At 35.1% G+C, this 55246-nt stretch overlaps 1 protein-coding gene and 1 long non-coding RNA gene across 4 annotated transcripts; both read left to right on the plus strand.

The window, feature by feature from the left end:
* The first annotated feature begins 3900 nt into the window (after positions 1 to 3900).
* LOC113288118 lies at positions 3901 to 9004 on the plus strand. 3 transcript variants are annotated; one of them, XR_003330475.1, is made up of 7 exons: positions 3901 to 4133; positions 4258 to 4291; positions 7018 to 7278; positions 7384 to 7601; positions 7680 to 7787; positions 7866 to 8126; positions 8212 to 9004. XR_003330475.1 is itself a non-coding variant. In XM_026537073.1 (5 exons), the coding sequence occupies exons 3-5, from the start codon at positions 6005 to 6007 to the stop codon at positions 8611 to 8613; spliced, it is 732 nt and encodes a 243-aa protein (XP_026392858.1). In that variant the 5' UTR covers positions 3901 to 4133; positions 4258 to 4291; position 6004; the 3' UTR covers positions 8614 to 9004. The 3 variants fall into 3 exon arrangements, 1 of the variants encoding a protein (XP_026392858.1); XR_003330476.1 differs by having other exon boundaries at positions 7414 to 7601; XM_026537073.1 differs by lacking the exons at positions 7018 to 7278; positions 7384 to 7601; positions 7680 to 7787 and adding an exon at positions 6004 to 6073.
* A 450-nt stretch (positions 9005 to 9454) lies between these two features.
* Positions 9455 to 9838, plus strand: LOC113288130. Its single transcript, XR_003330479.1, has 3 exons — positions 9455 to 9516; positions 9595 to 9644; positions 9789 to 9838. It is a non-coding gene; the product is annotated as an uncharacterized LOC113288130 (long non-coding RNA).
* Positions 9839 to 55246: the final 45408 nt, after the last annotated feature.

The raw sequence follows: 55246 nt of genomic DNA on the forward strand, positions 1-55246 counted from the left end.
CCTAGCATTCTTGATGGAAGAGTTGAGAAATGCTTTGAGGCTAGGAACCTGCCAAGTTGCCGGGAACGTAGCTCTATTGCAGGTTTTTTCTTTAACTCTATAACTCACTCTATAGTTATTCGGTAGAAAATACATATGATGCATATTCATAACTCCAAACTATGCATATTCGGGAACATGTTACTTAGTTTTACTTCCGATTGTTTAGAATCGGAGTTTAGTCTTGGGGAGTTACTGCCGAATATATATGCAAAAGTATTATAGGTTACTGAACTCCAAATGACGCATATTCGGTAGGAAATGATCCATCTCTTTTTCCGAATGTTGGTTATTCGGTGGCTAGGTACTTATTTTGTTTTCCGATTATATATAATCGGAAATATTCTTTTGATATTAGAACCGAATATACAGGCCAGAAAAACTATAGGTTACTGAACTCCAAATGACGCATATTCGTTAGGAAATGATCCATATCTATTTCCGAATGTTGGTTATTCGGTGGATAGGTACTTAGTTTTATTTCCGATTATATATAATCGGAAATAATGTTTGGAAATTACTACCGAATATACACAATCTATTTACTAAAACTTGGTTTCTTATGTATATAGGCATGGATCTATGACCACTTCCATATCCTGAAGTTGTCCGGAGAGAACCCTGGGTGGTGCAAAGGTACTCCTAGAGGAACAAAGTATATATTTGAAGACAACCGTTCTAGGACAAAAGAGCAGCAGTTGATTCGCATGAGGGAGATTTTGGACCAATTGAAGGCCTCAGACGTATGCTTTGATCCACACAAGGAAGATCGAGCCAGTGGGAATATAAATGTTCGGTCGGACTTGTCCCTTTATTTTGGACCATTGTGGCACCCCACAGGATATGTGATGTATAACCCCTTTAGGGTGATGCGACAACACGGGTATATACAACATCAACTTGTGGAGGAAATGGGGGATTACTACAAATTGGAGTTGGAGTTGTGCTCTTCTAGTGGTGACAATCTCACAATTGTTCACACAGGCCCACCTACGGTACCGAATGTCCTATTCGGAGGAAATACGTGTATCGTTAGCAACCGATTGTAGTGCATCATTGATACGAAACCTCAACGACCATATTTTCAGAAACCTCAGCGGCCATATTTTCAAAAATTAGAGTCGTTGGAACTCTAATCTATATAAGGAGGGTAACCCCTCTCAGTTATTATTGAGTAAAAAATCAGAATGAAAAACCTTTTCAATGGCAAATCCATCATCAATCGACAACATACTTCGAAGATGCAAGCGAACAACTACATCAATTGCAGCAATGGAGGCGTGCCGTATTCATCCTCAAATTTCTTCAAGTTACATTCGTAAATTTCCTCGGTCATCGACCAAACGATTTTGTCCCATGCTTTCATGAACATTTTCCAAATAATTCCATCCTCCTTCCACTTTTCTTCAAATAACCTATCCTCTTCCTTACGTCCTTCCAAGGTTAATTTACTAATGCGCTCATCCTCTTCCTTTGACCTCTTGGTACCCTTCCTTGGTCTTTTAGCTTGGAAATGATGATGGCAATTGGTTTTAAGATTGCATTGAATGTGCCACGTACATTGCAAGTTTTGGGCTTCCGGAAACACTACCGCTATTGCATGCATTAAGGCTTGATCGTTATCCGTTACAATAACCCTTGGAAAATTATCACCATTATAAATGGACCTCAACGTCTCCAACATCCAAATGAAACTCACATTGTTATCATGATCCATTAAACCCCATGCAATCGTAAACGTGTTTTTGTCCGAAGTATGGCAAGCAATGTTCAACAACGGCATGTTATACTTGTTTGTCTTATATTGTAGCATCTATCAACAAAATTTGATGAAAGCATTGAGCCAATTGGATCATTTCGGGATGTGCCAAGAAAATACGAACCACTATACCATCCTTTTCTTCCCTTCTCAAGGTGTATCCATGTAACTCCGCTAACCACTCCGATTGTTGCATGACCGTTCTACCATCCCATTCAGTCCTTTTGATCGTAGCTAGGCCGACTTAATTGTAGACAAAGAAGACAAGTTGTCGGGGTCGTCCGCCTTTATTTTACTTAAGATCGCACTCGCTTTTTGGATCCGCATAGACCTCGCCGTCTGCATTTGATGTGGTTTTAACTTGGCAACCATTACATGTCCAATTAAATCCAACGGATCATCATGGTTGTGACAAACGTTATCAACTTTATACATTTTATACTCTTTACCTTTAATACCATCGGGCTTATAGAAGACAATCTTAAATGGGCATCCTATCTTCTTGGTATTGCTTCGGTATTTCCTATTCGTCTTCCGTACGTACTTACTATTCTTTCCCTCGTGACTCTTTCGCGTCCCACCTCGCTCACAAATCATTTCAAATCGAGTGTCACTAACATGATTATTTTGAACTACCACGCACATGTTATCTTTTGCCTTGTTCATAAGCCATTCCTTTGCCTCCTTCTTACTTCCAAATGTCTAAACGTGCATAAAACAAAAAAAATCTAATAAGCATAACCATTTAACATATAAATTTTGAAAAAAAAAAGGTAGTAATGAGTATACCAAATCGTTTGCATAGTATTGGGAAGTGTCGGGCCTCAAATAGAAATCATCAACAAACTCTTCAACGGCCTGCATATGAAAGCAACAAATTATTATACAATAATCAGAGGTTATTAAATAAGTCAAACTGCCGAATATACTATATTCGGAATCCTATCGGTTACCCAAAACACCCGATTTATGCAAATGAATGTACACAGTTTACTGAGTGCAAAAAATGATATAATCGGAAGCTAAAATATATAGTAAAACAGCCGAATATAAATAACCGGGAGATAACTTTAATCGATAAACATCCGATTTTCAAGTTTTCGGAAATTTTATTTTGAGGCCACTGTTATATTCGGCAGTCAAATAATGTTAAACTATTACCGATTGTAAAGGATAAGAATACTGAGTTTTGAAATTTTTTGAGGAATTCGTTTTGGGGCCATTCGGGGGTAAATAACTCTACATAACTAACGAATGTAGATTTTTTTGGAAAACCAGTTTGGGGTTTTTTCTCATATTCGACAGTAAACTACTATCTTGGAACTACCGAATATACATATTTGGTACTCAGTGTGTTATATTCGTAAGTTTATTCGAGAAATTATCTACCGAATCTGGGTAGTTCATGGCATTCAATGCATGCAATAATCGGTTTTTCTTGTTTACAAAAGCACACAAACGCATGCAAATCGAGTATTTGAGTTTCTTAACACAATACATGTGTTTTACATGCATCGTTAGCTTCAATATCAGGCGATTCTCCATTTTCTTCCATGAAAGGGTCGTCTAGGTTTTCCTCTCCACAAAAGTTTGGATCATTCAACATATACCCCAAACCATCTTCTCTAAACGGTCGTGAACCCTCAACATTTTGTTCTTCGCCATGATTCTCACCTTCTTCTTCATATCCATCCATTTTTGTAGTGATAAAATGTGTTTTCCCTTTTTTCCTTCACCTTCTTCTCTATAACTCTAACAACTCAAAAATGAAAAAGAAATGGAAAAAATGAAACAAAAAACATTCTAATACTGCAGCGACAACAATCGGAAGTTTGGGTAATATTTTGGATTCCGATTGCAATCGGAGGATAAAAATGTTATCATATCCTCCGAATATATAAGGATAATTTTGCCATTACGAATTACGCGAGATAAGGACCGGATACATTTTCCCTTTGGGTGACCTTTTTTGTTTTATTGTTGGCCCCCTAAATCCTTTTGAGTGGCCCCTAAAAACGGGAGGTTTTTTTCCTTATATCTTCTCTTCTCTTTTCTTCTTCTTCTTCTTTTATCTTCGGTTTCTTCTCTCTACACTTCTTTTCTTTTCCTCTCCTGCTACTAACCAAAAAAATCCAGAGAGGAACCAAAAATCAGAGAGAAATTGAGAGACATCCAAGATCAACTACTCTAGATTGATTGAAACTAGAAACTGATTTAGATTTTGTAAACCTAAAGTGATTAAAAACCCACTTTATAGAAGTACAGAAAAAAAAAAATTAACTCTTAGAAGAAGAAGATTGAATTCGTGGAATCAATTTCCTAGAAGTTCTATAAGGTATTAAAAACCCCTATTAGAGAAATCAAAATAACTTTGATTTGTTAACCCTATTTTTTTCCTTTTGAAATAAGTAAAACCCTAGAAATTTGATTTCTTTTTTATTTGTGTTTGACACTTTCAGAAGAAGATTGAAGTACAAATATTTGAAGATTCAGGTATAATTTCTAAATCTAGTACATTGTTTTTCTCTCTATATATTTTGGTTCATTGAAGTATGGGTCTGTCAATTTTGCTGGATTATGATTTTTTTCATGAAAGATTGTTGTCTCATGTTTTGCTGTATCATGTTAGAGGATTGTTATATCATGTTTTACTGGGTATTTGTTTTGATTTTCTTTTCATGAAGTGATTTCTATTTGATGTTTTCTTATTTGGTTTCTGACTGTGGAGTATATTTATAAGCAGATTTGATGCATAAGTTCATGTTAGCTTACTCATGCATGCATCTTAGAAATTTGTGTGTTTTTCGTAATCATAAGTTTGGTAGATGCTGCTTAGACATTTCCTGCCAATTACCCATACTTTCAGTAATTTTTGCACTACAATAATTTGGTTTGGAACCTTATACTTTCTTTTGGTTAATCCTTGCATATTGAAACGTCATGAATTGTCTACTTGAGATTTAAAGTGTTATGAAGCTGTTTAAGTTTCGCTCCATGCCTAATTCAAGTCTTGCACTGAATTTCGAATCTAGCCCATTACCCGTTTGTCAAAATGTTCCAATGAGCTGCTTTGTGAATTCAAATTCCACCCTTAGACAAAGACTTAAATTTTTCTTATGGACCTTGCACATCATTTTCTCCCACCATGGCTCAACAATCTCAGCTCCATGTTTTATTTTATGACTCTGGCTTAAGTTTCTTTCTTAAGAGCGTTGTTTGCATAACCCAACTTGGAAAATGATAACCTTTAGTTTGTGCCTGAACTTGAACTATTTTTCTGAAATTTTGAATTGTTAGTATAAAGTATAAACTTAAGCAAATGAAAGAAATAGGTACCCGTTCAGTCCCTTGTTCTATTTAATGTAGTGGACTTTCTGAAACTTGACATTGTGTTTGCATTTTTGTCTTACTATTAACCCCTCGTTAATTAGAACTAACTTAAATTGGTTTATTCTCAAACGTGTGAGCATGTGCTGCTTTATACATCAAGTTCACTGCATTAGCATTTTGGTTTTCCTAGTAATGCTCTTTAGTTTATTTAGCCTTAACTTTTGGTAGGGATCATTATTCATTTCTCTGTACAAGCATTTGTCTTCTTATGGATCATGTACTTGCTGCTAAGATAGTGTGTTCTTGTTAAGATTTTGTGAGGTGATCCATTGTCTACAGCCACTTGAATTATTGTATTTTATTGTGAAATGCACATTGGAGTTAAGCTATTCGTACTTTGTACGCAAATTGGGTAAACAGAATTTGTTATCTGAATGGGAAAGTGAGTTTAATTTAGTAATAATAAAAGTTTAATAGATGAAATGATGTCACCAAGCATTGAATTTGTGCAATGGGTACTGAAGAAAAAGTTGATGCAAGCATTGATGTATCGAGTCAGTTTTTTTGTTTTCGTGTTCTGTTATCATTTTGTTCATTTGAATGGCATCTGGATGAGCATGTGTTATTAGTGTACTTCGGCATTCATATTCTGATATGATTGTGTGGTCTGTATAGATACATCAGCAAGAAACATGAGTTATATGTGTTTGCTTGCCTTATATACTATCACTTATTTTGTCGCTCCACGTTGCATGTCATTTTACTTTTAAGTTGTACTCTATTGATCTGTTAGAATGACTTATATGTATGGATATTCGGTTATGTTTCTGGGAGAGGGGTCATTGATTGACATACTATGTTATGTGTTGTTGTAGAATGGTGCAAGTAGGTGTCAAAGGTTGGATGAATGAAGAAGATAGGTTTAGTGACGTCTATAAAAAAGGGGTGGCTGATTTTGTAGATTTTGCATATAGTAATAGGATAAAAAGTTCATCTTTATGTCCTTGTCCTTGTCGTATATGTCGAAACAAGAACTCACTGTCTTTTCCCTTAGTGAAGTATCACTTGGAAGTACACTCAATACACAAGTCATATGTAATCTGGTCTTTACATGGGGAGAAATCCACCACATTAACACCAGAAGTAGTGCAGGAACATGTAGAGGAAAATGTGGCGGAAAATGTAGATGTTGAAATATCAGTTGAGGAACATATAGAAGATAATATTACAGATGAACAATGTGGGTTAGGGGACTTTGTAGACAAGGCCTATGGAGTATTTGAAGGGTTAGACAAGGATGTAGATGAAACTGATTTGCCTGACTTAGGTAAGAAATACCACAAGTATAAGGAGTTAGCTAAGGAAAAGATTTATCCAGGTTATGAGGGTGATGAAACAATACTTAGTGTAATTGTAGAACTGCAGCATATTAAAAAGATGTTTGGTTGGTCAGGGAACAGTGTTACGTACCTCTTGGCACGACTGAAAAGATAGTTCCCAGAAGGCAACACTTTCCCTGAAAAATACCCAACAATGAAAGCGATGCTGATAGATCTAGGAATGAAGGCTGAGTCCATTAATTGCGGATGAGCCAACTTGGCTGTGTTGTTGGTTCAACGGGAGTAATTTGATTCTGATGGTGTCGTAGTTTAGGTTGTAGGGATGTTAAGTCTTTTATATTTAATTTTACAACAGACTGTTAACCAACTTAAGTGGTACCTTATGATCTAGTATGGTTGTTATTTTTTGTTTTCTGAATGTGGTTATGTTTTCATTTTATGAGTGTGGTTGTGTTGAATGTGAGCAGTTTAATGTTGATTAGTTCTTAACTTCTTATATTACTTGATTTGTTTAATCATTTGGCGAAGGTTTCACTTCTTCTTTTGCAGTAGAATGGAACCAAGTCGAAGCGGTTCTGATCCTTCTCGTTCAGCTACTACGTCATCCCAGAAAACCGTAGCCAGCAAAGGGAATAAGCCGAAGTACCTTATCACTGTCAATTTTGCTGGCAAGGTCATAGGAGATAAGATTGCTACTGGGAGATTTGCTACTAGGGTTGAGAGCTCATACGGAGTCGCGTTCCTATATCACACAAGGAGTGGAGGTGTGTGCCGGACAATTTTAAAGATGACGTGTGGACTGCTTTGAAGGTATAACACAAAATTATGTTACAGTATTGTATGAATATGCGCAAGATAGATTAGATCATATTGGTGACTATCTCTATTGATCTTAATGTGTACCCGGTGAGGTAGATGAATAACCACTTCCAGAACTCACTCCAGAAATCTGGGAAAGTGCAAGAGCAGATGTTCCACTTGGGATTGGCCCATATATCTGGGAGGAATTTGTAGATATGGAGAAGAATCCTGAAAAGATAGCAAAGAATAAGGTGAATGCAGAGAGCAAAGCAATGCAAACTGTCCACCATACACTTGGGAGATGCACATACCGTAACAAGAAGCATAAGTTAGTAAGTACTCATGTTCCTGATCTTTGCTGTTTATTTTCAATTACTAGTATTAGTAGATAACCACGTCTGTATTTGTAGGATGAACCTGCAGGCGAAGAAGTGGTACCACCTTCTACTACAGAGAAATGGTTATATGGACATGTAAGACGTGACGGGAGTGTCCATCCTAGTGCAGTTGAAAGCTAGGTGAGTTACTAACACCTACTATTTTGGGGCTTTTTGATCTTTATTCTAATATAATGTTGAGAGTATGTGAAAATGCAGAACAAAGTAAGTGAGGTTTATGAAAGGAACAAAGCAAAAGGAAAGCATCCCAGCACTAGTAATGTGATTTCAGATGAACTTGAGGAGATGTTTGGAAAAAAACAAAATGGTGGTATTCGTGGCTACTCATCTCATATGTCAAAGAAGCAAGTTGAAATGGCAGCAATTGGAGTTGCTGCCCTTCACCAAATAGATGACGAAAATGCACTTAAACTAAGCAAAATTGAAGCTGAATTGGGGTCCTTGGGCAGCGCAGTGAAGGTAAATTTTAACTTGTTGTTCGTGAAGTAGCGTATCCAACTTCAGCAGTTAATAATATAATCATTTTATCTATTCTTGTTATTAGGAGATTTTGAACTGCATGAAACGCAAGCAACCTACATCATCAGCTCGTGTAGGCACTCCCAGCCCAGAAAAAAGGTTCAATTCTCTTTTTGGTCACCCAAGTGATGATAGCCTGGATCATGCCGATAGTTTAAGTAATGAGACTCCTTCCTTGCAAGTTGAAATGCTAGATAATAGAGGAAAAGTTGTTGCATCAGAGTGTATCGCTGGCGGCGATATTTGTCATTCTAGAAAGGTGATGCCAACAGAGAAGAGGGTTCTTATCGAGCAAGTGCATGATCAGTCTGCGTTAGTATGGGATGCACCACAAGGAAATGGATGGGTGCATTTGAGGGACCTAGAAATGCCTGCTTGGGTGGTCTGGTCTGCAGATAGGTTGCAATCGGTGCCAATCAAGAAGTAATATATTCCTAGTTTGATTCTTTTTTGCGTTCTTTTGCTCAATAGTGACAGGTTCAACACAAGCATAGCAACCCAGTTGGCACTGAACAGTAGTATTTCCTTCTTTCTTTTTTTGTTCTTTTTTGTTATTTCGGCTATATTTTTTACTTTTGTGCAGCAAGGACAGGTTCGACACTAGCACATGGAAAATTCCACTTGTTGCATCTAAGAATTTTCTTGTTAGTGTCCTTTTTTGTTTGTTTCAGCCTTAGTTGTGTTGTCTAGCACAATGAGGATAGGTTTTTTTGGGGGTCTGTAACTGCCTATATTTACTCAATATAATATATCTTATTAATTTGGTGTTTGACCAAAACCTTTTTAACTCCGCCAATGCTTGCACTGCCGGTCCCAAGCCCGGATAAAGGAGGGAAAAGGATTTATTTTTACTCAGTATTAACTACTTTGCTTTGCATCTTTTTTTACTTAATTCAGCTGGTTGGTGGACATTAAGGAGAGCTGCTCACAAGTGGTATTTCCCAGGTCCAATTCTATCCTACACTTTTGTTCTTGCAGTCTGATTTCTCCAATTCTATCCTACACAATAGAAGCTATAGTCTTGAACTCTAATTTTCTATTATAATCAAAGTTGTTTTATGTTTATGGTAGGAACTATATTTGATACATGTAGACGGCGTTTGGTATTCACATGATATAGTGCACGAGTTGAAGTATATGTGTATTGCAGGATGGATGGCTCTGAATGAGATGGTCATGGTTAAGTTTTAATTAATATGTTGGGTGACTGCAGGAATGGATCATTTACTTAAGTTTTAATTAATATGTTGGGTGACTGCAGGAATGGATCATATACTGTAAGAAGCTTAAGTTCTTGGAATGACTCTTAGGATCCCATATGCTTGGACAGGTAGTCACTGTTAGAGCTGTTTTGAGTGTTATTACTTTCGTTTCTCATCTATTAATATAAATGATGTTTCTTTTTCAGTCTCGAGGAAGCAGAAGCTCAGTTTGCCTTTGTTGAACTCACAATCATGTGTGAGTTGAAATACTATAATGCTATTGATATGTTTTAGTTCATAGAGTTACCAAATTGGTAATGTTGCAATCATTGTTATTATATATTGTCATTGTTGTTGCCTTTGGTTTTGAACATTGTTCTGTGTTTGGTGTGTTACGCAGATGACCTGTGAATGAACTTGTTATTGGGTCTATCGGTAAATTCTTGGCACATGACAGTTACAAGTTACAGTTTTAAATAGAATTTGAGAGACATTATAGAAGGTGCCTCTACATTTGGTACTTGTCCCAGTCTGATCTTAAACTGATTGACTGAAGATATACATCAAGGTTGTCACTCATGTGTTTACATCTTTTCATTTGATTTTGTTTTCTTCAGGTTACAAGTAAAATGTAAAGGATAAAGGTGTTCTGTTCCCTAGAGCTGGGATTCAACAGGTTGTAGGTAATTCCTTTCTTAATTTCCTGTATAATGTAGATGAAGTCCCGTGATATTAGGTTCGACAAGTTTAGAAGAAATATGATGTTATTCAATACGTGTACCAAAATATGCTCAACTTTGATCCAACATTGTAGAGAGAAACTTGCAATTATAGAAGTAGATATTTTTTGTAGAATTTTGAGTATCTTACATATATGTAATTGATGTGAGATTGATCATGTATAAATTGTGCTCTCATATTTTGATGGAAAATGAAATGGCTGGATAGGTGCTTGTATCCAGGTGCAGAAAATGAAATGTGCAGGTGCAGGAATTTTAATTTTAGGATTTCCAAACTGAAAATTAGTATTTTTTTTAAAAGCTAATTTAATTTTGAGACGGATATAAATGTATGAAACAAAAATCGATGTGTGGCAAAATATTTTGAGACAGATACCTAGGTGTTGCCTTTGAAACTAAGACTACGCGAATAAACGTCTCTTAATTAATTTATCTGTCGCAATAAAAATGTATTGCTAACTAATTTAAGAGACGTTTAAACGATGTCGCTTTATTTAATTAAGAGACACTTATAAGTGTTTCTTTAGGTGTCTCAAAGCATTCCGGACGTACGATCTGAGACACTTATATGTGTCTTTTAAATTCATAACAACGGAAATAAATATATCAAAACAGTGCATATGGTGTGGTGCCCCCACAGAAAAGTCTATTCTGATAGATAAATCTGTGCCTCCCACAGAAATACCTGCAAAGTTTTGTTCCGTTTTTTGATAAATCAAGGTGCACATGAACCAATTGATAATCCGGTCTTATATTCCCGAAGAACAACCTAGAAATATCAATCACCTCACAATAACTTAACTATATGGTAGTAGAACAAGTTATTGTGGAATCACAAAGAATGAGACGAAGAGCTTTGTGATTACTTTTTATATCCTACCTATCGGAGATAAATCTCGAGCAAATATTAGAGACGATAGTACTCAATACGATAGAACAAATAAGATCAGAATACGCAACTACAGAGAAAATAGTTGGATCTGGCTTCAGAATCCTAATGAAGTTCTTAGGTCGTTAACCTATAATGGTTTTGGAAAAACCTAGGATAAGGAGAATCGACTCTAGTCTCAACTACTATCACACAGGAGGTGTGGGATAAGGTTTTCCAGTTGCTAGAATTCTCCCTTATATAGTCTTCAAATCAGGGTTTGATAGTTTTGTAACAAAGCAATCAATATTCACCGTTAGATGAAATCCTGATTTAAGATTCAAGCTAAGTTTGCTTAAAACCAAAGCAGTATCTCTCCATTGTTAGATGGTCTTAGCTTGTTACACACAAATGAAATATACCTTCATTTAGATATGGGTAACCGTACCTAAACGTGTATATTGAGTTGGTTCAATAATAATTAATCGAAGTTCGCCATATGAACACTTTTGTATTAACCACATTCATCAAACACTTATAGATCAAATATGATGATCAATCAAACATGAAAGATAATCAAATGAATCTAATTGTGTTACTCATAGAGTTGTTCAATTGTTTATATCTCATAGAAGTATATAAAAACACAATTGAAAGAAAAACGGATTTGATTCATGATTGTACAATTCAAGAATCAATTCATGAACGTTTAGCCACGGTTTGCAAAGATTGATTCCTTAATTTATAAATTTATTTGTTCATGATTATGAAATCATACTTAACCGATTTTAGAACTTTAACCAAAACAGTTTGCAAACGGGTACGCAAACTTAAGTTCCGGGATTTGATCTTGTCCAACAGTTCGCAAACCGGTATGCATACTGTCGTCCCGGACCTAACTCAGGTGAAATCGTACGCGTACTGGTATGCATAATTGGTTCCCGGACTTTAACAGTTAAAACCCTTCGCATACTGTTATGCAAACAAGGTTTCCGGTCCTGAATCATATCACAACAGTTTGCATACTGGTATCATACTGTAATGTATCCAGAAAAAGGTTAATTGTTCTAAACTGTCAATTCAATCATTGAAACATCCTTAGTAAACGACAATAGATGTCTCACACAAACTATTAGCTTATAAGTAATTTTCAAGTGATCGAATGATCAATACGAAACTATCAGAGTCGACATCAAATGATTATCTCACACAAATCATGTAAGATGTTTCAAGGAAATTTTCACATGATCATCTTTTGACTTATTATTTAGTTTCCAACAAATAAATTGTTTCCAACTAAACTCGTCAAAAATAATGATGAATGTAGCTAAAGCAAAAAGCTTTCAACTCGTATTTCGAGAAATAGATTAACGAGATAAACTCGGCTCGAAATATCACATGTGTATAATATTAAAGTCTATATAGATATACGACTTAGTCTCATTAGGAGATAGAATATAATAGACTTCTGAGTGATAGATAAGTTTTAGTCTCCACATACCTTTTGTTGATGAAGTTCCTCCAAGCTATCCTCAGTAGATCTTCGTCTTCAATCTATGAACGTCGTAAATTCTAAAGCTCAACTACACATTCTATCCTAATCCGATACATATTTATAAGTAGACTAGAAATCAAGACTTATAGTTTTGGTCACCTAAACTTGACAAACAAGCTTGATATAGCAACGTTTGCGAGTTCAACCGAGCACTGCTCTAACAATCTTCCCATTTGTCAATTTTAGTGACAAAACTATCAACACATATGGATTACAAAATAAATAAACTCTGTAGATTCTCATCCATCATGCTTAATTCCCTTGGTTCTTCAACATTCCTTGAATTCTTCGTCACTCCAAGTACTTCAGTGATTCTGAACGTGTTCAACTTAGCATCATTGCTGTTGAAGATCCGTAGCCATAACAATAAGAAAACAGTCGTTCTCAATTATTGTCATACAGTGTCATAATATTATTACACAACATCAAAGTTCAATTGTATCACAACTTTGACAATAATACTATTGTGATATGCATCACTCCCCCTTAGTCAATACTTCATCTCAAAATGAAAACCACTTCCCCTTACATAATGATCCGTAAACCATATGTATGTAGTGTGAACTACCAAATAATTCTCCCCCTTTTTGTCAATATAAATTGGCAAAGGTACGAAAACTAGCGGGATCGTAATGAAATTCTCAAAGAGATTATTCATGACTAAAATAGAACATATCAACTTTGTTTCGATGATTTCACATAGTCGAAACTTAGTGTATTCATCAAGGAGTTTATAAAGATACAAGATAACTCCTACAATATTCCACAGCCGCACTCCCCACAAAGATCTGGAAATTAAGCACAAGTTTAATTAAGAACTCTCCCCCATAATATGTCATTCCCGAAAGAACAACAAAAGTGACCTTACTTTTATGAGAAAATAAGGATTTCTTTGGACATTAACAAATTACATGAATTTGTATCCAGAAAACTCGAACAAATTAACCACAAGAAGACCTCAATGATTAATTTAATCGGAAATGCTCAACATAAGAAAACTTACGGAGCCATATAGTACTTTCACATAGAAGTGGATCAGGGAAAGATCAATACTGCGGAATATTCAAAAGTTCATTCTATCTTTTGTCAATATTTGCATAAAGATATAATAGGCTTAACTTTTGACATATATTAGATAACCATAGTTCATGGACGTAAACACACATATCCCATAAAAAAATTTGCAATATATAAAACCATAAAGATTAATACTGCAAAATCATCTTCCAAATAACTTAGAATTTAAATAAATAAATCTAAAAACGTTGCAAGATGAAAATCATTGGCAACAACTATGTGTAATCACAATATTTGCTATTCCAAACCCTAGTTATCCTTCATAAAAATACAAGAATAAATTCTCATAAGACGTTTCCTAGACAAAATAAAGTCAAGCTTCTTTTATAACATCATACCGTTCCATCACTCCATCGTAGAAGGTATCACTGATGTCCTTGATTCTCTTGACCGTTGAGATTCCATGTTCATAAGTTAGAACATTCACCTTTCGATCAACAATACGAGCAATTTTCCTGGCCTTGACGCAATCCGAGATGAGTTTCTTCTGGTTCCGTATCAAAACTTTTTGATTTTCAAGGATTTTGGTATGACCATCAATAAGATGATTTATTTGCAATTGGAGGTTTGCAAATTCAACCTTTGAATCCACTACACCATTTTAAGGATATAGCAACCCAGAGTAGCAACAAGACTAGTGTCGTTGCGAAATTTCTGTTGCTACTCTCCGTTGCTATATTTTCGCAACAACATATTTCTGTTTCGAATGTAGCAACAACCATACCTCGGTTGCGAATAGCAACGACAAGCTGTTCATGCATGCGAAGCACGCGTGTGGTCGGAAACACTTTGACATTTTTTTCCACCCAAAGTCAAAGTTTGGTCACTCTTCTTCTTTATGTTTCCACCCTTTCAGCCTTATCTACTACAATACTACTCCCTCTTCTTTATCCTTAGAATTTTTTTAGCATTTCATTACTCATCTGCTCGCTCTTTATTATTCTGCTCCAGAAGATATTTTCTTCCCTTGATATCAACTGAAGATTCAGTTCATGTCTCGATCTAAATCGGTCTAAAATCGATCTTCAGTTGCAGTCTTGTATTCGATCTGGTAAGTCACGATTTTGATTTCTGTTAATATATTCTATGGATTTTGTTTCAGTTTCAAGCAGCTTCAGCTAATAGATTCTAGGGTTTCACAATTTTGATTTCAGTCAATAAATTCCAGGGATTTTGATTTCAGTTTCAAGCAGCTTCAGTTAATAGATTCTATGGTTTCACGATTTTGATTTCAGTTAATAGATTCTAGGGATTTTGATTTCAGTTTCAAACAACTTCAGTTAATAGATTCTAGGGTTTCACGATTTTGATTTCAGTCAATAAATTCCAGGGATTTTGATTTTAGTTTCAAGCAGCTTCAGTTAATAGATTCTAGGGTTTCACGATTTTGATTTCAGTTAATAGATTCCAGGGATTTTGATTTCAGTTTCAAGCAGCTAATAGAGTAAATACAGGGACTTGGGATTCTGCTTTCAGTTTAAAGCAGTTACTTTAAGTGATGTATGATTTATTTTAGTTACTAAGGTGAAGTAATAGAGTTTGTTTTTGTAATGGCTTGATTAGAAACTTTGCTGGTTGGATCTTAAATGGTACTGTTGTTTTCCTTAGTTCTCTCATGGTGATAAATAAGGGGGGACTGGAAAAACTACATTTGCTCAACTCCTTTAAGTCTTTATAGGGATTACTTAAAGTAGTTCAGTATTTATTTGTTTGGTTCTTTTCTCAAAATTCTGCCAGGATGTTTCTCTTCTTCTGTAAGTGGTGGCCGTGAATAGGTTTTCAAATGATGCCTGGTACACTTAATGTTGTTGGTAGATGTATACACTTAACTCTTAGACTCTGGATGTATACTACTTATATAATTTTGTTAAAGTAGCCTTGGTATTGATAGTATAACTTAGTTGTTCAACAATTCTGTACAAATATGCATATTATCTTTGTACTGTGTCAGTTTCATTTGCATCTTAGCTGAATTGTATTGTGTAGCTTAGTTGTGCATTTGTCAGATTTCGTTGTAGTTTAAATCATATTACCAACTGTATATATCATCAGTAAGTTTGTCCGTATAAAATTGTGATGTTTAGCTCTTCCTTGTCTATCTGTTAATACTTGTTGTTTCCTGACACCTGCACTTAAACTTTGAAACTGCAAAGCCCGAGCTGTCGATATCTCAGCTGCATTGTGGTACCATTCTGAGATTGCTAAAACTCTCCATTGTGCTAGCTAATTCCTGAGTAGTGTAGGTGTGCGAAGCTGTTTAGACTGCTTAAGAAAAATCTGCATTCTGTGTTTGTAGTCTCAGCATCTGTGTCAGTAGCTTTGTTAGTGCCACTACCCTGTAAAGCATCTGTGTCAGTAGCATACATCTTTGACTACTTTTTACATGGATGAAATCCTTTTAATAGAATTGATCTTCTCTTCATTTGAATATGCTGTCTCCAGTTTCAGTTTTTCGATTTCTTCTTTCTCTTCATTTGAATATGCTGTCTCCAGTTTCATATGTCAATCTAACACGAATTTATTTTTTCCATTTTAGGGTTTGTCAAGGTTGAAGAGGTGAACTACTTTGAAGAAAGAACTCTGAAGAACTGAAAAACATATAAAGGTATAAGTTTAAATTATTGTAGTTTGTTTAAATTAGTTTGTTTAAATTATGAACTAGTTTGTTTAAATTATGAACTTAGGGACTTTTGTAAGTTTGTATGAACTGAACTTAGGAAGTTTTTTAAGTACTTTGTATGATCTTGTAAAGTACTGTGTTTGATCTTGTAAAGTTTATTTTGAAGAGTAATATATCAATGATGAGAACAAGAAATGGATGAAGCGGATATGTCAAAATAAAATTGGTTAGCAGGTTATTGCGATTCGTTCCTAGCTATAAGTTAGACTTCAAGTGCGAGTATCAACTTCATGTAATGGAAACTGGCGGAGTTGATACACTTTAATTCTAACACGTAGCTTTGAATTTATGAGTGAAAGAAATCACGATAACTTCATGACCTAGCTATATTGTTTGGTTTTATTCATTTCATTGATCGAAAATGCTGTTGGTTTTGTATTGATGTTGAGTACATATATGGTCTGAATTTTCATTTAACATAGATACTGTCAATCTTTCGGATATGTCATCTATGATTGATAAGGAATGGATGAAATGTCCCCGTAAATCTGCTCAGTACATAGAAGGTGTTAGGTCCTTTATAGAATTTGTTAATAAAAACGGCAGTGGAAATACCTTATACTCATGCCCTTGTGTTAGATGTAAGAATGGTAGAGGATTGGAGCCACTTAGTAAAATTTCATTGCATTTTCTAATGTATGGTATTCAATCTACGTATACGCCATGGTGTTTTCATGGGGAAAAGTTAGAGGTAGAATCACGGTCACATGAGGATAATGCTAGTAATGGCAATTTAGCTGAAAATATAGAAAATGTAAGAGATGTAGTTGTCGATCCTGTTATAGGCGTGGGTGATAATTTAGGAGATGTTGCTGAGGATGTTGGTGCTGCTATAGAGGTAGATGATAATATTGGAATAGATAGTGGGATTCATAATGATGCTGGAACCAGGAAAAGGAAGAAAAGGACATCTGTCTATGACCGTGCAAAAGAACCATTATATCCTTCATGTCATAAAGGAATGACAACATTGTATGCTTCTATCAAATTGAATCACATCAAGACACAGTATGGGTTTTTTGATAATGGTATGACTGCACTCTTAGAGTTGATGAAGGAGTTTCTTCCTGAAGAAAACACGTTGCCATCTAAGTACCCATAAGTGAAAAAGATGATCCAAGAACTAGGAATGGATTATATAACATATGATTCATGCGTAAATGACTGTGTTTTGTATTGGAAGGATCGTGCATCGTTGGTGAAGTGTCATGTTTGTCAAGAATCTAGGTATAAGAAGGTTTTTAATGATGACAGGAAACTTACTACTATTGCTCAGAAGACGGTAAGACATTTTTCGTTGGTTACAAGGATGAAAAGGTTTTATAGTGAACCATGGATCGCGGAGGCAATGACTTGGCATTCTAGAGCAAAGTCATATATAAACGTCATGCGTCATCCCGTAGATTCTTCAGCTTGGCGATGTGCAGATAGCTTTTCGCCTGAGTTTGCCAAGGAACCAAGGACTGTTACACTTGGGATATCAACTGATGGTTTCAATCCGAATGGGTGTTTCGGTCTTGCACACAGCTGTTGCCCAGTGATTCTATGTATTTATAATTTAGCACCTTCGTTGTGTATGAAGCGGGAATTCTCCTTGTTGACATTGCTGATATCAGGCCCTAAAGCTCCCGGTAAAAACTTTGATATTTATTTAGAAATATTGGTGGATGAGTTGAAGGAGTTATGGGATGGTGTTATAGAATTTGACGCCTTAAGCAATACTGAATTCTTGATGAGAGCACGGTTGTTGTGGGAAATTCATGATTTTCCGGCATTGGGTACTTTATCTGGTTGTGTAACTCATGGATATTTTGCCTGTCCTAATTGTGGTGAAGGCACTGTTGCTGATTATCTCCCATTTACTAAGAAGATCTGCTATAGGGGACACCGAAGATGGCTACCATCGATACATAAGTATCATGCTGACAGGATAAATTTCGATGGAGGGGTAGAGCATGGTACAGCTCCATGGCCTTTAACAGGGCAGCAGATACAAGAGATTGTAGGTAAAATCAGATCCAAGAAGGGTAAGGAAAAACAACCTCCACTAGCAAGTTTAAAACGCAAAAGGAAAGTTTATCATGAAGCGGAAACAGAAGGTGATGCCAATGCAGAAGATGAAGTTAATGACAAATATTCTTTGTTTACACGAAGATCTATTCTCTATGACTTGCCTTACTGGGGTGCAAATGCAATTCGCCATATTACAGATGTCATGCACACGGAGAAGAATATAACAGAGCATCTTCTGAATACTATGATGGGAAATAGAAAGTCAAAGGATAGTCCCGCTGCACGTCAATATATGGAAGATATGGGGATAAGAAAGAAGTTGTGGTTGAAAGAGGATGCTGAAACTGGTAGAACAACAATGGAAAGAAGATCATTTGAGATGACGAAGAAGGAGAAAATTGACTTTTGTACAGTTTTGAAGAATCTAAAGGTGCCGTCGGCTTTCTCTTCGAATCTTCGCAACTGTGTCAGTGTTAATCCTACGGCGCTAAGGAACTTCAAGTCTCATGATTACCATGTCGTAATGCAACATTTGCTTCCGCTGCTGGTTCATACAGCAACATCACTACCTAAAGAGCTACGCGTTTCTCTTCTCAGGATCAACATCTTTTTTAACATTGTGTGCGCGAAGGTTATCAACCGGGAACATCTGTTAAAAGCAAAATCCAGCTTCGTAGAAGCAATGTGTGTTCTGGAGAAACATTTTCCTCCGTCGTTCTTTGTCATCATTATTCACCTGATGATACATCTTGCAGATGAAACTTTAATCTCCGGTCCGGTGAGATTCAGGTGGATGTATCACTTTGAAAGGTTATCACCACAACTTACTTCATTGTTTAATATTGTCTATAACTTGAGTGATGTCAACTGACTTTGTTGTCCTTCAATGTCTATAAATTGAGTGTTGTCTTACGTAACTGACTTTGTTGTTTAATGTCATTAACTTTGTAGGTTAATGAAAGGTTTCAAAGGGTTGGTGCGCAACAAAAGGTACATTGATGGGTGCATTGCAAGAGGGTATACGCTGCGAGAAGCCATCTTATATGGTATGGAGGGTTTGTCAAAGGATGGTGAGGGTACTCATAAGCATACTCGAATGACATTTTTTGATGATGACGATGAGTTTGCTGATGAGATGCCTTTAAGTAAATCTAGGGATATTACTCTAACTCAAATGCAGTTTGAACAAGCTCGCAAATGGCTTCTCTCTAAGTACGATGGGTTAGATGAGTGGCAAAGGTACAAATTTTTAGGTTTACACCTTTGAGCTTTTGACCTGTTATTATGTATATCGATATAATTTTTTTGAGTTATTGTTTGATTATAGGAATTATGATTCCTATGTTAACTGTGCGAGCTCTAATGGTCAGAGAAACTGTTCATCCAAGAATACCTCAAATTTTCTTTTGTGGTTACGATAAGAGGTAACATACTAACTTAAAGCTTGTACCTTGGTTGTGTAATGATCTGACTGTGTGCCTAGTATGAAAGTTTACTACTATTTTGTGTCTACTGGGTTTGTTACTTATCTTAATCTCACACATGTTCTCTTACAGTTGCTAAAAGCTAATGAAGCGGATTCAAAACTTTGGCGACTAGTGCATGGACCTCTCTTCAAGGCGCAGTCGTATAAAAGATACCAAGTTAATGGATTTACTTTCTGTGCACAAGATTACGAGGGGGTGTTTTATCACAAAACAGTGGTGTGTCAATGAGAGCAATTACAAGTTATAGAGAGAAGTCCACAGACACAGATTACCAGGAAAAAGAAATGACCTATTATGGAGTCATTAGGAAGATTATCAAGTTAAATTATCTGGAAATTGAAGAAACAATTTTTTATTGTGATTGGGTGAAGGTTGAAGACAAGACTAATGGGTGCAAGGTTGATCCAAATTCAAAGTTGATAAAGGTTAACTTGGCTAAGATGAAAAGCATTGATGGAGCTATGGATGAGCCGTTTATTCTTGCATCTGAAGCGACACAAGTGTTCTACTCAGATGATATTTCTGAAAAAGGGTGGTCTGTGGTATTACATTCATCTCAAGGACTGACTTCCTCCATAGATAGTATTGAAATTCCTACTATTTATCAGTCAGTTCTTACTGATAATGAGAGTTTAGAGAAGCTTATATGTGTTGATTCTGTGGTTTAAATCTTGTGTGGATTAGAGTTGTTTCTGTGACAATGGTAGGTTACAGTTGTTTTCATTTCAGGTGTTTTGTTTATGCTCTAAAATGTCAATGATAGGTTCTTTGTGTGCTCTTTTTCTCCTAAGTTTTGCTTTATAACTTGCGCATTATTGACAGGTTTTGTTTCATGTGTTTATGTGGATAGTGATAAAGGCTGTCATACTTCTTTCTCTGATAGATGTTAGTTGTTATTTTGCAGGTTATTATGGCAGAAGTTGAAGTAGAAGAGAATGGTCTTCCCATTCCCCCAATGCAACATCATACAACCACATGAAAGGCTCCTTGGTTCGTACTCTTGTCCCTATCTCTTACAAAACATGGAAGCATGTTCCCGATAAGTACAAAAATGATATTTGGAATGAACTACAGGTACAAATCTCATCTTACTTCTGTTTACACTTTTTATGATTAACTTTAATTAAGAATGAGGCAATGGTTCAGTTATTTCCCAACTGATCGAGCAGATCAAAAAGATAAACTTGTTGGTGACAATAAATTGTTCTTGCTCACTGTTCGTTGAAGAGTGGGTTTGGTTTTCTAAAAGATTATCTTGTAGGCTTAAAATTTTTAAGGATTAGAGTCAACAAAATAGGTTCAAGTAAAAGCTTTAGGTTTTGATTAACAGGGATTCAGAACCTCAACCATATGGGTAGGTTGTTTGTACGACTGTTTACATACTTTCTTTGCATCTGAATATTCGTTGATAACTCTGTTTTTTCAGAAATCATTTCATTTACCTGAGTCTTCTAAGATCCTTATGGTTAAGGAGATGTCTGGTCCATGGAGGAGACGAAAGTGGGAGTTACGAAGAGACTATATTGATCTTTATGATACTTATGAAGAAAGGATTCTACATATTCCTCCAAATGTAAAAGAAGAGGAGTGGATAGAGTTCTGTAAGAATGAAAACACTGCAAAAGCACAGGAAAGCAGGGCTGAACACAAGAGGAAAAGACAACTATATGATCTCTCTCACACCTCCGGTCGTAAACCTCATTCTCTGGTGAAAGCTGAACTGGTATGTATATTGATTTCAAAATCTCAATTTACGGCCATTATGATTAGTCTCATCATTCTTTAGATTGATTAATACAAATCAACTCGTCATATTTTTGAATTTAGGAGCGCGAGAATCCTGATGTGGAAATCAACACCTCTGATGTGTGGATTAAAGCTCATACTCAAGAGGGTGGGGTAATTCTTCCTAGTGCGCAAAAATACTTCGTGAGTCGGCACACTGTTTCATATGTACTCATATACGTACTATCTGCTAGTCATCTATATGTTTTATATCTGACAGTGTTATGCTCGACATGGCAGGATGAGCTTGTTAAGGCCCAAGAAGATATAAAGGAGAAAAAAGCTGCTGGTGTTTCTGTATCAGATTTAGATGTAATGAGTAAAGCTTTTCTGAAGGAGTGCAGGGGACGGGTTCGTGCTGTTGGTCCTGTTACTCGTACTCAGTATGATTATTCTGCTCCTGCGCGTGCCAAAGTACAAGAGTTGAAATCTAAGGATGGATTTGTTAAGCATCAGTTGGAGTACCTAGGTAACAAGGTGGGGATTTTGATTCAAAGATCACTATCTCACACTGTGATTGATATCCAGGCTGCAACGCCGGGGTCAGTTGTGGCATCAAGCAACATCAGGTGTTTACCAGGTCATGCAACTTCACCTCTTCAGAATAATTATGTTTCTCCTACACCTAATCAAACACCTTCACCTGCTCAAACACCTTCACCTGGGCAAACCATATCACCAGCTCGATCATCAGTAGGTGTTGAAATTCCTCCAGTTTCATTGTTGAACATTGACGAAGAAGTTGTGGTTGTTGGTAGATTGTGTACTGGTGCACAGGGACGTACGTGCCACGACACTATTGTACCAGCTAATCTTGGAAAGGTGTTGCTGGATAAGATTCTCATGCCAGATGAAAAAGTCTCAAAAGCTAACAAGTTTGTTGAGACCTTTAGAGATGTTGTTGTTGGAGGGTACGTGCTTCATCCAAAGATGTGCATCAGAAATGATTAGTCGGTTCGGCGGTCGACCTACTTTTTTGGTATCTCAGCCATCATCTAATGCTCGATAACTGACAAATATACATGGCTTTATCTTTTTTTGCTTATATATGTTCACACTTTTGTACATGTGCTTAGCATTCTAACATGTAAATTCTTATGCAGTTGTGCATAAGGAAAACTCTCAGGCAGTTGTGTTTTATCTTTTTTTGTTTTTTTTGAAACACTTTTGTACATGTGCTTAGCATGCTAGCATGTAGATTCTTATGCATTTGTGCATAAGGAAGACTCTCAGGCAGATTCTTATGCAGTTCTGCATAAGGAAGACTCTCAAGCAGTTGTGCTTAAAAAACTTCGAATGATAATGTATCTATGTGAACCGGCAGTATTAATATAATCAGTCTTTCTTTATGGATGTGTGTGGTTTGGGTTCTCTTGTATTTTTTTGCGCAGGTGACTGCAGTGCAGGTCAATTGAAGTAGTAGCCACCCGGGGGGATATCAATCCCTGGTAAGTACACTTCTTTTGGTTATGCTTATCATATTGAGTTCTGTTGGATACTAATCTTCAGTATATAATTGATTTTGAGGTAATATGTTGTTCGTGATGTTGCTACGGGATTATGCTGTTGCTGACCTTTCTCTGGTAAGTCTCTGTCGTGATTTCCATTGCTCCCATGAAGCCATTGGGTCTGGTGGGTTTTCATAATTCAACAAGTGCCTAACTATTTCATATTTGTGTAATTGGCAGTTTCATTATCTCTATTAACAAAAAAAATATGAAGATAGATTCAGGTAATGTTACTACTTACTCTTTGATTTATTGTATCAATATGTTTTCAGATTTATATGCGATATAGGAGTTATTTTAACACTCTTAAAGTTTCGCAGGAATCAGCAAAAGCTTATGTCTTGTGCTGTCCGGCTCCCCTTTGTTTTCCTTCAACATGATGTAGATACACTCACATCAGCAGTTGTTTCTGAATGTTCATGATCAACAACTACTCTGAAACGAAGGTAAACAAACTTCTTTTGAAAGCTTTCGTCTATAAGTCATAAGCTTATAATGCCAGACCTTGCAAACTAGAATTTAGCTGATTGAACAATCATTTCATTCCTTCAGATTAGGTAAACAATTCTGAAAATGATACTATTTGCTTGTGCGATTGTATGGTATTGAGGTTGGATTTTAGGAAGATAGGACCCAAATTTTCATTGTTGATCCAAATATACATGTAAATTCAATTTTTGATCCAAATTTTCATGTAAATTGAAGCTATACATGGGACTTCCAATTTTTGATCGAAATTGTGGCAATTTTGCATTTACTTCATCATCAGTAACATGTCAATCCGTGGATCATCTCCATCTGACAAATTTGTCCTCATAACTAGCCTAGTGATTTCCCGGGATGCACTTGAATGTTTCGATAAAGTCTTATGTATGAGCTGAAAGTGTTGGTGGCCTTATAAATTCATGATATCTTAAATATTTAGGCATTTGAATTCTTACTAATGTACATGCTCTCTGGTCCAGTATATCTATGCAAGTAGAAACCAAGGGCATTTTCTAACTCTATATGAATCTGTTCTTGTAGGATCCCCATCAGCAGATTTCACTCCTAACATCGTTCCTGGAAAAGGTGAATAAGGTAAAGGTATTTAGTGTATTCTTGTAAATAAAATAGATTTAGTCCTTGAACAATGCGTGTGTTAGGGTAAGGGTATGTGCGTGTGGGGTTGGGGAGCCTTGTCAAGGAATGATTGATAGCATTTATAACAATATCTTTATGTTTCATTATTTCGGTCTGCTACATCGAATTGAAAATTTAGACATTATTATCCATTAATTATCAACTAATGCGTCTGGCACAATAAAGACTGTATTATTGTTCTCTTATTCTCATACATCTCCATGTACTTCACTTATAACAGAGTTTGTTGATATTTGCTTTACATGGTTTTGACTTGTGGTTTAGTCTTTTGTTTGTGACATCAATACTGAAAGATCAAGTTGGTTATTATGCAGATATTTGGGCTTAAGTCAAAAAGAAGTACTCTGGTGCTATTTTAGAAGCAGTTGAATCTTTGCTGAGGAGATTGGTTAACCAAGAGGAGTCTGGTGATACTTCTGGTGATATTTAATCTTTCTTTCCCTGTTTTTCAATGCCTCTGTCAGTTGACACAAACTAGGTTACCCATCCATTTTAAAAACATCAACATAGATCGAATATTGTATGTCAGTCACAACATACATAAGTTTACTTGTGTACATTCAATTGAAAAATCCTTTCTTTTATGATAATATTATCAGTGGTGATTCTCAACTACATTTGTATCAGTTTTGTATTGACATTGTAGTTTGTATATCTGTGTGGATGTTGAATATGGGGAACTGGGTAATTGCAGGGGGAAAATGTGGGCAAAATGAATTTTGACTAGGTCAATAAACATAAACTTGACCTTTTTTTTGTGTGGTTGCAAAAAAATTAGCAACCTCAGTCTTTTGTTACTAAATTAGAACTAGAACCAATAAATTAGAACCAGAACCAACAATATCTGGTTCCGGGTAAGGGTATTCCTATAATTAGCAACAGATTAGCAACAACACATTGTTGTTTCTAATAAAAAATGTAGCAACGGCAAGTTCCGTTGCGAATTTCCGTTGAGAATTTCCGTTGCTGACCGAGATTCGCAACAAAGCCTATGCCGTTGCTAAAATTTGCGACACCGTCATTAGCAACAGCGAAAGCCTGTTGCGACCCTGTTTAGCAACATCTATTGTAGGTTGCTAATACCTTAAAATGGTGTAGTGATCATTCTGAAAATGAATTAAATCCTTCACAAATTCTCCAATCCAAGAGTTGTACTATTTTCTTGCAATCATCTTTTTCAAAACAAGTTCTTGAACCGAACTGCATCCTTTGATGTCTTCTTCCATATCAAGATTTACTACTTCCTGAGATTTCGAAGAGTTCTCCATTTTTCTTTAATAGGGATGGAGAAAACAATACACACACACACACACACACACACACACACACACACACACACACACACACACACACACACACACACACACACACACACACACACACACACACACACATATATATGTTTGAGAACAAGAGAAGGAAACCCTTGTTATGGAAACCCTAAAAACTTCAAAATGAGAGGAAGAAGACCTGGACGTTCGCGGACCGAACAAAGAAAGTTAATGGGTCAGAAAAGATCCAAAATAAGGAAATACACATTGTATTTCAACAAGATACATTAGTTACTAGGAGTCAAGATATGACTCAACTTTCGCAAATGAAGAAAACAACATTAATTTAAACACAAGATTAGACGATAATATACAACAAACTTGAGAATCCCTCAAAAATCATCCTTGCAACTCTCAAGTTAGATACAAGGATAAATATACCTAGAACTAGGTAGCAGAGTGACATGTAATCCCACTGCGAAGATTGAGGGAAGAGTTTTAAATACTTTCTGGGTGTTTGTGATGTGTATTCCTTACCTTCCTTTGATTATATCTTATTCCAGAAGAATTAGACATAAACCTTTTTATATATCCATCAGAAGGATTTTTCTGAGGATTAAGTCTAGGACCTCTAGATATTGGTTCCAAAGGATTAGAATCATGAGAATTATGTCTCCTAGACTTAGGTATACCAGACTTATTCTCATAAACACTGGGAATGTGTATATTTGTGGCGAAAGAGTTTCCACAAACAGGAGTGACACGGTTCCTATAGAGATTTCTAGATGAGTGACCACGGGAACCTATTTTATGAGAGTACTGTAATTTGCAAGAATGAAATCCATTGTAGATGTTGTCAGACAATTTACTTTGTTGACAATAAAAAGAAGTAGATTTTAAAGATCATAAATCTGTTTCTTTCTAGCAAAACAATGTAGAACATAGTGATTCTTTTTTCCCACATAATGAAGAGGTTCGTGGATCAGAAACGTCAGAAGCATCTTGTTTCAGACTCATAGCCTTTTTTGAAATCCGTAAGTCACGTAATTGTTTCTTAGCAGGAAATTCCTTAGAAGTAAATTTCTCCATGCTAGGTAATACCACATGAGTATTATAAATAGGCACTAAAGAAGTCTTACTATCTAAAACAGTGTTTTCTCTTTTCAAGGAGTTGCACTGTTCCTGGGCTAGTAAAAGAGATGCAACAAGTTTCTCTTTTTCAACACGAGAGTTGTTCAATTATGATGAATGAGTCTCGATTAAACGTTTTCCTCTATTTGAATCTTTTTTTTAAAAAATCTTCAAGCATACTAATCTTTTCGCGCTGTAGAGTAGTTTCTTGAACAATATTTTTGATATTATTAGAAAAAGACTCTACAATACTATAAAGTTCTCGTTCTCTATCAAGAAACTTCTCAAGTTCATTAGTGAGCTGAGCATACTTTTTTTCAAGAGATAGAATTTTAGAAATTTGAAAATCAATAATCTCAGCAGATTTTTTTAAAGTTCTGGTGAGCTCCATTTCAGATTCTGACATAGTGTCAACTGTCACGTTGGAGGGAATATTATCAGTAAAGGTTCTCTACCTCGGGATTCGGAAGAATAAGCTAAGGAGTTATCCTTTGAGGTAAGCCCAAGACATTTGGCATAATCAAAAACTTTGGAGGACATCTTTATGTGCGTAAAAGCAAGATAAACTTCTGTCCACAGTATCAGATTGCTACAAACACTGACTTATGAGGTCTTTAACGTGTTTTCCTGCTCTGATACCAATTGAAAAAGCGGGGGTCTAACAACCACACCCAATATTTCGTTCGGCATTCTGTATGGACTAACTCCAATATAAATCCGAGAGAATCAACTAGACAGTTAGACTCAATCAAGGAAATATATCCAAGAGTTATATCTCTTTTTCTCAATGTAATCATCAAATCAAACAGATAGGAATCCGTGAGCCTGATTACTGTGAGAAACAACTTGAACGGTACCAAAGACCAATGTTCAAGTGTCAATCAATTTATATCAACAACCAAAGATTGGATTTACCAACTGATTGAACTACGCACAACCTGTGATATTTCAATTATATAAATAAATATAATGCGGAAAAAAAATTACACAGACACCAGAAGTTTTGTTAACAAGGAAACCACAAATGCAGAAAAACCCCGGGACCTAGTCCAGTTTTGAACACCACACTATATTAAGCAGCTACAGACTAGCCTACTGATTAAGATTTTTTTTTGATTGTCGTTGTAATTGTAGTAAATAGGGATTCGAACTGTAAGACTTGTTAAGATTAATTTTAAAGGAATAAAATAGAGAGTTACTGGGCCTAGGATTCGGCCAAACTCATATCAAGAGGTTCAATTATTCATTCTCAAAAAATTATCGCTCAATAAATAAAACAATATTGACTCTTATTTTTGCCAAGGTAGATTCTCCAAACATTAGTTATAAATCGTAAGCATGGGACATCAAACATCTAAGCAAGCATGACTCATCTAATAAAATGATAACTAATTTTTTCAAATTATATTTCAATTAAATTTAATGCAAAAGTCTTATAAAGAATTAAATAATTTTACCCATGTATGAAATTTGTCTTCCTCCGTCGACCCAGTGTTGGGGTTAAGCTTCTCATGATAAATACACACTCAAAAATATAATTTATAGCTCAAATGGTGTTTTTATTAAAGAAAACTAATAATACAATGAATATGCAACGCTGTATCGGCGTTACATAATTCACCGTTACAATAGATGTTGCAAATTCAAATTAAGCGTGCCAAACAGACTGTTACAAGTACTGTCAATAAACGACAGTTTCTTGCGACAGTCCGTAGGCGTCAAAGCTCTTCTTCTTCTTCTTCTTCTTTCTGCAGCAGCAGAGAAGTTGCTCTGCAACTCTCTATTTTCTTCCCCAGACTCTCAATATCCTTTCTCTGTTTACCAACTACCTTTTTATACTCCACAACATCCAAATATCCTCAGTTTAATGCAGAATATTTTCTCTTTAATGCATTATTCTCACTGCCATTATACGAAGATTATTTCTTTCTCTTCATGCGTTAACTGTCTTGAAAACTTCCCAAACTCTGTTGATATGATAAATATATGGATCCTAGGAGAATATCCTCTCTTAACTGCACTTAACTTCTATATTAAACTCACCAGAAACCCAACCATAAACCCGAAGATATTTCTTCCCTCTTTTATAAAAATCGTGTATATATCTTTCCTTCTTCGGAATTATGCACCTTACCAATCCTGTCATGCCGCTATAACTTCATCCAAATCCATTTGCACGAATAAATCACACAAAATCTTACCAAAAATATGCAACAAAATCTTCCACAATAACTCAACAGAATCTATGAAATATCTTCATCCTCAATTTCTTCTAACCGATGATAATTTCCTTCCTTTCTCGATTCAAATGCAATTACCACCCCTGTTTACTCGAAACAGGATGGTATCTATCCATATCCGAGAGTAAATCCCCACAATATCTCCTCAAATCAATCCCAAAAATATTCGCAGAAACAGATTCATTTTTCCCGCCAAAACCTTGTGTTCTTGGTGACGAAGAAGGGTGCCCCGTAACAATTTGAAGGGTGCCCATAGCGGTGGGGATGTATATAACAAATCAGGTAGCCCCTTAGCCAGTGGAGTGCCCCATAGTAATAGGTTACCCCTTATCCAAAATTGTGAGTTCGAATAACAAGTGTCCTCCGGGGTCCAAAAACCACTTTTCGAGCAACTTTTCCATGAGAGCTTATTTCCTTGAAAAGACTTAAAACAATATTATTAGTGATAAAATAAGTCCTAGCTCATGTAATTATGGGTGAAAATGCGTCGCACTTGCGTGTTCATCACCTACTACAAGTTAACCTCGGACTGGAATGTAGTTGAGTCCTAACAAATCTCAAACTGATCAAGGTACAGTCGCGTTCCTTACGTCCCTGAATCCCAGCAGGACTCTAGCACTTGATTCCCTTAGCTGATCTCACACACAACTAAGAGTTTCTACGTCCCAAAGTCGAAGACTTTATAAACAAATCTGTCTCCCACTGAAAAGTCTATTCTGATAGATAAATCTGTCTCCCATAGAAATACCTACGAAGTTTTTGTTCCGTCTTTTGATAAATCAAGGTGCACATGAACCAATTGATATACCAGACTAATATTCCCGAAGAACAACCTAGAAATATCAATCACCTCACAATAACTTAACTATATGGTAGTAGAACAAGTTATTGTGGAATCACAAAGAATGATACCAAGAGCTTTGTGATTTCTTTTTATATCCTACATATCGGAGATAAATCTCAATCAAATATTAGAGAAATAGTACTCAATACGATAGAACAAGTGAGATCAGAATACACAACTATAGAGAAAATAGTTGGATCTGGCTTTAGAATCCCAATGAAGTCTTTAGGTCGTTAACCTATAATGGTTTTGGAAAAACCTAGGTTAAAGGAGAATCGACTCTAGTCGCAACTAGTATCACACATGAGGTGTGGGGATTAGGTTTTCCATTTGCTAGAGTTCTCCCTTATATATTCTTCAAATCAGGGGTTGACAACTTTGAAACTAAGCAATCAATATTCACCGTTACATGAAATACTGATTTAATATTCAAGCTAAGTTTGCTTAAAACCAAAACAATATCTCTCCACCATTAGATGGTCTTAGCTTGTTATAAACAAATGAAATATACCTTCATTTAGATATGGGTAACTGTACCTAAATGTGTATATTGAGTTGGTTCAACAATAGTTAACCGAAGTTAGCCATATGAACATTTTTGTATTAACCACATTCATCTAACACTTCTAGATCAAATATGATGATCAATCAAACATGAAAGATAATCAGAATGAATCTAATTGTGTTACTCATAGAGTTGTTCAATTGTTTATATCTCATAGAAGTATATAAGAACACAATTGAAGCAAAATCGGATTTGATTCATGATAGTACAAAGTACTTCTTCAAGAATCAATTCATGAACACTTAGCCACGGTTTGCAAAGATTGCATTCCTTAATTTATAAATGTATTTGTTCATGAGTATGAAATCATACTTAACCGATTTTAGAACTTTAACCAACACAGTTTGCAAACGGGTACGCAAACTTAAGTTCCGGACTTTGGTCTTGTCCGACAGTTCGCAAACTGGTATGCATACTATCGTCCCGGACCTAACTCAGGTGAAACTGTACGCGTACTGGTATGCATACTTGTTTCCCAGACTTTAAAAGTTAAAACCGTTTGCATACTGGTATACAAACAAGGTTTCCGGTCCTAAATCATATCACAACAGTTTGCATACTGGTATGCATACTGTAATGTATCCAGATAAAGGTTAATTGTTCTAAACTCTCATTTCAATCATTGAAACATCCTTAGAAGACGACAGTAGCTCTCTCACACACAAACTATTAGCTTATATATAATTTTCAAGTGATCGAATGATCAATACAAAACTTTTCGAGTCGACATCAAATGTATGTCTCACACAAATCATGAAGATGTTTCAAGGAAATTTTCACATGATCATCTTTTGACTTATTATTTAGTTTCCAACAAACAAATTGTTTCCTACTAAACTCGTCAATAATAATGATGACCATAGCTAAACCAAAAAGATTTCAACTCGTATTTCGAGAAATAGATAAACGACATAAACTCGACTTGAAATATTACATGCGTATAATATTAAAGTCTATATAGCTATACGACTTAGTCTCATTAGGATATAGAATAAAATAGAATTCTGAGTGTTAAATAAGTTTTAGTCTTCACATACATTTTATTGATGAAGTTCCTCCAAGCTCTCCTCAGTAGATCTTCGTCTTCAATCGATGAACGCCGTGAAGTCTAAAGCTCAACTACACATTCTATCCTAATCCGAGACATAGCTATAAGTAGACTAGAAATCAAGAATTATAGTTTTGATCACCTAAACTTGACAAACAAGATTGAGATAGCAACGCTTGCGAGTTCGACCGAGCAGTGCTCTAACACTGACCTACCAAAGTCAAAGCCTAAATAGCTTGCTAAACCTGCTCGAAAAAGTGCTGCAGTTGATATCCCCATGGCAGAGGCTGCATGCTTGATGTACTTATATTTTTGAACTTACAGACCTTGTGTTGCTGAGGTATTTATTTCAGTTTCTTGAGGATTTTAATATATGAACTTCTCCTTACTACTTTGTGAAATGACCTCCTTCATTTATTTCTTCCACTAGAATTCTAAAACCTAATATGCATGCTTTCTGGAAGATGCCGTATTTTGTGTATGCGTAATAAGTGAAACTGATTTATACTTGAGTTTTATTAACTCACATTGCTATTGTTCTTCGTGCAATAGGTTCGTGATGCGAGCTTTTTAGGAAGCATAAAACATGGAACTGAAGAAGAACGATGCCAATGGAACGAGTTAATTGCAAGTCTCAACATAAACTTCTTTCTTTTGTTCTTTAGGAGCAATTCAGCTGGTTGGATATTTTATGTTGGAACCTTCCAACAATATAAAGATGTATCTAACATTACTCTATTGAAGTAATTCAGTTGATGGGCATTGGCATGACATATTAATTTTTTATTGGATCAGTTCACTCATGAAGCAATGTGTCTAGGTGAAGAGGACATAAAAAGTGACTAGGTAAGAGACGTTGTTTCATCCTTGAATTCACTTATCAATATGATTTTCATTTTCTTACTCGTATATGCATCTGATTTAGAATTATGCTTGTAAGTATATGAAAAATGAATAGGATGCTCAATTGTGTGCTACCCATCTTTCTAGATCTTTGTTTTATCATGTTTTTAAGATATTCATGGTGTGATTCAATGTTTTGGTCTCTTAAAGTACGGCATATTCGAGTTTTAAGTATTAAGTGGATTGGTGTGGATTTTTCTGTCTGTATGCTTATGTTAACTTAGTCTCAAGGGTGTAGCTGTTATTTATGTGGGTATACTCCCTGAACTGATCAGCCCGTACTTCTTGTTCCTCTTGTGCATCCATGAATTGTAGGTACACAAATTCTTAAGTCGCGCCTTTACCATTTGACACATTTCATGAACTGAAATACCTTGTTTTTTTTTATATGTTATACTATTTAGATCGACTTTACATGCCATGACTTTTTATAGGTTAATCAGAAAGCTGTGTAATCTTTAGCTGACCCTTAGGAGTACCCTACCTTGTTCGAGAAACATGAAGAGCAGGGAACCCATGAAGAATAGGTTGTTGAGGTTGAAGATGATTCCAAAGATATGAGCAACAAGTGCCACTACTTACAAGGTTGTTTATGAAGCAACAAGAAACTATACTTTTTTGAGCATGTAGGTAATGAATGATGTTGAGCTTGTCTCTAGGTCATGTGCCTTTAAGATTGTATCTACTACTGCTATATTACACTTAACATTGGAACTGCAAAATTTGCATGTTCTAAAAACTTAGAAAATGTTTACATACTTGTCATTCTTTTGATACTAGGCACAAAATGCAGGGAACTCCGGTCAAAACCACCAGTTTTGATATTGCAAATATTTCGCAACGCAATGAGTTGTTGCGAATTTCGCAACTGTTTCAAACTGTTGCACCGAAAATTTGCAACGACGGTGTAGCCGATGCGAAAAATTGCAACATCGACTTTTGCAACAGAGCAAAACTGTTGTTACCCCACTTTTCAACTGCCAGTTACCGTTGCTAATCGCTAAATTTGGTGTAGGTAAGTCCATATTAGTTATGATCGATTACGGGACCCGTTGTTGTAGAATTCGTATCTTCAAAGATAGATAATAAGTTTCACACTTGGAAAAATTCCGTTTTAATTATTTGGATATGACTAGATTGGTCTTCGATATTGATTTTTGAGATCGTCCAAGTACTCTTCTTAACAATCAGGTTCAAAGACTCTAGAATCTAAATTTTCTTATTGAGAAGAGATAGAGATATAAACTCTATATACATATTGTTAAGGATCATTAAGTTGGTCTACTTGCAATTGTATTAGGTTTGTCCATACAAGATGCCGAATGAATAAGTTGGTGGTGTATTTGGTACCCTCTCATTTTCATTAGTTCTTTTATTTCATATAATTAGTTTTTCCAAGTGGATTAATTTGGGATATGTTGGAGCGATAGTAATTGACTTGCCTTGCATTAAAATCTTTTTCACCAACCTATAAATCATCATGTTTCATATCTCCAATATTGCACATGTGACTCAATTTATTTCTTCAATACATTTACATAGAATCATTGTTATACGTCCTATAACGATGAAGACAAATTTGGTTCATCAATTCATCATATATCTCTTATCATACGACGATCATGGTGTTGGTCCTAATTATTTATATTTATGGACTTGTAGTGACCATAATAAGAGGAAAAAAGAATAAGAGCATACATACACTTTTGTATGTTTTTTCAAAAAAAAAAAATTGTACGCATATAAATCAGATAATAAGGAAAATTAACAATTTACAAAAAATCTTCGAAATTCCATATATATCGGTAACAATAAAAACTAAAATATTATTCCAAGTAAAAAACTCAATAAACAAATACAAATCTAGAAAAATAAAACATTATTCAAATTCAATTATAAGATATATGTGATATTTTACATAATGCGAATAGTATCACATGAATCACACATATTATATATTTTAAATATAAAAAACAATGATCACATATACTAGAAATAATACCAAAAACCTAGAAAAATTGATCATTAATAATACTTTCTTATGTCAACGGTTCAATTTTTCACAAATACTGAAAAACGAACTAAGATAAAACTGCCTATATATATATACAAAGAAGAGATAATTTTTTTTGGCCCCTTCATGTTTCTCCACTAATTCGAGTGAGGACTTCTGTCAAACACTTGAGATCCTCCAAAAAAAATATTCTTAGTTCTTTAATCGATCTACTAACGGCTTAGCAGTTAACACCACCATCAAATATTTCCAGTCTCCATCTGCCTTGCATTGCTCTGGGTACCCATTGGTACATTCAGAATACCAAAAGGAAATGTAAAAGGATTCAGAAAGGAGAGAAAAATTATGAGAGAGAATTAGTTTGGAAGTCATTGTATCCTACCCATTTTTGGTGAACCCTTATTTTTAGTTGGTCGCAAAAGACAAAATAGCTTGGTGTCACCTTGAACTAATATGACCTTCAATATCAACTACCACTGTACATATGTATTCAAGGGTAAAAACATGCATTAAACTAATATTTATATATTCACAGAAATATCATTGTTTTAAAAATAGATCAAAATATTTAAAAACTTGATACAATATAAAAATAATAGGTTTGGGACCAAGTAAAATTATTATTTAAAAGAGTTATTATATTACCAAAATATAATAAATCATAATTTTATGATTAAATAATACATAATTATTTAAAAAAATAATTCATAGCTTTGAAGTTGAATAATACTTGTAGGTTAGGTACAATATCGACTAATTTTGTAAAGGTATTATATTATTGACTAATTACAATACAAATACAAGCACTCAAATTATTAATCACGCTTTAATACTACTTCTTGTTGCAATACAACAATGTGGCTCCGGGTACTTTGACTGCACTACGACTATCGGCCATGAAATACAACCTGATTTGAATGTTAAAGAAAAACAAACCAATATTTAATTATATTTTGAGAAAATTCTATATGTATGAAATCTATTTTTTATTTTTCTAGTAGCATTGTTATTTTATATATTATTTGGGACCTATTAATCATTAAAAGGAACTTTTGAAATGTATATTTTATGCTTTTATCGACTTTATTATTTTAACACTAAGGGCCCGAGTCGAGACCAGGAAATTTCATTATTTTAACGAGAATATTATATTACCGAGTAACACTTTAAAGGTTGTATTGTATCTTTCAAAGTACACATTGGATTTTTTTAAAATTAATATATTTGGAAACCTCTTTCAGTTATCTACGCAATGAGTACAAACAAGAATATTAAATTTTTATTTTTTTAAAATAATTTCATTGTTATCAAATATGTTGTTGTTAAAAGAATCAAATTCGAGCATGTGGATCGCATGTGTTTTCACTAGTGTCTTATTAGGTAAACATAGATGTATAACATTATGTGTCTAATAGTTAAGATAACTACTTAATTGAATATCAACTAAACTTACTAATCACAAAACAACTCAGTTTAATATATAACATAACTACATAATATTGACTAGTACACCAGGGGCATACGGTTGTTGTTTTTTTGACTATTTATATGATCCGGTGTATAATTCTTCTATGGTTTACTTATAATAACAAATTGTGGGTCGATGAGTTATAAGAAATTTATTTGAGACTAGAAGAAATTTGTGTGGATTATAGGTGTAAAGTATAGAAAGTGCAAGTCAGAATAAGGTTAGGGCTTAACCCGTTCCGAAACAACACAAGCATAATTTTTATTTGGTTATACATTTTCCGAGGTTTGGATATTAAATTGAATGTTTATTATTTGTCGTGATTACCCTTCTAATCATTACAAAAGTGAAGAAGAAACTAATTGATATTTCCGCTCTCCAGTCCAAAAATATTTTCTCATGTACATATATATGATTCATTTCTAATACGTTTGACACTTTAGCATCTTCCCAAACATGTTCGAGTTGTATCCTCAAGCTAAATACGGAATTATATCAGAATTAATTTTCACATGCTCTTTCCCAATAAAAAAATAACATTATATGTTTTATAGTTACAAAGATATCTTATGGATCATTTAAAATGGTAATGTCCTTCTGCATTTCCTTTATTTTAGTGGTCGTGAAAAACTGAATTATGTAAGTTATAACAAAATAACATTAATTGAATTCATTTGTCCTGAACAGTTGTGTAGGTTTTAACAATGTACAGATCCTTGTTAACTTTTTCCCTTTTAAGAATAGTCCAAAAAGATTAAAACTGAGTATGGACTCAACAATACATATCGCAGGTGTATGTTCTCACGAATTCAGTAACACAATAAAAGATAATCTAAGGTTTTCAATTTATTTAGTAAAGATGCTATATTAGATAACATTAAATCATTTCATATGGAAATCTAATACTCACATAAGATGTATCTCCGGTTCTTCAAAACTCGTAGACATTCTATGATATTGACCTTCCACATATGATTTTATTCGCTGGTAACAATGATAAAACCACAATTAGCTAGTCAGTTAAATAGTTAAACACATAGCCTAATAACATTAGGCTCTGTTATCCATCATCGAATAAAAATAACGTTAAAAAATTTATTCAGGAATACTCTTGTGTGGAATTCCTTCAAAAATCTCTTGGTTGCAATAATTCTTACAATCAAATTTGTTATCCCTTATTTTTTGTTGTTTAAAATATTATGGCTCAGCAATTGGTATTGTTTTTGCGTTGTTTACGCGAGGAATTTAAAATCATCCAAGCGTGCATTTCGTATAGAGATTATATTGATAATTTTAAAAAAAATGTATTTCCAATATAAGTTATGAACCCAAATTCCTGACGTCTTTATATTTAATATACTATTACATGATCCTACTCACACGCTGGTCCTCTCTACTTACACCGAGAAGTTAGACTTTGGATATTAAAAAAAAATATATGTTAAGCATCCTAATGAAGTGGTATTAATCTAATTACGCACACACACGCATATGCAGGAATAATCCAAATACCCGTCAAGAAGTTACTTAGCAAAAACAATGAAGCAACCATATGTCAATGTTTGTTGTGTATTAGTGGCTCCAAATCTAAGCTCTTGTGCTCTAGTAATACAAGCACAGTTGTATGGTATGTTTGGCTCCTCTTTAACCTATTTAAACCAATAGAAGGTAATTACATAAATAAATATTCAAGAGATTTACCTAATCACATGATAATATAAATGGTTTCGCACGATCCAATATTCCAACTATTTAAAACACTATACCGAAGTCGTACAACTATAACTGATGAGTAATGTCGGTTTACTTGTTTCCATCAAACAATAAAATAACAATAAAACTTCGCATAACCCTACCATTGTTATAAGCCTTTTTAAAAATGAAATATCTGGCTTCCCATTTCCTCCCATAGTTGTTATAAGGCTTTTTTAAAATGAAATAACTGGTTTACTCACTATGTCAACATATTTAACTTTCCTATTTTTCAAACTCAATTTCCAAATCAAACAAATCTTAAAGTGTACATGACTTATATAAATCGGTTTTGCCTATTGGGACCAGTTCTACCATGATACTGAATGAAAAAATGGGGGTCTAACAACCTCACCAAATATTTCGCTTAACAATCTGTATGGACTAACTCCAATATACTTTTAAGAGAATCAACTAGACAGTCAGACTCAATCTTAATAAAAAGTATATCAAAGAGTTTTATCTCAATTTCTCGATTCAATCCTTAATCAAACAAATAGAAATCTGCAAGCCTGATTGAATACAAGAGAAATAACTTGAACGGTACCAAAGACCAATGTTCAAGGATCAATCAATTTCAATCAATAGCCAAAGGTTGGATTTTCCAATTGATCGATTCTACACACAACCTGTGATATTTCAATTATATAACAAAATATAATGCGGAAAAGAAATAACACAGACACCAGAAGTTTTGTTAACGAGGAAACCGCAAATGCATAAAAAGCCCGGGACCTAGTCCAGATTGAACACACACTGTATTAAGCCGCTACCGACACTAACCTACTATAAACTAACTTCGGTCTGGACTGCAGTTGAACCCCAATCAGTCTCACACTGATCCAAGGTACAATTGCGCTCCTTACGTCTCTGATTCGAGTAGGATACTACGCACTTGATTCCCTTAGCTGATCTCACCCATAACTAAGAGTTGCTACGACCCAAAGTCGAAGACTTTAATAAACAAATCTGTATCACACATAAAAGTCTACAGGAATAGATAAATCTGTCTCCCACATAAATACCTACGAGTTTTGTTCCGTTTTTTGATAAATCAATGTGAACAGGAACCAATTGATATACCAGACTTATATTCCCGAAGAACAACCTAGAAATATCAATCACCTCACAATAATCTTAATCAATTAGCGAAACAAGATATTGCAGAATCACAAACGATGAGGCAAAGGTGTTTGTGACTACTTTTCTATCTTGCCTATCGGAGAAATTAATCTCAAGCCAATCTTACGATTGCACTCAATCACGATAGAAACATCAAGATCAGATCACGCAACTACAGAGAAAATAGTTGGGTCTGGCTTCACAATCCCAATGAAGTCTTCAAGTCGTTAACCTACAGGGTCTCGGTTGAAACCTAAGGTTAAAGGAGAATCGACTCTAGCTTATACAACTAGTATCACACAGGAGGTGTGGGGATTAGGTTTCCCAGTTGCTAGAGTTCTCCTTTATATAGTCTCCAAATCAGGGTTTGCAATCTAAGTTACCTTGGTAATAAAGCATTCAAAATCCACCATTAGATGAAAACATGATTAGATTCAAGCTAATATCTTTAAACCGTTAGATCGAACTTAGCTTGTTATACACAAATGAAATGTAACTTCATTTAGGTTTGAGTACCTAAACATGTACACCTAGTTGGTTCAACAATAGTTAACCAATGGTTAGACACATGAGCACTTTCATATCAACCTTATTCATCTTCACCGTAACTAGTTCAAATCACTCAATAGAACTAGTTGGAGAGCTGTTCAATTACTTAGATCAAATAAGTATATACGAAAAAATCGAAGCAAAAACGATTTTGATTCACTCGAATAGATTCATGAACATTATAGCCACAGTTTACAAAGATTGCATTCCTTAATTTATAAATGTCTTAGTTCACGAATAAACCGTTTTTAGAAAATAACCCACTTAAGTACGCATACTGGTAGGCATACTTAAATACCCGGATTGAGCTTTTTTTTAGTTCACAAACTCCAGAATAAATTCACGGGATGTGAACTTCCGGCAGTACGCGTACGGATACGCGAACTTAGCTCCGAACATCCTAAACCAGTAAAGTACGCATACTGTGGTTCAAGGATTTTGGACTTACACAAGTATGAGTTCACATACAATGTTTATATCCATTCAAGGTTACATATTTTAAACTCTCATTTCAATCATTGAAACATTCTTAGAGGATGTTATATAGAGGTTATTCACACACTATTTTTCATCAAAGCGATTTTCAAGATATTGAAATGATCAACATTACTTTCGTCACGAGTAAAGATGAACTTGGCCAAAGCGAAAGCTTACCAACACATATTTCGAGAAATAGATAAGCGAGATAAACTCGGCTCGAAATAGCAAATGTGTATAATCGAAGTCTATATAGCAATACGACTTTTTTCTCAAGATAGGAGATGTAGTAGATAGACTTTTGAGTGATAGATAAGTTCAAGTTTCCACATACCTTTTTGTCGATGAAGATCCACCGGTTCCTTGAGTAGTTCTTCGTCTTTGCATGATGAATGCCGTGGAGTCTATAACTCAACTACACTAACTATCCTAGTCTGGGACTTAGCTATAAGTAGACTAAAAATCAAGACTTATATTTTTGGAAACTAAACTTGACAAACAAGCTTGAGATAGCAACGCTTGCGAGTTCGACCGAGCAATGCTCTAACACTGAAAGCAAGTTAGGATATTTTTTACCTTGACTCCCAATATAAGTAGGGATCGGTTCTACCTTGACTTCCAATATAATATAGGACCGATTCTACCTTGATTCACTGTATAGGTTAGGATCGGTCCATGTTTAAGATCTTCAATGAAAACCGAGACCATAATCATTTGATTTCCTTTCGACTATGAAACAAGTTCATAGGTCTACTTCCTTAAACTTATGTAATTAAACAAAGTTTTCTAGGTATAAAATCAAACCCATGTTCACTATATAATCTAGTAACGAATTGCAAAGATTATATCGTTGTTGCAATTACGAAGTCCAAAAGATAAGCATGTGCTTCGTAATTCAATATACAAATATAAAACACTTATCACTTATTGATATATTGTTCCTTGACACTTTTATCACAATATGATGTTCAAATCTATTATACTAGAGTTTCACATATATAACTTTGCATGTTATGTTTTTAATCAGAAACTACTTGAAATCTAACGATATAGAAATGGAAACAAGTCAAGTCATGTATTACCAACCTGAAGGAGAAGTATGATGTTATTGTCATCGTCGATACGTCTTCGGGATCTTTAGGTCTTCAAGGTAATACTTGTATGTCTCAACATTTCTATACTTCCTAGTCTAACATAACGAAGTTGACTTTAGTAATCTAATCAAACGACTTATGAATTTTGATACTATAATATGACAACCAAACTTGACATACCAATGCTTGGTAGGTTCAACCGAGCAGTAATCTAAGAGTCTCCTTATTTTTCACCAGAAACAAACTCTAACCCCAACCCGACACTGAAAGATCCCAACATGGTAATTCTAATCTTAATGATAATGTAAATGGAGAAATATATGATGGAGCGGGTGTCAAAGTGCAAAATAGAACGACACAATCATCAACTTCAGAATTCCCCATTCAAGAATTATTTGAAAGCAAGAAAAAACTGCTATTGTTTACATAATAGAGCTTAAGAAAATGGCTGCAAAAACGAAGAAAGGTCGAAAGGCGGTTGACAAGAAATTATTTAATGTGCACATGAGAGGACATATTATTTCTTAGTTATTTGTGATCTTGTTTGATGGCGTATGATTGGTCTTAAGAACTTTTGATGCGTCATACTCATAATTTACATCTAATGTTTTAAAAATCTACCTTGGCAAAGAATCAGAGTCAATATTTTCTTATTGTATGAGTTATAAATGTATAATAGTTGGCCCACATGAATATGAAAATTGGTAAAATAATGAGTCCCAGTATCTCTCGAACATTGTATCATGTACATATCTGCTAGTTTAATTTAGAATTAAGTCTAGAATCAAAATCTACACAAGTCTGAGTTGAACGAACTTTCTTACCACTATAATAATCTGATCACTTACCTAACAAAGGAGTTTATTAGTTTAAATGGAAGAGCCTTTGTGAACTCAACAATAATCTCTAATTTACTTATTGAGATTGGAAGAGTGGTTACCGAACAAATTAGTGTTTTATTATTTCCAAAGATGATCCAAATGAGTTGAGTGTTTGAAGTCTTCACATCAGATGAAACAACTTACGATAGCGGACTCTATCTTAGACCTCATGTGTGTTGTCCAGATTGGTTGTAGGTGCAGGGATACTGAGGGAACTAGGTAACTAGGGGTAGTTTACTTGGTCCCAACTATACGAAGTTGGTAGTATTCTTTGTATCACGGCTTAATTCTGGGGGTTTTCTGCATTTGCGGTTTCCTCGTTAACAAAATCTTTTTGTGCCTTTACTTTTACTTTCCACAATTATAATTATTGTTTTAGTTATAATTAAAGTAAATACACAATACGTTAATCCAACACTTGGGTTGATCCCTATAGTTTAAGGTTCGGTTCAGGACTTATATTATATACCAAGTGTATACCTTGTTGAAAAAGCGGGGGTCTAACAACCTCACCCAATATTTAGATTAACAATCTGTATGGACTAACTCCAATATACTTTCTAGAGAGTTAACTAGACAGTCAGACTCAATCTAGATAAAAGTATATTAAAGAGTTAATATCTCAATCTCTCGATTTGATCTTTACTCAAGCAAATGGAAATCTGTGAGTCTTTATCAAATACTAGAGAGATAAACTTGGATGGTACCAAACACCAATATCCAAGTGTCAATCAATTTAAATCAACAACCAAAGGTTGGATATTCTAATTGATTGATCCTAATGCACAACCTGTGATATTTCAATTATATAACAAAATATAATGCGGAATAGAAATAACACAGACACCAGGAATTTTGTTAACGAGGAAACCACAAATGCAGAAAAACCCCGGGGCCTAGTCCAGATTGAACACCACATTGTATTAAGCCGCTACAGACACTAGCCTACTACAAACTAACTTCGGTCTGGACAGCAGTTTAACCCTAATCAATATCACACTGATTCAAGGTACAGTTTCGCTCCTTACGTCTCCAATCCCAGCAGGATACTATACACTTGATTCCCTTAGCTTATCTCACCCACAACCAAGAGTTGCTACGACCCAAAGTCGAAGTCTTTAATAAACAAATATGCATCACACAGAAAAGTCTACGATGATAGATAAATCAGTCTCCCATAGATAAACCTAAGAGTTTTGTTCCGTCTTTTGATAAAATCAAGGTGAACAGAAACCAATTGATAACCCGAAATTATATTCCCGAAGAACAACCTAGAATTATCAATCACCTCACAATAATCTAAATCGTATGGTAGCGAAACTAGATATTGCGGAATCACAAACGATGAGACGAAGATGTTTGTGATTTATTTTTATCTTGCCATAACGGAGATATAATCTCAAGTCAATTATTCAATTGAACTCGTACGATAGAAAATGGCAAGATCAGATCGCTCAACTACAAGAGAAGTAGTTTCGTCTGGCTTCACAATCCCAATGAAGTCTTTCAGTCGTTAACCTACAGGGTCTCGAGAATAAACCTAAGGTTAAAGGAGAATCGACTCTAGAAAAACCAACTAGTATCACACATGAGGTGTGGGGATTAGTTTTTCCAGTTGCTAGATGTCTCCTTTATATAGTTTTCAAATCAGGGTTCGCAATCCAAGTTACCTTGGTAACAAAGCATTCAATATTCACCGTTAGATGAAAAACGTGATTTAACCAAGCTAATATCTTTCAACCGTTAGATCGAAACTTAGATTGTCACACACAAATAAAATGTATTTCATTTAGGTTTGAGTAACCGTACCTAAACGAGTATACTTAGTTGGTGACAAATAGTTAACCAATGGTTAGCCATATGAGTACTTCCATATTAACCATATTCATCTTCTTCACATAACTAGTTCAAATGACTCATAAGAACTAGTTGAAGAGTTGTTCAATTGCTTAGGTCTTTATGAATAGACATAATTGAAACAAAATCGGTTTGATTCACTTGAATCAATTCATGAACAATATAGCCATGGTTTGCAAAGATTGCATTCCTTATTGATTTATTGTTTAAGTTCATGAACTTCCAATTTGAGAAATATAACCATCTTGGGCACGCATACGGGTACGTGTACCATAGCTACCGGAATTGAGTTTAGAAACTCAGCAGAAATTTTCGGTTGAAAACTTCCGTGGGTACGCGTACGAGTATGCGTACCCAAGGTGACTGGTTTAACAAGTTTGCAAACTTACAAACTCAGCAGAAATTCGAACCCAACCTGTCTCCTTCACCAATACCATATGCAAACACTTGGTTTCCGGCACATGGATTTATACACTAATGTGCGAACACACTATATATGCTTATATCCACAGTTGGTTACGTAATCTCAATTCTACATTTCAGTCATTGGAACATTCTTCTACAATGTTATAACAATCGTTATACACGACTATCGTCATCAAAGCTATTTTCAAGATTGAAACGCCATCATGACTTTCGTCACGGGTTAAGATGAAAAGTGGTTAAAGAGAAAGCTTACCAACACATATTTCGAGAAAAAGATAGGCGAGTAAACTCAGCTCGAAATAGAAAATGTGTATGTATGAAAACTATCATGCTTATACGACTTTGTCTCAAGAGTAGGAGATAGAGTAGATAGACTCTTGAGTGATAGATAAGTTCAAGTCTCCACATACCTTTTAGTCAGATGAAGTTATACCGGTTCCTTGAGTAGTTCTTCGTCTTCGTAAGATGATCGCCATGGAGTCTGGAGCTCAACTACACTAAACTGTCCTAAACCGAGACTTAGCTATAAGTAGTCTAGAAATCAAGACATATAGTTTTGATAACTAAACTTGACAAACATGCTTGAGATAGCAACAGATGCGAGTTCGACCGAGCAATTCTCTAACAATCTCCCCCTTTGTCAATTTTAGTGGCAAAACTATCAATACATATGGATTACAAAATAAATAAAACTTTGTAGCTTCTCGTCCACATGCTTGATATCCTTGGTGCTTCAACATTACTCGAAAACTTCGTCTTTTCCAAGTACTCCCATGATTCCATAGATGTTCAATTCATCGTCATAGTTGTTGAAGATCCGTAACAATGAGAAAACAAAAGCTCTCGATCATTGATACAGTGTCATAGTGTTATTACACAATATCAAAGTTCTTATATCACAACTTCGACTACAATACTATGGTGATATGTATCACTCCCCTTAGTCAATACTTTCATCTCAACATGAAAACCACTTCCCCTTACATAATGATATGTAAAACACGTAAACCATATGTATTTGTAGTGTGAACTACATATTAATTCTCCTCCTTTTTGTCAATAAAATTGGCAAAGGTACGAAAACGAGATCCTAATGAAATTTCCATGGAGATGCTTTAAGACCAAAGAAAAGTACATATCAACTTGTTTAAATGCAATCATAAAGCCGAAGCTAAATGCATTCATCAAGGAGTTTATTCGCAGGACTATCATATCTTTCTCGTGATCTTAGTTGTCGTCATTTATTTTATCATTTCTGGAATTGTTCTGCGACACTTAAGTGTTGTGTCATTAATAATTTCGCTAACATTATCATTGCGAGATTCTGATCCTACATCTTGCCTCTTCTCATATCTTTTCTGTGGAGTAGAGAATGATGTGAGAAATATCGCAGCTGTTCTCCTCCTCATATTCTGCATTTATTACACGTATTCTTTCTTCCATTTATTTCTCGACACGTCCTTTGTAACCGTTATTTTTTAACCGCTTATATCTTTCCGTATTAATCGTGTTTATTTTCTGGAGGAAAAATTCCCTCTATATATATTCCCGTTCACTCTCTTCTTCTTTCCTTTTATTTTCTCTGCAACTTCATCGTTTTTCTGTAAATTCCATTATTGCAACTTTTCTTCTTTCTTCTTCAACCTTTTTAAGTTCTTCTTCATCTTCATACTATTTCTTCTGCAAATCTTCATAGTTCATAATTTTCTTCGAGACAATCTCCCTGCCATTATCTTCCATGGATTCATCAAAGTTAGTTTTCTTTTTTCTTCTTTATGAGTTTTTCTGAAATTGATCTTGTTTATTGCCTTTGCTGAAATTGATCTTGTTTATTGCCTTATTTGATGTTGTTTATGTGATTCCCATACTCTTGTTATTTCAGCAAAAGTGGCTCCAACACTAGATTTACAGTTCAGAACCCTAATATTCCCAAATCGCAGCATAAAGTTGTTGCACATAAAAGAAAATCTGCGAATGAGAAGGTAGTAAGAAACATTATCCTTTTCTAATAAAAATATTGTTGCCTCTGTTTCTTATCTGGATTGTAATTCGCAGGGTGATAAAGATGTCAATAAACCTCTCAAGAAATCTCGCCACCTTAAAACTGTTCCAACCTCTGTTCCGTTCCACTTACTCATCTCTTCTAAATCTCCTGCGACATCTTCGCAGGATAAACCTTTATCTCCAATTCGTGAAAAATTTGCCTCAGACTTCATTTCTTCAGCTGACCTTTTAATGAATGAAACTTCCCCTGTTGATCCTGCTGTGAATGAAACTTCTTCTCTTCCCATTGAAAATATTTCTCAACCTTCTATCTCTACCAGTTTTCTACCTCAGTCTTTTCCTCTTTTGAAAGAAACTGTGGAAGAGATAGATATTGCCTTCAAAGTCTTATCTGAGGTTCTGGATGATGTCAAGAAGTCTTCTACTGATCCTATCAAGGCTAATTTTTGCGAAATTCTAAGCAATCATTTGGGTTCTGATAGAGCTGCTTCGCAGACAGCTTTGGAAAAAGAATGTAATGCTCTTCGTCTCGAAAATCAGAAGCTTCAGAATGTTTTACTGGATCGTGACAATCTTCGCAAGAAGAATGATGAATTGAGAGGTATAATTTTCTTATCTATGTCTTGAGTGTTCCTTTTTAATGGTTTTATCCTTCCCATATTTAATTATCCTTGAAATCCCTCTTTCGTATGTTAAGCTTTAAACCAGAAACGAATAATGGAGAGATACCGATTTGAATCTGCTGTTGAAGAATCCCGTGTTGATAAAGAAATTTTGATGGATCAATATAACCAATTAGATAACCTCTATTCATATTCTCTTGATCATATAAATAATCTTACCAATGAAAATACCCAATTAATTCAAAGACAAGATTTATTAAGTAATGAAGTATCTCGTCTTTCTTATTCTTTAACTAAAGCTAATTTAGGGATGGAAACTTTATCAGATGAAAATAAAACCTTATCCCAAGAGAAGAGAACTTATTTAAATAAGATGGCGATATCCTCGCAACAGCTTAGTGTTCTTCAAAAAGTATGTGATGACCAAAAGCAATCTCTTCGCTCTTTGAGAAATGAACTTAAAGAAGTAACAGAGTCATCCATCGCTGAAAGACATACACTCATTCAAGGTAGAATAGCTTTAAGTGTAAAAGCAAATCAGCTTAAAGAACAATATTCCAAATTAGAAGAATCCTATTCTTCTCTTGCGAAGAAAAATGCCTTTCTTATTTCTAAAGAGAAAAATATTCAGTCTCGACTTAAAGGTTTAGTTGGAGATAAATTTGATGACGCAATGGACCGTTGGGAGAATAGTTGTCTGTCCTTGATTTAACACCTTATTTCGCAAAAGGAAGGTAGTCATAATAGTTTGACTGCCTTAATTATCTTTTCTTTGTCATATCTTTATGAACTCTTTATATTAATGAAGTTTTGTATTCTATCTTTCGCAGAGTCTGAGAAGAATCTTCATTCTTCTATTTCTGTTTTGGAAGCTAAATATTCCAAAATTCGCAAAGAAAATGCATTGCTTGTCTCTACTCTTACTGGTTCTCGCGACCGAGCGGAAAGAAGACTTGATTATCTTGCTTATTTTAAGGATATTCAAGATAAGAATCATCAGAGAGCACTTCTTCGCCAAGTTCATCTCCGGGCTGAAGTCCTTGTAAATGACATTTTATTATCCAACTATCTTCCTCCTACATCAATTGATCCTTTAGAAGTAGATGACGATGAAGTTCCTCGTCCTGCTGATAGTGATTATGATTACGAAAGCGATGCAGAGGATAATTTCTTTGAAGATGAAGAAGAGATTCCTTCTGAAGAAGTATCTGCTGGTGTTAATCAGAATGATAAAGAAATTTATCCTGAAGAAGTAATTGCTGGCGATAATCAAGATGCTAGTCATGGCGAAGATCAAAACCGAAATGAAGGAGAGGCTTGCGAAAATATTGGCGAAGAATTTCTGTTATCTCCTGCTACTGAAATTAATATTGAAGCTTGAGCTTCTTATCTAGCTTTGTTTTCTTGAACTATCTTTTTTTTATCACTTTTGAGAGTTACATTTTTCAACCAACTTTGGAGTCAACTTTTCCTTTTAATATTTTGTTGATAAGAAAGATAATGCTTCTTGTGCATTGATTCCCATACTTGCCTCTCATTATCTTTCTTGCAAAAAATAATCTGATACGAATGCTTATAATTAATTTTATCATATGGTCTTATTTTGCCTCCCTAATTAAAGGTCTTACTATGCCATCTCTTGTCATTGCGACAAAATCGCAGGACGTCCTTGCACTTTCATGCAAAAACCCATTGATCTTGCCTTAACTTTTTCTTTTGTATTATGGCCTCTTCAGGAATGTTGCGACGATATGACAGGCCTAAATATTCTTGCGAAAATAAAGCCCCATGACATTTCCGTCTTGCGACGAAATCGCAGGACGTCTTCGCACTTTCATGCGAAAACCCATTGATCTCGTCTTATCTTTTTCTTTTGTATTATTGCCTCTTCAAGATTGTTGCACAAATATGAAAAGCCTTAATATCCTTGCGAATAAAAAGTTTCATGACATTTGCGTCTTAAGACACTTATCAGCTCCCTAATGGAGGGTGCCGCCCTTATCTCCCCCTGGTTGCCCCTTCAAGGAGGCGTACTTCTACCATACAAGGTTAGATCCTCCCATCCAGTCTTAACAACAACCAGTTGTTTTCGCAGCCTCTTATCCCTTTTACCTATAGGGCTTCTGGTTACGAGACTGCACCCTAAGTGGGGTTTTCTTCAGGCCGAGTGCAGTATAAGCCAAGACTTGTCAAGAATGGCAAGGTACGCTTCAAACGTCCCTGGCACTCTTGACTCAACCGTGTACCTCGGCGCCTTGATCAGATCTGCACTCCTTGGGAGAGTCCTTATTACCTTAGTCGCCTAACCCAAGTCATATGCTTAAGCTGAGAATCCAAGGTGCCTCTCCCGGATGGGCTTTATTGACCCCAAATCTCCATGACTCAGGTTCCGGTGGCGGTGTAGCCTTTCCCTGAGCCATGCAACAGGTACCCCCTAATACGACGTACTTTAGGTCTTACATTTGCCTCTTGCGAAATTTTATTCGCGAACTAAGGTGTACGCCATAAAGGTTCGCCCCTTTCTTTTATGTCATTGTTTTGTAATTATCTCTGCGAAAATTTCGCACATCATGATCTTGTTTTGATATGAGTAATCTTGCAATTATTCTATCAAAATCCATAACTTCTCAAAGCTTCTTACGGATAATATTTTTTTTTAAGTACAACATGTTACATGGTCTGTCTAATCTATGACCAACATCTCTTCCTTCTGGATCCATTAATCTATAAGCTCCTGTTCCAACTATCTCCTTCATGATGCAAGGTCCATCCCATTTTTTCGCTAATTTTCCACCACTTTCTCGCTGATATATGGGTGTTTCTCGCAGAACTAAATCTCCTGGTTGAAATTCGCGTATTTTGACACGTTTATTATATTCTCTGGGTAGTCTTCGCTGATAATTCTCCATATGTTGTAAAGCTTTTTCTCTTCTTTCTTCTAACTCATCAAGTTTATTTAAAATCAAGCCCGCACTAAGATTTTTCTCCCAAGCTTCTCTTTTTGTTGTCGGAATAACAACTTCTGTTGGTAACACCGCTTCAACTCCATAAGTTAAACAAAAAGGTGACATTCCAGTAGCTTCTCTTCTAGTTGTATTATAAGCCCACACTGCATTATGTACTTGTTCGCACCATGCTCTGTGATGTCCTTCCAATTTATTCTTTAATATATCTGTAATTGTTTTGTTTGTTGCTTCTACTTGCCCATTAGTTTGTGGATACAAATGAGTAGATTTTCCACATTTTATCTTGAATGCATTAAGTAACATTTCTATATTCTGTCCTTCAAATTGTTTCCCATTATCAAATACCAACTGTACAGGAATTCCGAATCTGCAAATGATATTTTCGAATATGAATGTAAAGATATCTTTGTCGCGAATATGTTGTACTGCCTTCACTTCTGTCAATTTTGTGAAATAATCTGTTGCGACTATTAAGTATCTTCTTTGTCCAGATCCCGGTAAAAATTGCCCCACAATATCTAAGCCCCACTTTCCAAAAGTCCATACACTAGTTGAAGATGACAATGGTGCTCCAGGTGCATGTATTTTCTTTCCATGCCGTTGACAATCTTCGCAACGTCTTGATATTTGTTTTGCATCTTCATGCATGTATGACCAGTAATAACCTTGCATTTTTGCTCTATGTGCCAAAGATCTTCCTCCACTATGATTGCCAGCATCCCCACTATGTAACATTTTTAGCACCTTTTCTCCTTCCTCTCGTGTCAAACATCTGAGTGATGGTCCATTAAAAGACTTTCGGTATAGCAACGCATCTCTTAATTCATAATTCGTTGCACGGATTTTTAACTTGTGTGTTTCCAATATATTTCTTGGTGTTTCTCCTTTCGCCAAATATGCATGAAGTTCCATTCTCCAGTCTGCGATATTGTTCATTTGTTCTTCTTTTTCATTGTCTATTATCATCACATCCACGTCTTCTTCTTCTTTATTGATTGATGGTGTGCATATCGCAGTTGGATCTGTCATCATGCTTGAGATGAAAGCAAAAGCGTCTGCGAGTCTGTTATCCTTTCTTGAAATGTGCCTCCATCTTATTTTTGGGATTTCCGCTGACAATTCTTCAACCAGCTTCTTGTATTTCTTCAAGGATGGTTCATTTGTAGTATACTCTCCCTTTATTTGGCGAATAACTAGTTGCGAATCACTAGTGATCCTGGCATTTTCTAGTTTCATTTCTATTGCGAATCTCAAGGCATGTACTACAACTTCATATTCTGCTTCATTATTAGTGGATGCAAATTCCAATCTGAATGAAAAAGCCATCTTTATTCCTTATGGAGAAATTAAAACAATTCCTACTCCATTTCCTTCTCCATTTGATGATCCATCTACCAATATCTCCCATCTATTTGGTTCTGTTAACAAATCTTTTGGATCTCCATGTTTTTCTTCTACCTCCATCATTTCTTCTACTGCTTCATCTTCTTCTAAAGGAAATTCTGCCAAAAAATCTGCAACAACTTGTGATTTTGGTAAAGACAAAATTTCATATTTAATATCAAAGTGACCTACTTGTGCGTTCTATCTCTACACTCTTCCTGATCTTTTAGAATTCTTCATCACTGATTCAATTGGTACCTTTGTTAATACCTTTATCTTGTGTGCTTGAAAGTATATGCAGAGTTTAAATGATGCATAAACTGATGCTAAAATTAACTTTTTAATCTTTGAGTAATTCTTCTCGGCACTATTAAAAGTTTTGCTAATGTAATAAATGGGTTTCTCCACTCCTGCGTCTACTCGCAATAACACATCACTTAATGCATGCGACGTCGTCGCAAGATAGATCAATAATTCTTCTCCTGATTCTGCTTTTTGTAAAATAGTTGTATTCATAAGATGTTCTTTGATTCCTTGAAAATCTTTTTCACATTCATCAGTCCATTTAAATTTCGCACCCTTCTTGAGTATATCGAAAAATATTTGCATTTGTCTGATGATCGCGAAATGAACCTCCCCAGCGAAGCTAGAAGCCCATTCAACTTCTGTACATCTTTTATTGTTGCTGGTGTTGGCATGTCACGAACTGCTTGCAGTTTTTCCGGATCGACCTGTATTCCTTCCTTTGATACAATGTAGCCTAAATTTTTTCCCGAAGCAACTCTAATAGTACACTTCTCAGGATTCAATTTAATGTTATATTGCCGCATTTGTTCAAAGATCTCCCTCAGGTCTTGTACATGGTCTTTATCTTCTTTACTCTTTACTAACATGTCGTCCACGTATACTTCTAATGTTTTGTGTATCCATTTTGCGAACACTTTCTCTACCATTATTTGATAGTCGCTCCCGCGTTTCGCAAACCAAATGACATTTTCGTGTAACAATATAAACCTCTAGGGGCAAAGAAAGCAGTATGTTCTTGATCTTCTTCAGCGAGAGGGATTTGGTTATACCCTTTGTACCCATCTAAAGATGATACCCTATCATTTCCCGCTGCAGATTCCACCATTTGAGAAATATCTGGTAACGGAAAACTATCTTTGGGGCAAGCTTTGTTTAAATCAGTGAAATCTATGCAAATCCTGATTCCTTTGTTTTTCTTTGGGACAATGACCATATTCGCTACCCATTATGGGTATTTAGCTTCTCTTATAATTCCTGCCTCAAGCATTTTCTGTAGTTCTTCTTCTATTTGGGAATGGTAAGTTGTTGCAATTTTTCTTATTCTCTGTTTAAATGGTCTTATATTTTTGTTAATCTCCAATTTGTGGCATGCAATAGATGGATCTATTCCTGGTATCTCATCCATGCTTCCTGCGAAAATATATTTATATTCTCGCAACAAGTTAACAGTTCTTTCTTCTTCTTCTATATCCATTTTGGTTATACTTCTCAACATTAGAGGCTCCTCTATAGTCCCAACGTTTATTTCTTTTGTTGGTTCTGCGGCAGTGTAACTGGGTTTAGGTTCTCCCATTGGTGTTGGTTCTTTTATTGTTTTTATGGATCCTTCTCCTTCTTCCGAAATTTTGCTGGGTATTCCTTTGCCTTCTTTTGCCGTTATCATATATACTCTAAATTCTTCTTCCTTCTTTGCTTCCTTTGCCAATTTTCTGCGAAATTGTTTCTTTTTTGCTTGTCCTTCATAATGTTTTACTTCAATTTGATGACATAATTTCGCATTGTCAACATCTCCTCTGATTTCACCTATTCCATTTGGAGTGGGGAATTTAATACATTGATGCAACGTTGATACCACAACTTTTATCGCACGTATCCATGATCTTCCTAATAACATATTATATGGCGATTCCATATCCACCACGCACAATGTTACATGTGTTTCGATTTCTCCAACTGGAATTCGTACCACTATCTCTCCTTTAGGTTTTGTTGTGGATTTTCCAAAGCCGTGAACAAAATATGCTGAACTGGACATTTCTTCATCTTTAAATCCCATTCCCCGGAATGCGTGATAAAATATTATATCAACTGAACTTCCTGTATCGATTAAAGTTCTGTTCAACATCCATTCTTCTGTGGATTTTATTGTTGTCTCCTTCTCTTTTCGTGTAATAGGAACTATGATGACCAATGGAGATGTGTGGTTCAAATTTTCTTTTGGTATTTCTTCCGCCATGAATGCAATTTTTTGCTTTTCCCAATCTTTCAAGGGTGATATTTTTTCTACCGCCATAACTTTCCTTCCTTCAAAATTTCGTTTATGTATTCTTCCTTTGATGTTTTCATGGAATTCATTAATCATCGTTTTTGTTATCATATTACATTCCAATATTTTGCCATTTTCACTAATTCTATTCATCGTTCTTCTAACTGATTCACTGATTTATTTAATTACTTTCTTGACTTGAATATTCTCAATCAACAATCTTCAACTTTCGATCTTCAATTCCCTGTTTCTAGCGCCATTATGTAGTTGCAGGAAATCCTACATTACACTCTTCTTGTGATTTAATTATTAATCAACTCATTTTAGGTTTATATTCTTAATTTTATTGATTAATCTTTGGATGTTCTTACAAGAAAAGATAAAGAACTCAAGAATGATCTTTGCTCTAAACATTCTCTCTCCTATTTACTTGTTTCTTACTCAAAAAATATCTCCCCCTTCTTTACAACTCGAATGACTATTTATAAGGAAATACATAGTGGGTGACAGCTAATTTGTCCTTTATTTTCGGATATGGTCTGCGACATTCTCGCAACCTTACAAATATTAATTTGGCAAACTCTCTAATTTTCGCAGGACTATCATATCTTTATCGTGATCTTAGCTGTCGTCATTTATTTTACCATTTCTGGAATTGTTCTGCGACACTTAAGTGTTGTGTCATTAATAATTTCGCTAACATTATCATTGCGAGATTCTGATCCTACATCTGGAAATGCTCACATAAGAAAACTTATGGATCCGCACAATATATGCACAAAATATGGATCAAGGAAGATCAATACTGCGGAATATACAAAGATTTATTTTATCTTCATCACTATTTGCATAATGACATACAATAGACATAATCTTTGTAAACAAAAGATTTTAACCTATCTTCCATCAAAGAATTGACATAATAGGCTTAACTTTTGTTTGTCAAAAGTTCATCGATCTTGTATCAATACATGCATATCGACATATGAAAGAGATAACTTTCGACAACGTATGGGACAATAATAGTTCATGGACACAAACACACATATCCCATAACATATTGCAATATATAAAACCATAAAGCTTAATACTGCAAGCATCATCTTCCAAATCACTTTAGAATTTAAACAAACAAATCTAAAAACATTGCAAGATGAAAACGTTGGACATAGCTATGTGTACTCACAATAATGGCTATTCCAAACTCTAGTTATCCTTCTTAAACAAAAACAAGAATAAAATTCTCTTAAGAAGTTTTACTAGACATTAAGATCTTTGAAAAATTCCTTATCGTCTCAACAACCATTGGTACGTATGGTTCATGGAGGAAGGAGTCAATACTAATAAACCATCTTGACTGATGATATCGAACCAGGGCCTTCTGAATTTGTAACGATCTTAAAACACAAGCCTTTATTTGTTGAATCTCTTTTCTTGCCAGCTTCAACTCTTCAAGAACATCAGAAAACTTCTGAGAATTAGAAGGAACTGCTCTTGGCTTCCTCACATTCCTTCTTTTTCTTTTCAAAGTTGGAGACATAGGAGATTTCTCTTTTTTCTTGGTGATTGATGGCTTAAAAATCATATTGATATCTTTTCCGTCGGAATACATGATGCTTGGAGTACCCATATGCAACCAGTTTTTGTGAGAGGAATTCACAATCTCAACAAGAAGTCTTAAGATACAAAGAGTATCAGAGAAGGAAAAAGGAATGTAGGGTCTCGAAACCTTTAAACAGATTCATACACGTCCAACTCACAACCCTATAAAGAGTAGAATTGTCGATAATAACCCTCTTCTTTTGGAAAAATGATCCTTTTCAATATCAACAGTGACATGGAGGAATTCCAAAAACCAAACAACACAAAGCTAAAAACAAAACTAAAATTTTAAAGCCCGTGGTGTGCAAGATCTTGTCTCTTTTGAACATGCACATGAGACAAGATGCACATGAAAACACAATCAAGTTGTGCTGTGGTGAACAACAATTTGTCCAGCATGACCCTTTTGGTTGGAATTCATGGATCCCTGCCTTTCCTTATGTTTAGACCATGTTTTCTTCTCTAGTGGTCTAAATCTATCTTTGGAAA

This window comes from Papaver somniferum, chromosome 1 (genome assembly GCF_003573695.1).
Source record: "Papaver somniferum cultivar HN1 chromosome 1, ASM357369v1, whole genome shotgun sequence".
Taxonomy (NCBI): Eukaryota; Viridiplantae; Streptophyta; class Magnoliopsida; order Ranunculales; family Papaveraceae; genus Papaver; species Papaver somniferum.

Coding starts and splice junctions, on each gene's coding strand:
- LOC113288118 (XM_026537073.1), top strand. CDS start 6,005: ATGGTGCAAGTAGGTGTCAAAGGTTGGATGAATGAAGAAGATAGGTTT. Junction 6,074..7,865: donor GTGACGTCTATAAAAAAGGG/GTGGCTGATTTT, acceptor GTGAAAATGCAG/AACAAAGTAAGTGAGGTTTA. Junction 8,127..8,211: donor CCTTGGGCAGCGCAGTGAAG/GTAAATTTTAAC, acceptor TCTTGTTATTAG/GAGATTTTGAACTGCATGAA.